This window comes from Cricetulus griseus, assembly GCF_003668045.3.
Source record: "Cricetulus griseus strain 17A/GY chromosome 1 unlocalized genomic scaffold, alternate assembly CriGri-PICRH-1.0 chr1_0, whole genome shotgun sequence".
Classification (NCBI taxonomy): Eukaryota; Metazoa; Chordata; class Mammalia; order Rodentia; family Cricetidae; genus Cricetulus; species Cricetulus griseus.
Window position 1 is genome coordinate 198633247 of NW_023276806.1, and position 70476 is coordinate 198703722.

Below are 70476 nucleotides of genomic sequence, written 5' to 3' on the forward strand. Positions count from 1 at the left end.
CTATCCTGGCACTCGTTCTGGAGACCAAGCTGGCCTCGAACTCACAGAGATCCACCTGCCTCTGCCTCCTGAGTGCTGGGATTAAAGGCGTGCGCCACCAATGCCCGGCTCCTTTGGTTGTCTTATTGTTCTAGCTAAGACTTCAAGTACTATATTGAACAGGTATGGAAAGAGCAGACAATCTTATCTTGCTCCTGATTTTAGTGGAATTGCTTTGAGTTTCTATCTACTTAAGTTGATGTTGGCTAAGGGCTTGCTGTTTCTCCAGGACTTTTATCATGAAAGAGTGTTGGATTTTATCAAAGGCCTTTTCTATATCTAATGGGATGATTGTGTGGTCTTTGTCTTTCAGTTGGTTTATGTGGTGGATTACATTTGTTAATTTGTGTATGTGGACCATACCTGCATCTCTTGGATGAAATCTACTTGAGCATGGTAGTTGATATTTTTGATGTGTTCTTGGATATGGTTTGCAAGTATTTTATTGAGAATTTTTGCATTTGTGTTCATGAGGGAAATTGGTCTTTAATTTTTTTAAGTAGGAAGTTTTATTGGGGGGAGAAAAGGGGGTAAAGAAAGGGAAAGGAGAGAGACTAATTCCTTTTCTTTGTTGGGTTTTTATTATAAGGTTTGAATATCAGGGTAACTGTAGCCTCATAAAATGAATTGGGCAATGTTTCTTCTGTTTCCATTTTGTGGAATAATTCGAAGAGTATTGGTGTTAATTCTTCTTTGAAAGTCTGGTAGAATTCTGTATTAAAACTATGTGGCCTTGGCATTTTTTTGGTTGGGAGACTTTTTTCTTTTTTGTTTTTTCGAGACAGGGTTTCTCTGTATAGCTTTGGAACCTATCCTGGCACACGCTCTGTAGACCAGGCTGGCCTTGAGCTCACAGAGATCTGCCTGCCTCTGCCTCCCGAGTGCTGGGATTAAAGGCATGCGCCACCAACGCCCAGCTTGGTTGGGAGACTTTTAATGACTTCTGTTTCACAGGAGTTATAGTTCTGTTTAAATTGCTTATCTAATCTTAATTTAACTTTGGTAAGTGGGATATTTAGAGAAAACTATCTATTTCTTTTAGATCCAGTTTGATGGAGTGTAGGTTTTTATGTATGTCCTTATGATTCTATGGATTTCCTCCATTTCTGTTATGTCCCCCCCCCTTTTTTGGATCTTCTCTCTTCTCTTTTTAGTTAATGTGGATAAGAGTTTGTCAATCTTATTGATTTTCTCAAAGAACTAACTCTTTGTTTCATTGATTTTTGTATTGGGTTTTGTTTGTTTGTGTGTTTTTATTTTATTGATTTCAGCCCTGAGTTTGATGATTTCTTGCTGCCTACTCCTTTTGGGTGTAATTTCTTTTTGTTCTACAGCTTTCAGGAGTACTGTTAAGTTACTAGTATGAAATCTCTCCTTTTTTTTTTTTTTTTTTTTTGTAGGCACTTAGGACTATGAACTTGCCTCTTAGAACACCTTCATTGTGTCACATAAATTTACAGATGTTGTGTATTCATTTTTATTCAATTCTAGAAAGTCTTTAATTTCTTATTTCTGTCTTGAAAAAAGAAAAGAAATAAGAAAGAAATTAAAGAAAGATAACCATTTTTCATTCATTAGTGAGTTGTTCAGTTTCCATGAGTTTGTAAATTTCTGTTGGGTGGAATGTCTTTCTTTTCTCCATCTATTGTAATTGAGAATTTTGTTGGGTATAGTAGTTGGGGTGGCATCTATGGTCTCTTAGAGTCTGTACCTCATCTGTCAAAGTCTTTCTTTTAGAGTCTCCATTGAGAAGTCAGGTATTATTCTAATAGGTGTGCATTTATATGTTACTTGGTCTTTCTTCCTTGCAGCTTTTAATATTCTTTCTTTGTTCTGTATGTTTAGCATTTTGATTGTTTTATGCACAGGGACTTTCTTTTCTCGTCTAATCTATGTGGTGTACTGTATGCTTCTTGCACCTTGATACCCATCTTCTCCTTCAGGTTAGGAAATCTTCTGTGATTTTCTTGAAAATATTTTCTGGGCCTTTGACCTGAGTTTCTTCTCCTTCCTCTATTCCTAGAATTCTTGGATTTGATCTTTTCATAGTGTTCCAGATTTCCTGGATGCTTTATGGTTTTTAACTTGTTTGTTTTATTTTGTTTCTAGATTTAACATTTTCTTTGACTAAGATATCCATTTCATTTCTTCTTGTTGCGTTCTCTCTCTCTCTCTCTCTCTCTCTCTCTCTCTCTCTCTCTCTCCCTCTCTCTTTTTGAGACAGGGTTTCTTTGTAACTTTGGAGTCTGTCCTAGAACTTACTCTGTTGTAGACAAGGCTGGCCTCGAACTCACAGAGATTCACCTGTCCTGGTGAAGCTTGCCTCTGTGGTTCCTGTTTGAGTTCCTAAATTTTTCATTGCCAAATTTCCCTCGGTTTGGGTTTTTAAAAAATTGATTCTATTTCTACTTTCAGGTTTTGAACTGTTTTATTCATTTTCTTCCACTGTTTGTGTTTCATAGATTTCTTTAAGGGATTTATTTGCTTCCTTTTTAAGGACCTCTATCATATTCATAAGATGCTGGGTGGTGGTGCACACCTCTAATCCCAGCACTTGGGAGGCAAAGGCAGGCAGATCTCTGTGAGTTCAAGGCCGACCTGATCTACAAAGCTACACAGAGAAACCCTGTCTCGAAAAACCAAATAAAAATATTCATAAAGACTATTTTAAGATCTTTTTCTTATGTTTCAGCTATGTTGCAATACTCAGGGCCTGCTGTGGTATAGTAGTTGGGCTCTACTGGAGACATTATCATTTTATTAATTGTATTTTTACAATGGTGTCTGGGCATCTGAGTTTGGGAAGATTGTAATTCTAGGTGCTGATATCTGGTCTTGTCTTTGTTGAGTGGGTTTTTTATTCCTTAGTTTCTGTTGTCCTCTTTAGTTCTTAGAATGTGGTGGCTGGGTGTTGTCTGGTAGAAAATTCTTCTGGGATCCTGATTGGTGTGGTCACTGAGGTCCAGGTAAAATGTGTTTCTAGGTATTGGGAGCTGACACTTAGGATTGGAGATGGGCTAGGGTTTGGGGTTCACTGGAGGGAGGAAAGCAGAATGTTACATCAGGATCTGCTCAGGCCCTTGGGAATGGGGACAGAGAGGAAGGAGAAGTCACAGCAGGTGGCCTGTTGCAGAACTGGGCATGAGACTGGGGAATTGGGTTTGGGAGGATGGAGGAAGAAGTGAAGATCTACACGTAGCCTACCTGCTTCCCTGGCTGGAGTGTACTGTAGCTTCCCAGGAAATGCCTGCTGGGGCTGGGAATGAATAAGGACTTTTGGAGGGGAAGATCTGGGTACACCTTGGAGAGGGGGGTCCGGTGGCAGGAGGCTGAAGCAGGAGGTCTACTACAGAGCTGGGGACAAGACTGGGGAGGGGTTGGGGGAGTTGAAGGAGAGGTGAAGATCTGCATTAGCCTACTTGCTTTGCTGTCTGAAGTCCTTTGATCATGGTTAAAATTGGAATGTGGGGATGAAGTGCTGGTTACAGACTCTGAGCTCTGCTGTGTGTGGTGGCGCACGCCTTTAATCTCAGCACTTGGGCAGAGGCAAGTGGATCTCTGTGAGTTCCAGGTCAGCCTGGTCTACAGAGAGAGTTCCAAAGACAGCCAGGACTACAAAGAGAGACCCTGTCTCTAAAAGACAAAAGACAAAACAAAACAAAAACCCTCTGAGCTCCCAGGTTGAGTTTGGTACTGTACGGTGACCTATCTGGGCTGTCTTTGAAGAACTCCTATGTCAGCTTCTTGGAGTCCTTGTTGGCTTGTGGAATGCCTCAGAGTAGAGTTTTCCAGTCTCCAGCCTGAAGAGCAAAAGGGATCTGGTTGTATGAGAATGTGCAGGATCTATGCATTCAGCAGTCCAATGACACCCGGGCACTAAACCCTTTGTTTTCAGTATGTTGTCTCGGTTCAGAGGATGCCGGAGGCTCCGCCCATCCAGCGCATCTTCTCGGAGGAAAACCCCACAGGCCCTACTGGTTATGGGAAGGACGGACTGCTTCCTGGTGGTTCAGAGTTAGGGAAGAGACCTAGGGATCTGATTGTGGTTCGATTGATCTTTTCTTTAGCCTAGGCTCCCACAGTTCCCCAGGCTTTTGGATTGCCAGTCTCTGTGCCTTTCTAGAACAACGTGATGTAAATTAACTTGACTCTCCATTTCCTTTTTGGCAGTTAGAGACAGTTTTTGCTCAGGGCGGCTCCATCAGGAACTGCATGACTGCCTGCCATCCTGCCTCAAGAGGCCTGTTGCTTTGGTCTCCTTTCTTGCTCTCTCCATCCTTGCAGAGTTACCAATTGACTTTAAAGTCTTCTTATTAAAGTTTTAATAGGGCTTTGGGAGGGAGTGAAATTAGAGGTATGAATTCAGTCACCATCTTAACTAAGAGCCCTAGCTTCCCTTTTTAATATCTTTGTAAAAATATAATTCTTGGGACCAGTCCTACTTGGTCATGGAGGATTGCAATTTGAATGTACTGGGATATGTTTATTTCTGTCTTTTCACTTAGAAGTCTTTAAGTGAACATGATTAGCAAGAAATGAGGCTTTCTATGAGGGAAATTTAAAGAAAATGTCTCCAGTGGGACAACTTTTATCAAGCATCTGAAAAAAAAAAAAAAAACAAACAGAGACAGAATCCTAGTATAGGCAGCCCCTAGTGGACTAGGAGAGTGGGGAAGAGAGTACTGACTTCCAGGAGGGATACCTAGGGCAGGCATGTCTTTCCTGGTTGTTTGGGGACATCACTGGCTGATGGTTTGGAGGCCTGATTCAGTTTCATATCAGTTGGTGGGGTGAGTTCTGTGATCAGAAAATGAGTCTTAGATGCTTTTCGGAAACACAACACACTGCCCCCCCCCCCGTCCCATTCAAATTACTCCATAGCTCTTGATTCCTAGGACAGGACTAGATAATCCTTGTCTGACTGTTTATTGAGGTTGGTTCTCATGTATCTTGGACTGGCCTCAAAAATCCCTATGTACCAATCAGGTCTGGCCTTGAACTTGGATCCTTTTGCCTTTACCTACTAAAGGGCAGGGTGACAGGCTTTTATCATGACCAGCAGGATGGTGAATTCTTTTGTGGTTTTGTCTGTCTGCCTGCCTGGTTGATTGGTTGGTTAGTTTGGTTTTTTGAGAGATTCTCAACCTGTAGACCTGGTTGATCTCAAACTTTCAATCTTTCTGCCTTCCAAGTGACAGAATAACAGGCATTTGCTCTCATGTCTGTCTGTCTCTCTATTTCACCGTGTGTGTGTGTGTGTGTGTGTGTGTGTGTGTGTGTGTGTTGTCTGTTTTGGTATTGAACTTGGGGGGTCCTCCTTTTTTTTTTTTCTCCCGAGACAGGGTTTCTCTGTGTAGCTTTGGAGCCTATCCTGGCACTCGCTCTGGAGAACAGGCTGGCCTCGAACTCACAGAGATCCGCCTGCCTCTGCCTCCCAAGTGCTGGGATTAAAGGCGTGCACCACCAATGCCTGGCTGGGTCCTCCTTCTTTCACCCTCTTTTGAGAAGCTACGATTACTTAATGTCCATGCAAGTTCTCCTGGCTGCCTAGATAATTCCTTAAACACCTCACCCAGCTTACTTTCTAAAGCAGTGAGGGGCAACTGGAAAGGAGGTTTTGGGGGGAGGTCACACTCAGGACTGAAACCCCACAGTATGTTTTTCCTCTGTGGCTTGTGATTCCTGCTAAGGGGAGAGATTTAGCATCTTCTATGGTGCCTGGCACACAGTAGGACTGGTGCCTGAAGTTCTAGCAGAAGCTTTGCAGAGTGCATGTAGTCCAGGCTGGCCTTGAACTTCCTATGTACCTGAGGATATCCGTGAACTTCTAATCTTCTGCCTCTACCTCCTAAGGGGTAGAATCACAGGCATGTGCTCAGTTTCCTGACACTATTAAATATAGCATTCTGGAAGGAGGAAAACATGAAGGGATTTAGAGACCCCAGACAAACAAGCCACAACCATTTAGTCAGTTAGTGCTAAAGCCTTAAGACAGTGCAGCAGCCTTAGTGATTGCTCAGTGTTGTTGGTCACACACTGAGCTAGCCTTGGTCTGGCTTCTCCCGCCTTCATGTGAGGTTGGGTGCTCTTTCTTTAATTTTACGTTCTCCTCTCATCCACCTCGAACAACCGCTTGTTTCACTGTTCTTTCTCACAGACATTTCTGAAGCTGTGTATTTCGGAGAGATTTTAGTAAAAAAGAGATGTTATGAATGGGAATTGACATTTGGCAGTTGGTTTGCGAAGCGTGGGAGGCCCTCCTGGGCGGTTGTATAATGTTTGCAAACCACCAGGTGGTGGAGAAGGCAAGCACAGAGCTGAGCAATCTTGAGCAATTTGGTAAATTCTGGGACTCACTTTATCTGTCTCTAAAATGGGAACATAGTGTTGTGACGCAGTGTCTTTACCCATCCTTAAGGCTTAACAGAGTGGATTTGATTGCCTGGGATGGATCCTACCCAAAGCTCCCGTTGCGTGTGTGTGTGTGGGGTGTGTGTGTGTGTGTGTGTGTGTGTGTGTGTGTGTGTGTGTGTGTGTGTGTGTGTGTGTGTGTGTACACACGAGTGCGCGCGCGGGCGCGCCCAATGCCCTCTCTGGAGGGAGTTTCCCGGGAATGGCGTGCTTGTGGGTGTGTGCTCTGGGCGGCCCTCGGAGCGTGTGGTTGCCAGCGCCAGGCTGAGAACGAGGCGCCGGCTCTCCCTCCGCTGATTGGCAGCGCTGGGTGAATGAGTGCGCGTGGGGCTGGGGCAGCAAGGCGGCTGTGGCTCGGCTGCTGTGCGCGCCCGCCTGGCGACCCGGGTAGGGGAGGACCGCGGGCGGCGGGCGACGGGCGGCAGGCGAGCTGGGAGGAGGGAGAGCAGGGCCGGTGCGGGAGGCGGCGGGGAGGGCTGTGAGAGCCCGGCAGCCGCGGGGCCCCGGCGCGGGTGCTGGGCCGGGGAGCCGGGCTCACAGCCAGGAGGCGGCGCCGCGAGGAGGGAGCGGAGTGCGAGCGCGAGCGGAGCCCGGCCGCCCGCCGCCTGCTGAGAGCGCTGCGGGTCGTAGACCCGGCTGGGGACAGACCGGGAGCTTCGGGTCGCCTGAGCTGCGATCGCCCAGCAAGCAGAGGGGAGTCGGGGGCTCGGAGCTTGAGTCCCCGCATCGGGAGCAGCGGAGATCAGATTAGACTTGCAGAGCCTTGCCCAGCTGGGGCCCGCGGAGACAGGGCGCCCCTTCTCCTGGGAGTTGGCCCCCAGGACCCGCCGGAGCGAGAGGAGCAGGTCCGTCAGTCCGGACTGGGGGAGAGGGAGTGTGATGTGCGCACGCGCGTGTGCATGGGCGCCTGCCTGCAAGGGGTGGGTGTGTAAGGGGCGTGGGGGACGATGGAGATGATGGTGTGTGGTGTGTCTGTACCGTGTGTTAGGGTTGTTTGTGCTCTGCCTGCAGAGAGAGAGAGAGAGAGAGAGAGAGAGAGAGAGAGAGAGAGAGAGAGAGAGAGAGAGAGACTCATCAGGGGGAGTGTGTCTGCGTGTGTCTGTGTGTGCAGGAGTGTGTCACGGGTACTAGGTGCGGCTGTGTGTGTGATGTAAGGGTACCGGGTGCACGTGTGTCCCTGGTTCACCCTCCCTTCCCCCACCAGATGTGTTCGGGGGGTGGGGTGGTAGCCTTCTGCAGCTGCCCCTTGCCCAGTTTGTCTGCCTGACCTCCTCTCCCAGGGAGCTAGAAAGCGTAAAGTCTTCCCCACCCCCAGTACTCCTAGGGTCAAGGCAGAGGGTAGCAGCAGGCCAAGCACCCAGAAAAGAGGGGAACCGTGCTTCTCTGGCACAGCCTGGGTAGCCTTCCAGCTCAGATCACTCAGGCTTGTGTTCTATCCTTCCTGAGGGCCTTGGGCTCCGGTGGTTTCTCCCTCCGGGACTGGAGGTGGGGGATTCAGCCCGAAGGGCTTGCTTTTCTGCTGCTGTATTGCTGGAACAGTGCCTGACACACAGTGGGCCTCTGGATATTTGCGGGAGGAAGGAAACTGGGCAGGGGGTGAGGGTTGGGTGAATCTGCATCTGGAAGGCCAAGCGGATTCTCTCTGCTCTGGTTAAGGATGAGGGTACTGCTTGTCGCCATAGTCAGACCTCAGTTCCTCTTGAGGGAACATTGGGTGCGCGTGGGGGTGTGGATGCAGGGGAGAGCCTGCCGCTAGTGGAAGGGGCTGCCAAGAGCAGTTGTCAGGACTCTCTCGGCAGAACATTTTGCCTCTTGCTCCTGCACCCGCTTCTCTGTGACTAGCGCTTCTGCCCAGGGCATCTGATCCTGGGAAAGGGAAGAAGGTGGCAGAGGCCTGAACTCACAGGACTACTCCTCCCTCTAGGACCCTTGAGCTCACAAGGTGCTGAAGAAGTGAACCTCCCTCCTGCCCAGCCAGGCTGCTGAGCCAGGTGGGGCCATGGCAGGCAGAGGCTGCCTGGAGCTGGGGCTGTTCTGCTGGGTGCTGCTTGCTGTTCCTGTGGGTCCTCAGCCTGCTTCCTCTGCTCCAGGCGCCCCTCTCACCACTCTGACCCCACCACCTCAGAGTGAGGCCTCTTTGCTGTCTCTCAACCTGGGACTAAACTTCAAATTCCATCTTCGGGGACCTGCTGCTGTCTGGGGGAACCCTGTCACAGAGACCCATCCTCTCTCTCCTGGGCTAGGCCAGGAGTCTGAGGAAGAGGTGGAAGGTGATCTCAGGACTGATCCCCTTTGGGAACTGCTGGTGGGTTCCCCTGGGAACTACCTCTCAGAATGGGGCTCTGCTGATGGCAGCTCTACACCCTGGGCCTCCTCCCTGCCTCCCGAGTCCACCTCTCCCCTCTCAGGGCCCACCAAGCGTCCCACTGTTCCCTCTCAGCCTAGGGTGGGCACTGTGACCTGGGCCACTGCTCTGACAGCTACAGCACCCCCAACCAGTGCTCCCAGGCTTCATCAGAGTGAGCTGGAGCTGAAGTTTGGTGTGGCACTGAGAGCAGGTGCGGCCCCCACTCTTGGTCATCGTTCACTGCCCCTGCTACCCAGCCTGAGAGCCAGCCTGGCAGAGATTGCTGGGCGCCTGGGACCCTTTGGTAAGTAGCCATCCTATTTGAGGCGAATCCCTGTTGGGTACCAGTTGATAAATATCCATTGTAGAGAGGAGGAAGCTTCAGTCCACTCCTTTTGCAGGGTTCTTTGGTACCACTCTGTCCCCACTCCGGAACTTCTCAGGCCAGAGCTCCCCGGGAACAACAGCACATCCAAGCTCTGCTTCGGACGTGTCAGATTCTCCAGGTAGGAATTTTGCTGTTGTCATGAATTGTGATGTAAATATCTGTGTTTTTCGATGGTTGTGAAAGGGTTGATCAAAACCCCAAAGAAGGCGAGACCCACAGGTTGAGAACCACTGCTCTAGGACAAGGGCTGGTGCTCTTTGGGGAAGCAGTCTTTTTGCTATGTTGACTCTGATTTGGTGCCTGCAGTTTTTTTTAAATCATGGTGTGCATGTGGCTATGGTTCCTGAGGCAGTGACTTCCTTGTGACAAGCTTTGTGGAAGGGTAGGATGGTAGGATGGCATTTGAGCCCCATATGCTTCTATTACAGGGCTCTTTGGTACCATTCGGTCCCTACCTCCACCTCTCCTGGAAAGAAAGTTCTCAAGCTCAAGCCTGCTGGACTCAGTGGCTTCCCCAAGCTCTGCCTCAATTAAGACAACACCAACGGAACACGGTGAGCATACAAGTCATTTGAAATAGACATACTGCATGTCACATACTCACCAGTGTCCTGGGACCTTTCCATGTCATGGTTCTCATTTGAAATAGACATACCATGTCACATACCATGTCACATCGGTGTCCTGGGACCTTTCTATGTCATGGTCCTCATAGCCATGCCACCTTTCACTTCACCATCACTGAAGAGAAATTATACATTAGTGATCTGTCAAGTACTGCCTGGGAAGGTGCCACGTGGCATTAGGTAAGGGCTCTCTGAGATGTTTGCTGCCGTAGGCAGAATAGGACAGAAAGAGCCAAGCCAGAGCCAACCAGTGAAGGAGCTACTTCAGGATTTCCACAGGGTCCCCCCCCCCCCCGTGCCTGGTCTTCCTTCCCAACACTGCCCCACCCAGCCTTGGGGTTGTCTCCTCTGCTGTTTGATCTGCCATGACATGCTGTCAGACCTAGGCAGGGCTGAGCGCTTCACAGAGAAAACATTCAAGAGGAGACCATGCGCAGACAGATGCCACCTTCGTTCAGGGAGCCTTTCTGAACATGCACCTGGACAGGAGGATGGTGCAGAGGAAACGTTTGGCCTCTTCAAGCCTAACTCTTCTCACTTACATAGGGTCTGACAAGGATGCACTTTTTTTTTTTTTTTTTCAGAAACCCTAATGTCTTGAGATTGTGAAAACCCCTGCTGGATGCCAAGTAGAAACTCATTGAACAGTAGCTTCTTAGCTCACTTGCACTGCACCCCAAATGCACATCCAGACTCAGCCTTGTAGACACCCTGGCCTCAGCTCCACCTGATGATGGGATAACAGAGTTTCTAGGGCAGAGGGCACAGGTGCCCAAAGAGAGGTTTTGCTAAATGAGGCTATGGGCACAATGGGGAGGGACCCCCCCCTCAGTTCAACTTTGCTCTACTAAAGACTCCCTGTATCTGTGAATCATCTAAGCCACTCATGTAGTAAGCTCAGCCATGGATACTCTGGTTTTCCAGCCCCAGGCTGACAGTGCACTGTATTTTATGGCTTTCTTCAGCTGTCATCATAGTGGTCCCTCTGTGGTAGATAAGGAATGGCCACTGTCCTGTCCAGTTAGTGTACAGCAGTAGCAGGATCTGCTGTGGGTGGGGGGCGGTCCTGTGCCTCAGGGGATAGATGCTGGCTGGCATTCTGTCAGCCTGGGTGACAGTGCTGGTCAGGCAGGTTTAATGAGTCTGGACAGTATCAGAGGTAGCCCAGCCTCACAACCCCCCTCCCCACCCCTGAGTCACTGGTGGCTGCTTCTCTTACATAAACCCAGAAGCCTGGGTCAATCCTTGTTAAGAGAGAGAGACAGAGAGACAGAGAGACAGAGAGAGAGAAAGAGAGAGAGAGAGATCAAGAGAGAGAGAGAGAGAGAGAGAGAGAGAGAGAGAGAGATCAAGTTTGTAACGAATACATTTTTTTCCATTTTTGTTTAAGATAGAATCTCATGTAGCCCAGGTTGACCTCAAACTGGCTTCAGAGTTGAAGCTTCCTTTGAACTCCTGATCCTTCTGCCTCTACCTCACAAATGCTGGTATTTCAGGTGTGTCCTACCATACCGAGCATCCTAGGATCTTTATTTATTTATTTATTTTTGTTTTGTTTTGTTTTTTGAGACAGGGTTTCTCTGTGGCTTTGGAGGCTGTCCTGGCACTAGCTCTTGTAGACCAGGCTGGCTTTGAACTCACAGAGATCTGCCTGCCTCTGCCTCTCTAGTGCTGGGATTAAAGGCGTGTGCCACCACTGCCCGGGGATCTTTCTAACTGAAGTGTCATTTACATTGTGCCACGACATAGGACTGCTTTGCACTGGGTCCCCTTTTCTTGGACCATAGCTTGGAATCAACCCACATTGACAGTTTATAATGGGTTCTACCATACCCAAGGATTTCAGACCCATTGATGAGTCCCTCAGTGCTCTCCCTCTGTCCCCTGACCATACTGGCAGGCCTGGGCTATGAATGGCCAGTAGCTGGGCCAACTGGTTGTTAAATATTTCCAGTGTCACTGTTACAGAGTATCAGTCTCTACAGTGCTGGAGTTGGGGGTAGGGAGAAGGATGCAGCCAAACCATTAAATGGGCTGCAGCTTCCAGCATCCAGGCTTGATTCCTTGGCCCTTTGATCTTGGTGGCTGGTGGATAATCAGACCTGGCTTTTCCTGGACCTAGCTTATCCTTTCCCATCCCCCTCCTCAGCCAGCCCGGCCTCACCAATTACTCATGTTGACATCCCATCTTTTCTTTTGTCTCACCCCTGAGGTTAAGGGGTCACGAGGACAGGGTAGAACCTCCCTGAAGGGATGGCCTGCTCAGGATCCATCACCTGGGCATATAGGAAATACAGGACCACCGTCTTTTAGGGCAACTTAAGGCATTTGTTTCTGAGAAAGTTACACACAGAGAGGCAAGAGATGAGGTCAAGTGGACCCTTCACAGGGGAAGCTAAGTACTCTCCTTTCTGCCTCCATCCATACTTGGCCCAGCGGAGCTCTCTGGGCAAACTCTGGTCCTCAGGAACTGTTCCAGACTGAAAAGTCTGTCTCTGATACTTGAGGTGTCCCTTATGCTTTGCCTATTTTCTGTGCTGGATTTTAGAATTGTTGAAATTTGCTCTATCAGCCATTGTGCTTGGGGACAGAGATGAGTAGTAGGGTTTCTTATGAGCCCACAAGTGAGAAGTGAATGTGGTCTCTGGGAGCATTTGTCTGTATGGTAGGCAGGGGAGAGGCTGAGGAATGACAGCCTGGGGCAGACTGTGGGCTCTTGGGAAGCAAAAAGCCAAATGAAACCAAGGTAATCCAGTAACTTAGTAGCAGTAGGCTAGAGAAGGGCATCAAAAGGGTCCAGAAAAGGAAGAGAGGATATATTAGTTTAATGACACAAGGCTGATGCCTCCTCTGACCAGCAGGCTACCTGTTTCCAATGAATGGGTGTTGGGGGAGAGTTTAGGTCCTTGATCTAGTTTAGTGTTCTTCAGACAACTCAAACTGAGATAGTAGGTTGATGTTCACTCACTGGACTGCTTGTCTTTCTAAACAAGTTTAGGATGTGCTAAGGGCTTTCTACACAGATCATAGCCTTATGTAGTTAAACCAAAAACTAACCTTTGGAGCTGGAGACACAACTCAGCACTGAAAAGCACATGCTGCTCTTATAAAGGACCTAGTTCCAATTGCCCACATTGGATAGCTCACAACCGTCTCTCACTCCAGTTCCATGGGATGCAACATCCTCTTCTGGCTTTTGTGGCTGCCTGTACTCACCTATAAATACTCACCCCCAACACACATATAATTGCAAATAAAATAGATCTCTAGGAAAGAACTAATTTGGGGCCAGAACTGATGATTGATCAGAGGTGAACATTAACTAGTCATGATACTGGCTAGAATTATACACTGAATGATCTTTCTCTGTACCAGGCACACACACATCTCACTTATCTTCATGACTGTTCTGTGTAATAGGTATTCTTAGCCAGTTCGGATTTGAGGAATGAAATGGAATGGGAACCAAAGTACATGTTTCCTCTTGTAGCTGGCAGGGAGTATGTGTGTTTAATTTCCTGGTTGTTACCTCCATGCCTTTCCTAGTTGTCCAATTCTTCTTCCCTTCTCTCTCTCTCTTGAGATGCCTGAGACTTTACTCCTTTTCCTTCTGTTAGGTTTTTCAAGTTCTCAGCATCAGGGAGAACTGCTTGGGGTGGGGTTTCCTCATCTGGCTGGGGCATGGCTGGGGCATGGCTGGGGCATGGCTGGGGCATGGCTGGGGCATGGCTGGGGCATGGCGAGTGTAACCACCAGAAGTTCCTTACTCTTCAGTACACACCCGTCTCCTGCCCCCATCCCCACCTGGCTGTCTCTATCCTTCACTACCACTGTTCTTGCCTGCAGCTTACTGCTGAGCTTTCAGGATACAGGAATATATCATCTTCTAGCATCTCCCTTTCTGTTTGGCTATGGGATGATCTCTGAGTCTAACTTATTTTGAGTTCCTCTTGTTCCAGGTTCTGCTCTCTTGGAACAGAACCAAGGGTCTCAATCCTTTCCACTCTTCACTGACTTCACCTCCCCCAAGAGTAGATGCGGGAGATGTCCGGGGCATAGAAAGAGGCTAGAGCCTGTTGGCAGACCCCAGCACACTCGAGGGGTTCACTTATCTAGATAGCATGTCACCCCACTATGATATCCCTGATTGTTCCTTTGGGGGGAGTTCAAGGCCACCCTCGGAGACCTGGGGAGTCCATCACAGTTCTATCTTGTATAAAATGGGAGTGGGGTAAAGAGGCACCTATAGCAAGAGCCTTATACTAGAGCATATGGATGTCACTCTGTGGTAGAGCACAGGGGTCAAGGGAGAGAGTATTTAGTGTTACCCTGGCTTAATAGCTTACACCATAGCCCTAGCACCTAGATACTGGAGGCACAATGATTGTTGTGAGTTAACAGGGCAGCCTGGTCTACAAATTGGGACCTCCATCTCATAAAAATAACAAAACAAACAACAAAAGCCCTAGGCTAATGGTTTTGTAGATGAGTCAGGATGGGATGGGGACTGCCAATCATTGGCTAAGCATTGAAAGGACACTTAATAAGAAATCATGCTCTCCTTAGAGTACTAGGGCAGGGGCATCTCACCTCTTTCCCAGTTCTCATGCAAACATATGTGTTCATGCGTGCTCTCTGAATAGGGACAGGAGAGTGTTGCAAAGGGACAGGTGAAAGACTATTCTAGTCCTAGATGTGGTTAGGTGTCAGGTGTGTGTGTGTGTGTGTGTGTGTGTGTGTGTGTGTGTGTGTGTGTTGGGGGAAGAGAAGCGTATTGGGACTGTGGTATTGTGGAAAAGGGATGCAGATCGGTGCTCAGATCTGGGTCCTAGTACTACGACTATCTGTGAGCTTGGGAAGGTCCTTTTGCAGAACCCCAGTTTCTTCTTTGGTAAATAAGATTCATTTGTGCAATGAAAACTACTCAGTGCCTCCCACATGCCACAAATCATTTAAGCGTGGAGATTCATATGTGTGCAAAGGAAACGAAAAATTTGTTCTCATAAAACTTCTTTTCTGGTGTGGGGATGGGTTTGGAGGGGGGTAGCTCTACAGTTCCTTCCAGTTGCAAAGTTCAGTAACTTCTTAAGAAAACCCCTCCCCCAACCCAGTAAGATCAAGGAGCGATGGATGGGGGTTGGGGGAATGAATCACTGTGGATAGATGGCAGGAGAGTGATCTCTGAACGCTTCGGCCTGGAGGGTGGGGTTCTGGGGAGGAGAAGGGAGAGATGAAAAACAGGCTCCTTGTAGATGCACTCAGATTTCTAGCTGAGGGCTGGCAGTGTGTGGCAGGGGCGGGGTTGGGGGGCGCGGACTGCTAACGGCTTTAGCCAAATGTTTTCTGTCTACAGAACCCACTATCTCCACTTCTGGTCCATATGAACCCTTTCCTGCCAGTTTCGGGAGTCCTTCAGTACAGCCTGAATGCGAGCCGGATTCTTGTAGTGAGTCAGAGTTGCCCGATGACCTGGGGCAGCCTCCTGCCTCCCCACTGCCTCTCTTCTTCTTGACCCTGGAGGCCGACTGGGCAGAGGCCAAGGCTCGCTGGGGCCTGGCCTGGGAAGCCCACGTATATGGGGCAGGAGCACTCTTCGGCCTGGTGGCCCTGCTGGCTCTGTTGGCTCTAGCCCTTTTGCCCTGGCGTTGCCCTCCTGGCGCCCCCTGCCTGGCGTTGCTGGATCTGCTGCTGCTCTCGGCGGGGACCACTCGGGCCTTCCCGCTCTTCTACGACGCCTACGGGCACCGCGACCGGCTACCGACACTCGCCTGGCTGCTGCTGCAGGACCTCCCGCAGCCCTGCCTAGCTGCAGGCCTGGGGCTGGCTTGCCTGCTGCTGGCCCGGCCACGCACACCGCGGTGCCCCACCGGCTTGGCCGCGCTGCTGCTGCTGGCGCTGGGGCTGGCGGCCGCGGCCACCCTAGGGAGCGCGGTGCACCGGCCACTGCGGCCGCTTCGGCTCGCCTCCCGCGGGCTGCACGCCTTCCTAGCTGCCTTCCTGTCGGTGCTCTTGCTGGCGCTCTCTTGTTGGGGCGGCCGCCGGCGGCGAGCCGGAGCACCCCTGGGAGGATCTGGCTTTAAGGGCGCTACGCCTGTCCCGCAAGTGCGCAGTCCCTTCGCCCCGCGCGAGTCCTGGAGGCGCGCGGCGCGCACAGCCCCGGTGGCCGGTACCTTTGGGCTGCTGAGCGGAGCTCTGCAGGGCTATGAGGTGCTTCACGCCCTGGGCTATGGCGCCCAAGTTGGCTTGGAGGGGCCCTGGCCCTGGTGGGCTTTCCAGCTAGGGCTGCGTCTGGGCGAGGTGGGTGTAGCGCTCCCTTTGGCGTTGCTGGGTCTCTACCCCGCGCTCTGCAGCCCACGTGTGCCAAGGCGCTGCTGGGCCAAGCTCTTCCGATTGTCGCCGGGACACGCTGCCCCGCTGCTGCCAGGAGGTTGGGTCCGGGGGACCCGGGACAAGGAGCCCCTGGGTAGCACGATCGCGCGTGGGGACGCGGAGCTGCTGCAGCTGTGTGCCCTGGCTGGCCCAGGCCCCGATCTCCTACTCCAGGGTGGCGGCTGCCGGGGCTTCGAAGGTGCTGGGGCCAAACCGACGCAATCAACAGCCTCCTCCCCTAGCAGTGATTGCACGGTGGACTTCCGCCCGCCTTCACCCATCAACCTGCGGCGCAGCATCGAGGAGGCCCTCTGCAGTGAGGCGCTGCTGGCTCCTGGCCTCTTTCAGGGCGCTGCCTTTGGGGAAGCCCTTCCTGGGGTCGGCCTCTACCGCACGATCTCACTGGGCAACAAGACAGGGGCGGGACCCAGAGAGAGATCGGAGAAGGTCCCTGGATCTCCAGCACTTCCTGAGCTCCCTTCTCCTGGGGCCTGGCCCGCAGGCAGCAGCGCCTCATCTGGCTCTCTGTGTGGACTCTCTCGGGACAGCTCGTCCATGCTTCTGTGTTCCAGTCCTGACAGGCCCCCGCGCTGTCCCTTAGTCTGCGTCCTCAGTCCCCCGCGGCCCTCAGGAAGCAGCCCCAGTCTCCCAGCCTCAGGATCCTACCAGGCCCTATCCCCACCCTCCCTCGACTCCCCTGAACATTCTTCTGAGCTGCAGGCTGAGGAGGCATTGCTGCAAGAGCAATTCCTGGATGCCTGCCGACAGATTGACGAGCTGAGCGTCGGCAGTGACACCATAGACCTGTGAAGAGGCGGCTGTCTCACAGCCAAACCGTTTGCCCCCTTTTCTGGCTTCTCATCTGCCCAAGACCTGCACACTGTAATCATTCCCCAATTCTGCCTGGTTCAGATACCTCTTTTTGATTCCTCCTCATCCAGGGGCCCCTGGGTGGGTAGGTCAGCAACCAGGCTCTGTGGATTGGGAATCAGTGCCGACTTCTCTGGAGCCGTGGGTGCTGACGACCCCAGCTGCAATTTTAGGCTGGCAGGGTCTCACTTTCCTTGGCCTTCACCAGCAATAAGCTCCAAGGTGCTCCACTCCTCACCCCCACCCCCACCCTCACCCTGGTGCTGAGTGAGACAGCTAAATTCAGAAGACCTAGGGCCCTGTCTGGGCTCTATACACACCTTGCCATTCCCTTCATGGAACCATCCCCTGAAGATGGCTCTGTGGCCCATCCAAGAGACCTTACAGCAGCTGGTTGGGAAATGGGCGTTTTCAGAGTCAATGTATCAATAAAGTATTTTCTGAGGAGAATGTTCCCACCTTCTTGGAAAAGCTTAAAGGGGGATACAACTTCAGCAGTTCCACCAGAAGTGAAAGTGGAGTGGTTCTGCCTCAGACTCCCGGGGACCTTCACACAAAAGTGAGGATTCTTGTGGTGAGTGAGTTCTGAGAGCAGACCCTGGAAGCTGCTCATCTGACTTTTTCTAGAGGGGACACAGTCCTGAGAGTCCTGAGAGGTGGGGGCAGGACACCTTAGCCCTTGGTGAAATGCCTGAGATCCTCAGAGCCTGGCATCAGGTCTTGGGAGACAGCTTCCTAGGAGCTAGTTCATAATAAAGATCTTTATGGAAAAATGGACACAGGTTGGGCTATCCAAAAATACGCCTGCCAACTTCCCATGAGAATTTACAAAGAGGAAACTGCCTTTTCTCATCAACAGGGCTTCTTTGAACTGGGCTCACAAGGACTCCAGCCCCCTTTCCCACAGAGCTCTCTTCTCAGGTCCTCAATGGAGAAAGTCTGTCTCCACTGTCCACCTCTTGCCACAGTCCCAGCTGTTGTCAAAGTAGCACTCACAACACAGAGACCCACAAGCACATCCAGCCACCAGAAGGGAGTATCCTTCTCTTGCCTGGAGTATTCAGCCTCCAGTTATATATACTCTTCATTTGTCACCTGGCTAAAATGTTCATAGTGATACAGAAGCAGGGTCTTGGATCAGGTCTGAAAATGAAAAGCTGGCAGTGTTTGGCAGATGCTCTCCGTTATCTCGGAGAGACCTGCAGAGGCATACACATTAGGTTCAAAGTGGAAAAAGCCAAGAATCTTAGTGATCGACATGCATGTACACACACACACACACACACACACACACACACACACACACACACCCTAAACTTGGATTGTCAGCTAATGGGGACTGGAGAAAGGTGGCAAGGAGCCAAGAGAGAAGCAGGAAGGGAGGTGAGGAGGGGCTGAGGCCTTTGTTCCCTGCAAATGAAGATTTGTTTTGATTGAGGAGTACATCAGGGCCTCAGACCTCAGAGGGAGGAAGGGAGACAGGACCATCTGAGGGAGAATAAGCGTCCTGGTGGAGAAGAGAAATTGGCGGCAGTGGTGCAGGTGAGGCTGAGGGACGGACCAGGAGTGGTCCTGGCTGTGCCTCCTCCGTCACCTGGCTTGTCGTGGCTCAGAAATTCTTGCTGCGTCCTCACTCTGGGCAGAGGCCCAGAGAACTGCCAGCTTCCTAATTACAGGCATTTCTCACTGGTGTCATAGTGGCTGCAGTGGGCTCATCACTGGCCCTGCATTGTCTCATGCAAGGAATGCTTGCTGCTCGGGGAAACTTACCTCATTTCCCCTTCCAGCTGCTGCTCATCTACAACTGCTTGTCCCCAGCTTCTCTGTCACCTCTTCCTCAAGTTCATCCTCTCCAGCTGCTCTCTCTTGCTCATTCTTCTCACTGAACCCAATTGGCTTCATGTATTCCCCTCCCCTGAGCACGGCAGGCCAAATCTGGAGCTTCCCCATTCGGTGTGTCTCTGTTTATCTCTCACAGACACTTGCTTTCTGTCTGAAAGCTCGAATGCAGCTGATGAGAAAGGAAGGAGGCAAAAGGGATATTTCTCTTTACTCACCAGATCCAATGCTTTGTTGATTTTCCTTCATAAGAATGACTTCTAGGGCTGGAGAGATGGCTCAGCGATTAAGAGAAATTTCTTTTATCCCAGAGGATCTGAGTTCAGTTCCCGGAACCCACATTGGGCTGTTCACAATCAAAAGTTAACTTCAGCTCTAGGGATCTGATGTTCCCTTCTGTCCTCCAAGGGAACCTCTCCACAATACATATCGCTCATACACACCCCTACACTCACATGAGTAAAAATCTAAATAAATATTAAAAAGATTACCCTTAGCCCTTTCACTTACAAAGAAGCCAAGACTTTGGTTAGCCCCACCTTTTTATCTTGGGCCTTATCCCTTACCCAAAGCAGGCTTCACAGGAGGGCTAAAGGTCGACCCTGATACATACATCCTGCAGCTCCAAATCTTAGTACTGGGAGGAATTGAGAGACAAACTTTCATTTATTCATGAATTCATCCACTATATTAAAAATATTCAGCTGGCCGTTGGTGGTGAACGCCTTTAGTCCCAGCACTCGGGAGTCAGAGGTAGGAGGATCTCTGTGAGTTAGAGAACAGCCTGGTCAACAAGAGCAAGTTCCAAGTTAACCTCCAAAGCCACAGAGAAACCCTGTCTTAAAAAAACAAAATAAAACAACAACAACAAAAAAACCTTGTTGAATGCTCATAATGTTATGTGATGAGGACAAAAGAGCAAACAAGGGCATGAGCCATGAATATGTGATACTTTAGGTCTTGTGCAGGAAAGGCAGACACTAGATACAGAGTCACTAACAACACGAGCAATTGTTACAGTTGTGAGAAGTGGGAAGAATCAGAACTATCTTAGAACTTCTGTATTATAGAAGGTTTGGCTTATGGGGAGACTGAGGAGCGGAGCCAGAGGGATGGGGCCTGGCTTCCTCCCTTTCCAGGCTTCACAACATTGATGGATGAGGGATAGGCCGGCAGTTTATTTCCCTTGGAAGCCACCTCGCAGGGTCCCGTGACGCCTGCTATTTAATAAAGAACACCGCATGTGTCCTGAGGAGATGGATGAGCAAATATTCTTGACTGAAGAACCATGAGCCCTCCCTGATATGAATGGATAGAAGAGGATGGGGCAGGAAACAGACAGGGATCCGCATCTGAATAAAGGGGAAGATGGTCAGTTTTACTGTGTATTCACGGAGGGACATAGAACCCTGCGCTATGGATATTTGCTGCCCCCTGGTGGACTTAGGGATTTTAATCTTTGTTCTTTAAGGTAAAAAATTAGATTTAGGGCATTTAAAACATTTTTGTGGGGGTTATAAATGGATATTAAACTCCCCTATATCTACCACAGCTTTGACTAGGTCCCCCAAACTTACAATTTAGTATTTGGGGTTATAATTTTGATTTTTAAGGTGGTGGTGTGAAGGGGGAAAATAATAATGGAATCCCAAATCAATTTTCTTCTTTTTTGCCCTTTTTACTTTTTATGCTGAATAAGACTGACCACTTAGTGGTATTCTTGACAATATATTTTTGTGTTTCAGTGCCCTTTCCCCTGATTTATCTATCTAAATATAACTGTGGTATGGGTTCTTTTTTCCCCCAAAGCACATATTGTTTATCTGAAGCTAGCTAGGACTTCATGAATTTCATGCTTAGAATTCCCCCATCATGACCAGTAAGTCATCCATTCATCTCCACAAAAATACACGGAAGGTGGCTGACTCTCGGGAATTTTCACTGCACCTTTTATCCTTTGTGGTGTTTTCTACCTACCATGTGGCTGTAATTTAAAAGTAATATTTTAAAAAGTGCCTTGGGTACTTTTAGTAGCGAGGCATTTTGCAAGTGCAGCAGTTTTCCATGTAGGACAGACAGTGAACCCTATGAGTGTCAAATACTGTGGTTAGCCCGGAGTCTGTCTGATGACAGACACGAAGGAAGATGTTCTTTCTCTGGGCAGCAGTGTGTTCTAGGTCTGTGCATATAGCCGGGTGTCATGTTTGGCTTGGGTGTGCTCTGATATGATCGTGCAGACTTTTCGTAAGAGTAAAAAAACAATTGTCTCTCGCTCCAGACTATTTTATATGAAGCCAGGGCCCTGCCTTTTTTCAGGCAACCGGTTTTTATCCCCAATGCCTGGCATGTAGTAGGAGCTCAATAATTATCGAAAATGTAAATTTTGTATTTGTTCAATGAGAATTTTAGTAGATAAAATTTGTCTCCGAGGCCAGGTGACATTTTGTCTCATGTTTTCTGAGGATGTTAAAATTGTTCAAATAATGAATGCTACATCCTTGTGTCTATGGCGTTTTGGCTGAGGTTTTGCGTGTGATTGGGGAATCTGTGGAGACCCTTCAGAAAAATTTATTGAACACCCACCCACTCTATGTCACCACATGTGGGCACAGCTTCGAGGGAAAATGACTTCTGTCTGCTTTGGTGAATTTGGGGTCGATCTCCTAAATGAAAGATTTTAAGAGAGGCTAAATTGTTGATGTCAAGTTTCATTTAGTGGCGGGGGCGGTGCTAGGACTACACGTAGACCGTCGCTCAAGAAGCTCCGCCCTCAGGACGTCATTTTTCTTTTTTCATTCCGGAACTTATCTTTCCTTCTCCGCTGCGCTTCCTCCCCGGACTCTTCTGAGCAACGAGTACTTCCGGAGTCTCCCGGCAATTTGGTGCGGTGTTCCTGCCAGAGCTCATCCCTGCGCTCTCTCGCGCCGGTGAGGCTTACTCGTGGCTTCACACGCTTGCTTCCCGGTCTTATGGCCGGTCTGACTCTGTTTGTGGGCCGCCTGCCGCCCTCGGCTCGCAGTGAGCAGCTGGAAGAGCTGTTCAGTCAGGTCGGTCCGGTGAAGCAGTGCTTCGTGGTGACCGAGAAAGGTAAGGGAGGAGTGGGATGCCGGGGGCCTGGGTGCGCGCGCTCCTGGGAGGTAGAACGCGCCGAGTCTCGGGAACAATGTAGTCACAATTTGTTTTGAGACAAGGATCTCACTCTGTAGCCAACACTGGCCTCGAGTTCGCTCCTGGCAGCCCTCCTGCCTCAGCCTTCTGAATCCTCTGGTTAAATGACGAGAGCTGTGAGCGTCCAGTTCTTCCCCCTCTCCGAAGGTACGGATCGGGAACTACGTTTCTTTTCTAAACTGACTCTGCTGTAGGTCGGCCAATACGGTCGATTTATGAAAGGCAAAACACCCACATAACGTTTCGCCCTTTATTACGCGTGTTCACATGCTCAAAGGCTAACCTATTAGCAGGGCGTAATGGCTGTAATCCCCGCGTTTGGAAGGCTGTGGCAGGAGGATTGCTGAGAATTCGAGGACAGCCTGGTCTATATAGCAAATTCAGGCCAGCTTGGATTACATAGTGAGACCCCCGTCTCAAATGAACAGCCTAAACTAACATTTAATAAAGCACCAGTCTGGCCTATTGATAGCCGGAAGATTGCCAGGTAGGGAGGGTGTTTAGTTTGACATAGGCTAACTTATTTAGTGTTCTCAACGATCTTATATGGTAGAGTCTTAATCCCACTTTTTTGTTTGTTTTGAGACAGGGTTTCTCTGTGTAGCTTTGTAGACAAGGCTGGTCTCAAACTCACAGAGATCCACCTGTCTCTGCCTCCCAAGTGCTGGGATTAAAGGCCTGCACCACCGCCCGGCTTAATCCCATTTTTTTCTTTTAAAACACAGGACTAAAATCTTTAAGGACATTTAATGATTTGAAGTTTGTATGGTAAGTAGAGGACTCAATTTGATCAGCATAGTGGGAGCTCTTAGTATGCTGTTCATTCATCTGTTTATTTGGCAAATACTTCTTGAATGCCGACTATATTCTGGAACATTGTTGGCTGTCTTTGGGGTACAGTAAATGTGTGACACTAACTCAGAAATCCTGTTCTTACATATTTATGGTTGGAAAGACAGCCAATAAATAACCAAATTATAGGTTGATAATGGTGGTAAATGAGGAGAAAGATAAAGTAAAAGGAGTGGATACGGAGTGGCGTGTGTGTGTGTGTGTGTGTGTGTGTGTGTGTGTGTGTGTGTGTGTGTGTGTGTGTGTGTGTTGGCTAGGGAGAGAGTGAACTTGGAATTCCTAAGGGACAGAACAGTCTGAATTCAGGAAGCAGCAATGTTGATATGAAAGTAGGTATGTCTTTGTATGAAAAGAGAGCAGGGCTGCCAGGGTGACAAGGAAAGTGGATAAAGGGAGAGAATTAGAGAATGAGGACCAGAGTACCGGCCAGATAGGACTTGCTGACCGTTATGGGTTTTTATTCTTCTTTGGGGAAGTCGTTGGTTTTAAGCAGAGAGCAATGACTGATCTTTTAGATTTATGTTTTGAAGGACTTTCAGGTTGCTGTGTGGTGAAGAGATGTTTAGGGAATAGAAGAGAGGGGACCAGTTGGTAGACTCTAAGAGTAATTTGGGGAGAAATTATGTTGGACCAACATAATAGCAATAGAAGTGGAGAGAGTTGTTTTGTATATGGACGTGGTTAAGGTAAAATAGGATCTGCTGAAGCATTAGGTGTGGAGTGTAAGCCAAAGAGGAGTAAGGGAGTTGGGTCTGATTCCAAGGATTTTGGCTTCAGTCACTGGGGAGACTGACTGGCTTGCTGTATACTTCATGTTCTGTTTGGTGTGCATTAGATTATCTCGTATAGAGAGTTGGCATGGACCAGAGTGAAGGGATTTTAATGATTTTTGTGTAGAAGCATTTCTTTCTCAACCAGACTTTCCTGGGATACCAGGATAGATACTTTGTTATCCAGAACATGCATTTAGCTTCCTTTGATCTTAGCAGGCATTTGTGTAGTAGCTATTCCTGCCTTTTAACAGAGCTACTGATGAGAACTGGCATCTGGGGGACTCTCCTTTCCCCTGCATGGTTCTGACATGTGCTAATGACCACTCCATCCTTAGCCTCTATTTCAGTAACAGAAGTTATAGTTAGGGTTGTAAACATGGCTCTGACTGCTGTATAAGCCATGGTGTCTGCCTAATTCTTTGTCATTTCAAGTATAGATACAGCCAAAGGAGTAAATGAGAGCACTGTACATTAATGTTTTTTTTTTTTTTTTTTTAATGAGCCAGATTCTTATTTGTTCATTTCTTGTGCTTAATGACATCTTGGCCGGAGATCCTTTGCCATAGTCTTTTTTTTTTTTTTTTTTTTTTTTTTTGGTTTTTCGAGACAGAGTTTCTCTGTGTAGCTTTGGAGGCTGTCCTGGAACTAGCTCTGTAAACCAGACTGGCCTCGAACTCACAGAGATCCGCCTGCCTCTGCCTCCCTAGTGCTGAGACTAAAGACTTGCACCACCAATGCTCGGCTTGCCATAGTCTTTTAACCACTGTAACCAACCACTTCACAGGTTTCCCCTAAATCAATTTTACAGAAGCCTTCTCATTTCTCTGGTCATTTTTGTCATTAACCTTGATTAGGTTGAATGGATGCTCAGTGCAAAGGGCCTCTACTAACTTAACATATATTGGTTCATCACAATTGAATGCAAGCACACAAAAATATTCAACTTGGGCCATAGAGCAAGACTCTGCTGTTGTTTAAAAAAGGAAGACAAATAAAACAGAAATAAAATTCTTACAAATACTCATCCTTTACCATATATGAATGTACTTTTATTTATTTTTTTAAATTCTGGTCAGTCACTGCTGGGTAATCTGCAGTTTAAGAAACATTTATCAGGCCTGGCGTTGGTGGCGCATGCCTTTAGTCCCAGCACTAGGGAGGCAGAGGCAGGTGGATCTCTGTGAGTTCGAGGCCAGCCTGGTCTACAAGAGGACAGCCTCCAAAGCTGTCTATTCTGTGAGTTCCAGGACAGCCTCCAAAGCCACAGAGAAACCCTGTAGAGATGGCTGCTCTTCCAGAGGACCCGAGTTAAATCCCTGCACCCACCTGGCGGCTCACAACTGTCTGTCACTCCAGTTCCAGACATACATGCAGTCAAAACCACCAGTGTACATGAAATAAACATAAAGGAGGGAAAGAAACATTCCTGTTGGGGGAGGCTTGGCAGGATGTCTTAGAAAGTTAAAAGCACTTTCCACCAAGCCTATCAGAATCAGAAAGAACCAATTCGTGCCAAGTTGTTCCCTTCCCTTTGAACACAAATAAATAAATGTTATTTTTTATGTTGTTGTTGAGCCAGGAGTGGTGGTATGTGGTATAATCCCAGCACCTGGTATGTAGAGGCAGGAGGATCAGGAAGTCGAGGCCAACTTGGGTTATATAAGACCCTGTCTCAAAAAAACAAAAACAATAAGAAAGAAACATGGACTTCCTTTTTCCTGCTGCCATTGCCAAGTTTCAGGGAGACAGAGTTCAGGTGCATTCAAGATTCTGCTTCACCCATAACCCACCACCACAGCTGGGGACGGTATTGCCGCTGGAAGTGTGATGGACATTAATACCGTTTTACAAGTGGTGCCAAAGACCACCCTTATCCACCATTGCCTAGCATGTTGAATTTGAGAAGTTACCAAAGCCTTAGAAAAGTGCTGAGTCCATCTTCATGTAATAGTAGTTTTGTGGACCTTACCTTAAGCCTGGTGTACTTGGTCTAAATTCTTAACAATCTCTCATGCCCCGTTTAAGAAAAAGTATGGACTTCCCTGTAGGGACAAGTGAGGTGTACTGGAAACAAGTGTGGCACTCCAGTGGGGTTAGAGGGGTGGGCATGGAGGTGAGGTGGCGTTTTTCCTAATGGTGCTGGCGTGACCATTCTTACGATTGTGAAGATTCTGAATGTGTGTGACAGTTGTTTGTGGAGACATAATTATTGTATATACCTCTTGGTACATTAATCCCCCCCCCCCCCCTTTGTATTTTGTTTGTTTTTCGAGATAGGGTTTCTCTGTGTAGCCCTGGCTGTCCTGGAATTTGCTGTATAGACCAAGCTGGCCTAGAACTCATAAAGATCTGCCTGCCTCTGCCTCCCGAGTGCTGGGATTAAAGGTGTGCGCCCCCACCACTGGTCTGAACTTCACATTTGAGTCGCTTTGTTTTTGGTTGTACTGATTGAGAGGAGGGTCTTGTTTTGTTTTTTTTTTTTGTTCTTATTTTGTGAGTTATAGGCTTTTGTGAGAGAAGTTCCAAGAGAAAAGAAATCAATTTCCATGTCACAGTTTGCTGTCCCGGTGCCCCATGCCAGCTGTGCAGCCACTTTATATAGATTATTGTCCTGTGTTATATCGTATGTGCTCTGGAGGAGATAAAACAGAACACAGAGTTGTTTCTTATGCAAGTCATGGGCAGACATCGACATTGGTTTTTTTGTTTGTTTGGTTGGTTTTTGCCCCCCCCTTTTTCTTGTGCAAGAAATTAATTACCATTTTACTATTAACACCCTCCTCCCAAAAAGGCCATGATGAGTAATTATACATCTTTTTGGTCCTGATACTCTTCTGTGTGGCATCTCATGAAAGACCATGAGGCAGGGCAGTGGTGGCCTTTAATCCCAGCACTCAGGAGACAGAGGCAGGTGGCTATCAATGAGTTGGAGGCTAAGCCTGGTCTACAAAGTGAGTTCCAGGACAGCCAGGGCTGTGACAAAGAGAAACCCTGTCTTAAAAAACCAAAAAAAGAAAAAAAAAAAAAGAAAGAAAGACCATGAGGTTGGCAAGGAGGAATTAACATAGTTCTTTTTTTAACATTCTTTTTCTTTTTCTTTTTTTTTTTTTTAAGATTTATTTACTCTGTATAGTGTTCTGCTTGTATGTATGCCTGCAGGCCAGAAGAGGGCACCATAGCTCTTTATAGATGGTTGTGAGCCACCTTGTCGTGGCTGGGACTTGAACTCAGGACCTCTGGAAGAGCAGTCAGTGCTCTTAACCACTGAGCCATCTCTTCCCAGCCCCTAAAATTATTTCTTAATTTTATGTGCCTGGGTGTTTTGCCTGTATGTGTGCCTTTGCATCATGTGTATGCCTGGAGTCCTGGTGCCGGTGGAGGTTGTTGCATCCCCTGGGACTAGAGTTACAGATGGTTGTGAGCCACCATGTGGGTACCCGGAATTGAACACCAGTCTTTGGAAGAGCAGTCAGTCCTCTTAACCACTGAGCCTTCTCTCCAGCCCCTTAGCTTAGTTTTGACATTCACTTCTCAAATTACTCTTTGGAAAGAAGGGGTGGTATTCATGTTACCTAGCTTGGAGTGTCCTGAAACTAAAAATGAGGCCAGGAGTTTATACCTTCTTTGGAAGTATTTAATTAGATACTGAAATGCTAAGGTCTTAATGACATAATGGTTTTATAGGACCTTACTCATTTATTGCTATTATCTTCTAAGATTGCATTATTATAATCTGATTTTTCAAATCTACCATATGTATTTGGTAATCTTTCATAGTTTAAAATTGAATTCTTCAAGGCCTAATGTATATCATGGGCCCCCATATTCTTAAGATTATCAAGGCTGGGGCTGGAGAGATGGCTCAATGGTTAAGAGCACTGACTGTTCTTCCAGAGGTCCTGAGTTCAATTCCCAGCAACCACATGGTGGCTCACAACCACCTTGGATAAGATCTGGTGCCTTCTGCTGGCATGCAGGCAGAAGACTGTATACATAATAAATAAATAATAAAATCTTTTAAAACTAAAAAAAAAAAAGACCAGAATAAGAAGAGGCAGTAAGATATTAAATTGGAAGAGAAAGGAAGCCTTATAGTCCCGAGTAAAGTGGGGAAGGATCCCAGCCTTGTTTCTTTTCCTTTTGAGACTTGTGTCTTTGATTGATTGCTCACAGGCCTTTGCTCTCATTTCCATCCTTCTTGCCTTGTTCTAGGGAGCAAAGCATGCCGAGGCTTTGGCTACGTCACTTTCTCCATGCTGGAAGATGTTCAGAGGGCGCTCAAGGAGATCACTACTTTTGAAGGTTGCAAGATCAACGTGACTGTTGCCAAGAAGAAACTAAAGAACAAGTCCAAGGAAAAGAGGAAAAATGGTGAGTTTCTAGTAATTTTTCTAAGAGGAAAGAAGACACTGAAAACCCCAGATGGTCAGAAAACTGAGAGACAGCTTCAGAACTTGAGCTAACTGGTTTTCTTTTTGTTGTCAAAACCCCTCTGGTATGCTTTCATAGTCATTCACTTGTATCTTGGTCTGGAAAATCTGGTATTCCTGGATATTGCACACTTGACTCCATGGCAAATGCTGTGTGTATTGGTACCCTTTTCACTTAAGTCTAGTCTAGAAGTGGGTTTGAAGACTTATCCCATGTCTCTTACCTTTTAGAAAATTCAGAGTCCCCAAAGAAGGAGCCAAAGCCTAAAAAAGCCAAGGTAGCAGATAAGAAAGCCAGATTAATTATCCGGAACCTCAGCTTTAAGGTAAGTGATTAAAGTACACGTTTTGAAGGTTGCTTGAACCAAGGCATGCTCATTGGTGGAACTCCTCACCAAGATGGTATTTATTACTGGAAATAAACCTTAGCTAGTTGAACTGAAAAAACCTTATGACCTGAATTTGATCCCTGGGTCCCACATGGTAGAAGAAGAAAACCAATTCTTGGAAGTTGTCCTCTGATTTCCATACACATGAGCATGCATTGCCTTCCCCCCAAGTAAAATAGATCAATATAATTTAAAAAAACTTATTAAGCCCTGTGGAGGAAGCTACTACCGAGAAAGAGGTCTGGGTTTAGCCTCTCTCTCCTTCCCTTTTTGAGACAGCATCTCTTGTAGCTCATGCACACCCCAAACTTTCTAGCTGAGGCTAGCTAGCCTTTCCTGATCCGCCTGACTCTGTCTCTTGAGTGCTGGGATTGCAAGTACAGGATACCATGACTGGCTTTTTTTCTTTTTCTTTTTGGCTTTTTAGATACAAAGTAAGCTGTCAATTTGTTCACGGTTGTTTGCTGAAAGTAAGCTGTCAATGTGTCATGGTTGTTTGCTGTTCTGGTCTTAAAACTCAAAAAAAAAAAAAAGGAATAAAAATATTCAGACTCTTTGTAGGAAATGAGCTTAGTAGTTGATGTTTCATATTTATTTACTGTGCTAATACTTCTTGATTTCCTTTTGGCCTAAGTGTTCAGAAGATGACTTGAAAACAGCATTTACTCCCTATGGAACTGTTCTGGAAGTGAATATCCCAAGGAAGCCAGGTACTTGCGCACCCTCATTTGGTGTGGATTTGATGAAGACAACTTAATGTGAATTTTTCCATATTACTGAGCCAAAAATAAATCTTTTGTTATGTTCTCTGTGGCCCTAGACATATTTGCAAAGTACTTGGCGTGGTACTTGACAATTAGTGAAGCCCGAGTGTTAGTGTTATTCCTTGAAGATATTTTTAGGTAGCTCAGACATGGTCAGTACCACTGGTACTGAGTGATTGCTTTCCTAAAGCTAGAGTAATAGAGGATAACTGTGTTTTTGGGCAGGGACCTCTTGGCCGATTGACAGGCTGTGGACCGTCTGGTCAGCTTGACTGCTGTGATCTTCTGTTCTGTTGGCTACCCCCTGCTGCCTCTAACTTTTTTCTACGTTTGCTCACAGATGGAAAGATGCGTGGTTTTGCTTTTGTTCAGTTCAAAAACCTTCTTGAAGCAGGAAAAGCTCTCAAAGGCATGAACATGAAAGAGATAAAAGGTGAGTCTTCTACACTCATACCATGGCCTAGTTATTTCTGGTGCTTGAGTGAATTAGCACAGCAACCACCTTTGTGTGTGTGTGTGTGTGTGTGTGTGTGTGTGTGTGTTTTCAAAAGATGTTTCTACTGCTTAGGATCACATTGCTAAAATGGTAGCTCATGTAGCCCAGTGTAGCCTTGAGTTCCCTAAATTGCCAAGGAGCATCTGACCTTTCTGCCTCTACCTTGTTCTGGGATTATAAGCATGCATCACCACACTTAGAATTTTTGATGAAAATTTTTCAGTATTTGATCCTAGGGTAAACTTGAAAGAACTCATGCCAGGAGCCTTTCCTTCATTTACCTTTTTGAATACCTTTTTGACATTCCTAATGACTGTCTTGGACAGAACTGCTGATAAATGCACTTTTGGTGCCTACATTCCTCTGTTTTCATTGGACCACTTTTATCAGTGCCCATGGGATGTCTTTATTCAGATTAACACAAGCCGGAGAGAGTGCCCTCAGGCAGCAGGCTAGGGAGCCCAGCAAAGAGTACCTCCCATGTCTGTCCTCTCCTTAAGAATTCCTGAACCTCCCCTGACCATGCCCTCATGGGCGTAGCCAAGCAGCTCCTAGGAGGCGGGGCTACAATGTCTCCCTACACATGGCTATTAAACTGACAGTCTACTTTGGTATCATCAGGTACCAGGCTGATGGAAGGGATCAACTTAGTCCCTTCCTAACTGAGCAGGATTCCCTAGAATGTCTGTTTTGCTTCTTGCCTGTGTAACTGGAAACACAATTCTTTGTTTACCTCGTATTATCCAAGGTGTGATGGCTATGTAAAAATAAAAAGCTGAATTTCTTTTATTAAAGGGTTAAGGATTAAAAAGAGCTACTGTAGGTGGGACCACCAGCTCCCCAAAACCCACACAGACTTATTAATTATAAATGCTTCGCTGATAGCTTAGGCTTATTACTAATTTGCTCTTACAGCTTAAATTAGCCCATCTGTATTCACTGTGTACTGCTGTGTGGCTCATGGCTTGTTACTTCATTTTACACGTCCCGCTCCCTCTGTGACTGTCTAGTGACTCTACTCTTCCCACCTCTCTTTTTGTTCACAAGTTCCACTTAACCTCTACCTGCCTAACTGTTGTCCATTTAGGTCTTTGTTAGACCAATGAGAGTAGCAAATATTCAAAGTGTCCAAAGAGATTGTTTCACAGTAAGATATTAGGAGCATTTTTAGTTTTGTTTTTGTTTTGAAACAGTATCTTACAAGGTAGTCTTGGTCTGGAACTCAAGATCTTTTTGCCTCTCTATCTTTAAGAATTAATAGTCAGCCAGTTGGTGGCACATGCCTTGGAAGCAGAGGCAGGCAGAGCTCTGTGAGTTCAAGGCCAACCTGGTATACAGAGCAAGTTCCAGGGCAGGTTCCAAAACTACACACATAAACCCTGTCTTGAAAAAACAAAAAACCAACAGCAACAACAAAAAGCAAAAAACCCCCAATGGTCAGGCTGGAGAGATGGCTCAGCAGTTAAAGGCTAGGCTCACAATTGCCATTCTTTGTCTCCACTAATACTATAACTGTCTTTTGCGGGAGGGAAGTAGGGATATTAAAAAGAAGAATGTCTCTGATCCTTCCTCTCTGTTTGACAGGACGGACTGTGGCTGTGGATTGGGCTGTAGCAAAGGACAAATACAAAGATACCCAGCCTGCTTCTGCCCCAGGTAAGATGAGTTAGCAATAGGTAGGGTTGCAGGGTGGGGTTGGGGTGGGGGGTAGTGGAAACAATTCTTGTGGTTTTTTGTTTGTTTTGAGACAGGGTTTCTCTATGTAGTCCTGAGACTTGCTATGTAGACCAGTCTGTCCTTGAATTCGCAGAAATCTGCCTGCCTTTGCCTCCCAAGTGCTGGATTAAAAGGGTGTGTCACCATGCTTGACATGTATTGGAACTTTCATGTAGAGTGGGAATATTGAGCTGGAGATAACCAAAGCATAATATTAGCAAAAAAACAAACAAACAAACAAACAAACAAAAAAGTCAGGAAGGCAGTGGTGGCACACATCTTTAATCTTAACATCTAGAAGGCAAAGGCAGGCAGATTTCTGTGAGTTCAAGGCCAGCCTGATCTACAAAGTGAGTTCCAGGACAGCCAGGGCTACACAGAGAAACCCTGTCTCAAAAAAAGAAAAAAAAAAGAGTTCTGGAAAATCTCTAAATTCCTGTGGGCTCAAGGCTGCTTGTTACATTGGGCTGTCTGGTGAGCTGATCTGCAAACATAGGATCTTTTGAGTCTGAAGTCACTTCCAAGGTATGGACATGAGTGAGGAGGGGCCTGAGTTTGTTCATTCTTCCCTCTTCCTGCTCTCTTCTCATCATCCCATACTAATGAATGGTTAAGATGAGAGAGCAGGGTTGGGGAGCTCAGTGGTTAAGGGCACTCACTGGTTTCTCTTCTGGGCATCTGAGCAACCACATGGTAGCTCACAACCACCTAACAGTCCCAGGGACCGGAGGGCATCACATGCTCATGGTGCATAGACACATAAGCAGGCAGAACACTCATATGCATAAAATAATATTTTTAATTAAACATTTTAAAAAATGAGAGAGAAAACTTTAAATGCTTTTAAGTCACCAGAGTGTCAGAGTAGTCCACATTGAAACTAAAGTTCATGGAGGGCCAGAGTGAGCAATGTGTTTGCTGTGGTGTGGGAGTGGTGGCCTGTCTGAAGGGTTTTGCTTGCTGTTTCTCTCTTCCTGGGGCAGCTTAACCTTCAGGCCTCTGATGATGACAAGCAAAGGAGAAGTGAAATCTAGGTGGTGATGGGTTTGCTGACACTGTATGCTGTCATTTTTGGGGTCTCTGAGGAGTTGATTCACAGACTATGCTCAACAAATCCTTAGGTGCTCAAATCTCTTAGAGAATTAATGTAATCCTTGTGTACATTTTAGATCCTCTCTGGATTGTTTGTCAACCTAGTATAATACAAAGCTATATAATAGCTGTTATACTGAATTGTACAGGGAATATTGACAAAAAATAGATATTCAGTACAGACACAGCATTTTTAAAAAATCTTTTTTGGTCTGTGGTTGATTGAATCTGAGATGAAAAACTGATGGAAATGAAAACCTGACTATGGTAAGAAAAAAAATAGGAAGTCCTGAAAAATCAGAGGCACAAGGAGCTTGTGTTATTAGTTATTCCTGTTAAAATAACCTTGTTTTCAATAGCAGATGTTCTTTCTTTATCTTCCTCCACAGATGGAAAGAACGTGAGCAGTGAACGTGAGCACAAGGACTCAGGTAAGAAGAATGGCAGGGTGGAAGAGCAAGAAGAAGAAGAAGAAGAAGAAGAAGAAGAAGATGATGATGATGATGATGATGATGATAGTGATGATGATGAAGATGATGATGATGATGGTGATGATGATGGTGATGAAGAAGATGATGATGATGATGATGATGAAGAAGAAGAAGATGAAGAGGAAAGTAGAGAATCAACAGTGAAAATTCAGAAGAGGTAGGCCCATTCTGAGATTCTGGGGAAGACAGCATTTTCCCTCAGTCACTTATGTGTCAGGCCAGATGATGAGATCTGAACTGTGCCGTTGCAGAGCAGTGAAGAGAGCAGCTCCTGAAGAAAGCATTGAGGAAGACCATTCTGATGAGGACAGTGACCTGGAGGAAGGAGGGAGCGTTGACGGTGAAGGAGTACAGAGTGGGAGCAGTGCTGAGGAACAAGAGGATGAAGGTTTGCTGGGACCTTTATAAATGCCTTTCAGCTTTGAATAAATGACTGAGACATGTGCACCAGTTCTGCCCAGGCCTCTTCAAATACGTTTTCTACCAAATTCTTGTTAACTACTAAAAAGGGAACCTTTATTTTCATTTTTTCTAATGCTTCTCTCCCCATCTCCATCCCCGTAACCCCCTTTCCTCTCCCTCTCCCCCTCTCTTTTGAGATAGGATCTCATGTAGCCCAGGCTGACTTTGACGATGCTGATTCTCTTGCCTCTACCTCCTGAGTGATGGGCATGCACGGCCATTCCTAGTTTGTGTGGTGGTGGGGATCACACATAGGACCTTGTGCATGCAAAACTGCTATGTCCTCTCTCCCCTCTGCTCCTCTTTTGAGACAGGTCTCCTATAACCTAGGCTGGCTTCAAACTCAGTATGTAGATGAGAATGAACTTGAACCCTGTGACTTCACTGTAATCCCAAATGCTGGGAGGATTACAGGTGTGCACCACTGTATCTGGTTTATGTGATGTGGGGGTTTGAACCCTGGGCTTCATGCATGCTAGGCCAGCATTTACCAACTGAGCTACATTCTGAGTCTTTGTTTCTTTATTGGTTTTTTTTTTTTTTTTTTAAGATTTTATTTATTATGAGCTGGGCATTGGTGGCGCATGCCTTTAATCCCAGCACTCGGGAGGCAGAGGCAGGTGGATCTCTCTGAGTTCGAGGCCAGCTTGGTCTCCAGACGAGTGCCAGGATAGGCTCCAAAGCTACACAGAGAAACCCTGTCCCTGTCTCAAAAAAAAAAAAAGATTTTATTTATTATGTATACAACATTCTGCTTCCATGTATATCTGCACACCAGAAGACGGCACCAGATCTCATAGAGGATGGTTGTGAGCCACCTTGTGGTTGCTGGGAATAGAACTCAGGACCTCTGGAAGAGCAGTCAGTGGTCTTAACCTCTGAGCCATCTCTCCAGCCCCTGTTCGCTTTGTTTTAAAGATGAGTTTGGAATGATATTTGAGAATTTAGAGTCTTATTAGGTTAAAATCTAGCCTTAATATTGAGGGTGCTATCACTTCTAATTGTTGAAGTTAAATGAATAGCTGGATAAACAGGGTATATATTACATGTTTACACACTGAATATATTTAAAAAAAACCTTTTTGAGTTGAGATGTAGATGAGTTTAAAAAAAAAACACAACAATTCTGGGTTTGAGATGAGATAGATAAAGAACTATAAAGTCAGCTTGGGCTTCCATAACAAATTCTATATACTGTGGCTCAAAAGGTGGACTTATGTCCTTATAGTTCTGGAGGTTAGATGTCCCCAGACCAAAGTGCCCTGTTTCTGCCTACAGACTTTTCCTGCTCAGGGTCTTCACACAGTCAAGGAGAACAAAACACCTCAAAACTCTGGTCTTTCTTCCTCCTGTAATAAGGAAACTAGTCCTCCTACCCATATGGCTACACTTAGCCTTACTTACCTCTCTGAAGTCTCCATCTCAGAGTATATTGATACTAGGAGGTAAGGCTTTATGTATGAGTTTTGGAGAGACACAGTTCAGTTCCTAACAAGGACTTCAGGGACCGTTTTGTAGAACTATTACCAATCCACTTTGCTCCCTTTATTGAGGATCATTAAACAATGAGAAATGGCCAGTAACTACTTTGTCCAAGTGGGTGTTTTTACTCTCAGCTGTTTTGATTCCATTTCTTGAAGTCTGGTGTTTTGGTTTGGCCACATAAGAGATAGAAGCAATAAACTTTTGTTCATGAGGATAGAGTCAAGGCTTTTATATTGAGAGCACAATGAGACCTACAATTTGGATTCATCTGCATCTTTACTGTCATTTTCTTTTTTGAATCTGAAAACCTAGTGGGACTCAAATAAGAAGTTAAAGAATATAGCACAAAAGAGCTTAATGTAGAAATTCAGAGTTGTTCACCAGTCCAACAATTCTCCAAAGTGATCATTTTTCCAGAACTTTGTTTGTGTACACATAGCATATAAGTGTTTTTAAAAAAAAAAAAAATTTTTTTTGATAGGGTCTCAGAGTAAGACTTTTTCTCTTTTTTTCTTGAACTCTGCCCTCCTCTCCCTTCCCCTCTCTCGTGGCTGGGAATTGAACCTATGTACTTGTTTATGTTAAACAGGCTCTACCACTGAGCTACACTCACAGTCCCTCTGCTTTGCTTTTCTTTGAGTTTGAGCATCTTCTAATATATTTAGTTGTTATATCCTTTCACCATTTAAAATTTAAAATAATTTATATAAAATAAGAAGTTAGCCCTTTGTCATGTGACTTGCAGTTGTCTTTTTGAGTTTTTTTTGGTTTTGTTTTTTGTTTTGTTGTTGTTGTTGTTTACATTAGATGCCCCAGTCTCAAAGAAAAAGAAGAGGAAGTTGCCCTCCGATGTGAACGAAGGGAAAACTGTTTTCATCAGGTACGCCTTCCTTATGCAGAACTGTGCATCACCCTCACAGGTCTCATTGCTTACCTTCCTTTCCCTTATGTCCCTGGCTCTCCTCTCCCCTCCCCTTCATCTGTTTCTCCCTTCCATTTCCTTTATTTGGCACTAAAGTTAGATACTATGAGACTGTTTAGCACATCTGATCTGAGGGACATACCAGTGAGAAATTTAAGATCGAGAACTTAAAACAGGAGGTAACTAGTAGGTAGGGTCCTTGTCCTTTTTAGATTTCATGTTTTGTAATTGGGGTGGCAACTTTTGAAACATTTCAAACTCTTAATTGGCTCTGACTTTTACTTTAGGAGACATACTGAGTTGATACCATTTACCCTGGATACTTTTTCTCCTCATGCCTAACTTTTCTTTCCTCCTTTTTTAATTTTTACTTTTTATTTTTTGGTTTTTTGATACAGGTTTTCTCTATATAGCTTTGGAGCCTGTCCTATAACTCACACTGTAGATAGACCAGGCTGCCTCTGCCTCCCAAGTTCTGGGATTAAAGGCGTGTGCCCTGGGCAAGTCTGTGGGCGTTTTCTTGATTAATGATGTGGGAGGGCCCAGCCTCCGGGCAGGTGGTCCTTGGTTTGTATTGAGAAAGCAAACTGACAAGGCTAGAGACACGCCTCAATGTTAGGAGCACTGACAGCTCTGCCAGAGGGTCCAGGTTTGATTCCCAGCACCCACACGGCAGCTCCCAACAAAAAGTCATGCTTTCTGTTTCCAGGGAAATATACAGGGTGGAGACGGTTTTATTGCCTGTTGATGCTATTTCAACCCTGCTGACTAGCAGATGGGCCTTTTTGCAGGTCGGGTTAGTCTTACTCCATTGTATGCAGGCTGGTGAATGAAACGACTCAGTGGGAAAAGGTACTTGTCACTAAGTCTGACAACCTGAGTTTGATATTCAGGACCCACCTGGCAGAATTAGAGAACTAGATGTTTGGTTTTTTTTTTTGTTTGTTTGTTTGTTCGTTTGTTTTTTGAGACAGGGTTTCTCTGTATTGCTTTGGAGCCTGTCCTGGAACTAGTTCTTGTAGACCAGGCTAGTCTCGAACTCACAGAGACCCACCTGCCTCTGGGATTAAAGGCGTGCACCACCACCACCTGTCGAGATCTAGATTCTTGCAAGTTGTCCTCTAATTGTCACATGTTTTTCCTGTACAATAGCATGTTCGCACTAAATTAAAAAAATACATAACAAACCTTTAGATTCTCAGAATAAGGCTATTCAATGTATAGTTCCTGTTCTTTCTCTTTCCTTCCCTCCCTTTCTCCCTTCTCCTATATTTGCCTTGCCATCTTTACCATGTTTTTCTTTTATATTGTTTTGAAGGATTTTCTTGGAATATTTTAACTGAAAACCAGATTTCATAATTAACATGGAGGGGGATATGTCTAATTCAATAAAAGAAGGACATGTTTCTTACCAGCCTGCTGTGAAAATTTCTGGTTGTAGTAAGAGAAGCTAATTTTAGCCACATTATATGAATACTGTTTGCTCACAGAATCAGTGTTGTCAAGGTGCAGATCTCAAGTAGGGGGTGAAATCTGGGCAGTTATAAGACTTCTGCTGCTGGAGGTTCTGGCTCTGGGTCTTTTTTCTCTGATATTGTCTTTAAAAAAGAGAGGCACAAGGTGTTTCTGTAAAGTATATTACTGTAAATGTGCAGCTAAACAAAATATGTTTATAGTCACATAACTACCAGGTCACAATGAGCATATCTGTATCACTCCAGCGTCTCAGCTGTGATGCTCTTAGTCTAAGGGAAACTGTATCTGTAGCTTCAGTCTTTTTTATTTATCTAATAAGTTTTAAATTCCCAGGTGAGAGAGTCTGATATTGGAAGGTGGCACTCTTGTGTACTGGTGCTATGTTTGAACAAGGGAGAATGGTTGTGAACAGGGAGCCGTCAGAGTTGATGGCTAATTCATGTACCTCATGTTGAAATTTAAGATCTTACTTTGTCATTGAAAATTTTGTGGCCTGGTTTTGTTTCGTAGGAATCTTTCATTTGAGTCAGAAGAAGAAGACCTAGGGGAGGTCCTTCAGCAATTTGGTGATCTTAAGTATGTCCGAATTGTCTTGCATCCAGACACAGAGCATTCTAAAGGTACTTGCCCTCAGGTTAGCAGTCCCGGCATTCGGGAAGAGCATAAATTATGCCATTTGGGGTGTTACTCAGTCTGTCCAGTCTCTTTATTGGTTTCCACAAAAGCCCAAGGACACCCTGAAATTGTCTTCCATGATGTGAAAGTCAGCAATTTAATGGCTTTGCCAGCTTTAATTTTGTCTCAGCTGTTAAAGCTCTTGCTTGTTTACTTGAAGGTAATGAATTCCATTTGTTGTTCTCCTTTGCATTTCAAATGTGATAGCATCTCCTGGGTATTAATAGTTTACATTGCTCAAAATTAATGGGAAGCTTTTTTTCTTTGATGCTTTCATTAGAGATAAAAACTGACAGAAACTTTGTTGCATGGAAATAGTCAGAAGGAAAACTATGCAAGAGTGGTGCATGAGATATTTTCCCCTAATGCTGTTTATTTTGTACTCTGAAAGCTAAGTATTCATTCTAGCACACTGCTGTGTATTAGAATGTGAATATAGACACATATATAACATCAGTCCATTTATAATCTTTGACTTCATGGACTGCATTCATTCTGCTCAAGCTACCTAGTAACTTTTCCATTATTGTGTCCAAAATACCTGACATGAAGAAAGCAGGATTTATTTTGTTTTGGCACATGGCAGAACAGCTCAGCTCTTTCATAGTGGGCCAGGAAACAGAGGAAGGATGAAGCTAAAAGGGCTGCTCACTCTCCTGTTTCTTTGATTTTACCCAGACCCCTAGACCATGAAGTACCCACCTTCAGTCTCCTAGGTGATTCTATATCTAATCAGGTTGATGATGAAAGATAAACCATCATAAACATTGGGTTCATTTGTTTGGATTCTTGATTCCTTTGTGCTCTAGCAAATGCTATAAGCCCTCTCCTCAGAAGAATACTCTTTCTGAGGGTTTGTTGGTTCTCAAGTTTATCCATGGTTAAGAACTTTCATTCTAAACTTTAGTTTTCAACTGATAAGAATTGATCAGATGAGACTTGATCAATTTACTTTTACTCAGTTAAAATAATATAAGGCAGTACTGAACAGCTTCCTGGAGATGAAACTCTCCTTAGTCACATACCAATTTGGCAAATTATTTAATCACTGTGAGTTTAGGTTTGTACTAGGGAAATGACTAGAGTAATGAAACGTCTTCAGCTCTAATAGCCATACTTCTTGGACCTTTCTCATTTCTAGTTTGTTTTTCTAGAATGCCCAACTAGTGATACTGTTTCACTTATGTCCCTTTTTTAATGTAGCAGGGTATTTTATTTAATGTTTTTACAGTGTAGTCTGCAATTGATTTGCTATATTTCTTTTCTGGTCTATTAATTTTAATAGTTACTGGTTTTAAAAGCATAATTAAAAATTATTTTTCCTCCCTGAGACAGGGTTTCTCTGTGTAGCTCTGGTTGTCCTGGAACTTTCTCTATAGACCAGGCTGGCCTTGAACTTGGAGATCCGCTGTCTCTGCCTCCCAAGTACTGGGATTAAAGACCCCCTGGCTCTTTCCATATATTTTAATCTCTAGATCACATATATGCATTAAGGAATGAAAATAAAGCAACTTCCTTTTGAATTAGTTGGGCCAAGAATAAGCCCAATATGAATTCTCCATTTCTTCTGTGTCTGCTGTCTGTCCCTAATAAAAGTAAAACATGACATGGGGAAGTAATGGGGGATTCTTTAAAGAAATCTTGACAAGGGAAGAAGTAGCTTTATTTCTTCCAACTGACCTGGTATAGCAACAAAACTGCAACAGATGTCATCAAGTACATCTACATGTTGCTCTCAACATTTATGACCTGTTTGTTGTTTAAGGCTGTTTTCAGCAAATGATTAGTACAGTGCACACACACACACTGTTTTGGGTCAGGGGCATGGAAGAGCACGTAACTTAAGGTTAAAGCTATATGTTTAGCTTAGGTTGTAAAAGCTGTTTCAAGGCGGTTAAGCTTAAAGAGGCTGAGAGTACACAGTAGGAGAGTAGGGTAGGTGTGTAGTCTTAGATGACCTCAAGGACATTACTGACTTGATGGCAAGGCCTGGGAAAAGTTTGTTCTCCGTGGTCAAGAGATGCTTTCATAAAAATGTGTCAATACACACACACTCCTGAAGAACAAGGTGAAGTGTTGTTAGAGAATGGCAAGTCCATTCGCGTTCAGTATAGATAGTTTTCCCCCAAGTATGCTTGTTCTGTGCATGGTTGACTCCACTAGTGCATAGCCCATGGGTTCTGAGCTTGAACTGTGTTTATTTCTGCGCTGTAGAGGGTGGTCCAGATTTCTGAAGTACTTCTTATTTTGGGGAAGATCTACCTGACCAGTGCCTGAAGAGATGTGAATAGAGGGTGGGAGGGCTGGTAACACAGAAGGAGAACACTTGGCCCTGTCGGGGGTCTCTCTAGATGAGCCTATTGTATGTGTGCTTTAGGTTAATCTGTCTAGGTTCCTTCCAGTACAGGGCAGAAGATAATGAATGCCCTAGCTCTGGGAGACATGGGAGTGTTTTCATGTGAGAGAATTCTGTTTTGGGTTTTGAAGTACACTGATAATATATTATGAAACTTTTTTTTTTTTTTTTGAGATTTACTGTGAGGTGAACTTGTGCAAAGTTGCTTTTAATCTGTAGTAGAAATTTATTTAGATAATTGGTTCTGCATTTGACCAGTAGAAGGCATGCTTTGTAAAGATTCTAGAGCAGAAGCCAATAGTTGAACTCATGGCTGTTTTCCTGCGATATTCATATAATAGCCTCTTTTACCCCAAGAGGCGTATCTGCTGTTATTTGATGCCTCCCGGGTAACTGTAAGACCAGGAGGTGTAATTTCAGGGTTAAAGAGTTCTGCTTCATCTTTCACTGTACTCCCAAGGACTCGGTGATGTTGAATTAAGTGGTTAGCTGGATCTCTGTTATTTCATGTGGGTGTTATGAGGAGGCAGTTGATGGACCAAATGCTAAGAGCAGATGTGTGTGCTACGGTGTCTGGCTACGCCCTGCACCACCTAACATAGTACCTGTCCCATAGATGCGACTTACCCGTTCCATTTGTGGATATTTTCAGGGTTGTCTTTTGCTTACTGTGGAAGTGAGGGGTGTCTCACTAAACTTTGTGTCTTGGTGCAGGTTGTGGATTTGCACAGTTCATGACTCAGGAAGCAGCTCAGAAATGCCTTGCAGCTGCCTCTCCAGAGGCTGAGGTAAGGAAAGCATGTCCTTCCTCTATTCCTAGGACATAGTAGCTCCTAGATGTGAGATCTGATCCTCCACCAAGTTTTATTATTATTAATAAAGTGAAGGCTTCAGCACTTAGTGTGTATTTAGCACTGAGCTTTGCATGCACTGCCTTAATTATTTATCCACTGAGATGAGTGCAGTTATCCATGTTTCTGACCCATATTACCCCGTTCGAGGCTAATGACATTAAAGACTGAAAGACGGTATTAATGCCATCTGGGAAACTAGATGCACATTTGATGGACAAAGTGTAGATATTGAGAATTTTTCTGTGCTTTTAAATGAAGTATGCAATTTTTGAGATGTTATCCTGTATTGTCATTGTCTCTTAAATACTCATATTATTTCACTAGCTTTAGAGTACTAAACATTTTATTTCACTAGCTTTAGAGTACTAAACATTTGTTCACCAGACATTTTCCTCAGTTTAGGCCTGCTTTAAAACTACTGTTAAGTAAATCCTTACTGCTGATTGTCTTAAGTATATACACATGTGACCTTTTGTACAATTATAAAAACGAGTGTGTCTCAAGGGTCCGCATGTAGCCAGCCAAGCAGATGTGTCCCGTGGCCTGGCTGTCTCGGCACAATTACAGTGTGCTGATTCCGAGAAAGTGATACTTCTTATTATGTACTTTCTGCTTGTTAAGTATTTGAAGAGAAGGCTGCAATATATTTCAGGGTGGTGGACTTAAACTAGATGGGCGGCTGCTCAAGATTGACTTGGCTGTGACCCGTGATGAGGCAGCAAAGCTTCAGACAAAGAAGGTGAAGAAGCCGACTGGGACCCGGAACCTCTATCTGGCCCGAGAAGGCTGTGAGTAGTGGAAGAAGATAGAACCAAATGTCTAAGTAGCTGGCCCTAGGCCATAAGAGTCAGCCAGCAGTTATATTTTGAGATGTGTTTCCAATAAAAAACCCAGTATCCTCCTTACAGTGTTCCGTTGCTGTTTCATCCACTTCAGTAGTGTGTCTTTGCTAGGACCCTTGACCCAGTTTGCAGCTTAGTCAATCCATTCTTTCTTCTGTGTGGTTGCCTTAGGTATTTCCATTATAGATCAGAAGCACAAAGCAGAAGAACTCAAATTACCTGCTTCTCATCTTCATTTCTTATGAGGTGTTTTATTTTTTTTAGATATTGAAAAATACAACTGAAATTGCTTTTTTAGATTATTGATAGATTTAAATGTTTACCTTTCTCTTAATGTCAGAAAAGAATGAGAAATTACCTTTAAGTTAAAAAACAATTCTAGAGTTTCTGGTATTTATCAGCCTAACCCCTGTGTAAGTGCATAGCAACAATTAGTAATGTTAGGCTCTGAGGCCTGTGAGCCCCTAACTTTCCTCTCTGGTGGCTCATCTAACTGTTGAGTGATTGGCTCCCAAGTGCACGAGGAGCAGCTAAGTTTCCGGGCAGGTTGCTGGTGGAACATTCTGTGTTCCAGATACCTGCATTATAGCTGCTTTCAGACTTCATCCATACCTGTCTGTCTAACTTGCAGCATGAATGTGATGCTGTTTTGCAGGCAGAAAGGAACGAAATCACAAAATGTTCAAAGCTTGTCTTTAGAGCAAAGCTAAGTCTAGGACTTGGCCCTGTAGCTATTTTTGGACGTAACTAACTGGCCAACACAGTCCTCAGGGCCCTGTTCAGAGTTTGCATCATTCAAAGCACATTCTTCCTGTTGCTCAGTGAACATTCCCTTGGTGACTTCTTGTCCTTTTTCCTTCTTTCTGCAGTGATCCGTGCGGGGACGAAGGCTGCCGAGGGTGTGAGTGCTGCAGATATGGCCAAACGAGAACGGGTGGGTAGATTGTGCATTGGTCTCAGGGTTCTCTCCGTGGTTTTATACATGAATCAGAAACAAGTATTGCTGCTGCATTTGCTCATGTAGGGCTGTGTATAAGGACCACATTTTACCTGGTTGGAAGCACACAGATGAAGGAGAAGTAACTGAGCATTACTCCTCATGTTGTGTCGGCATTTTGTTCCATTGTAAGAACCGTCGTCTTCTTTGTTTCTGTAGTACTGTGTGTGGTGAATACTGTGCTGCTGGGTTACGCAGTAGGTGTGGAGGAGGAGGAGGAGGAGCTGTGTGTAATTGTTAGTGTAACTGTACAACATCGGAAAGGAAGCTCTGTGGGCAGGGCTACTAGGAAAGGGAGGACATGTGGGTTTTGGAATGAGTAGTCAAGATGTCATTTGGGAGGGGTTAGTGTCTCCAAATTACACAGTTATTGTAGAACAATTTCATAGTATAGGTGTTTCTACTGTTAATTGACCCCTTTGCTGCTTAGTAATGTTCTCAGCAGTTGCTACTTTTGTACACATTGCTTATTTTGTTGTTCTGAGATGGCCTCACCTAGCTCCGGCTGACCTCATTGTGTAACTGATTACTTGTGAATTTCTGATCCTCCTCCTCTCTACCCCCTGAGTGCCAGGATTACAGGCAGACTCCATCCTGCCCAGTTTACACGTGCTGAGGACTGAACGTCAGATGCTGTGTGTGCTGTGCAGGCCCTTTACCAGCTGTTCTATACCCAGCTCTTGCAGCTCGCCTTACAGAGCCAGTGGGGCGGCTCAGTGGGTAAAGTACTACTGAACAAGCCTGATGACCTTAGTGGATCCCTCTAAAGTTGTCCTTTGACCCAAGTGTGTGCACAATTGCACACAGACACATACCTAACAATAAAATTACAAAACAGCTTAGACGGGTAAAGATACAGAACAGCTGTGGAACCTTAAAGTTCAGGAGGTGTTCAGGAAGTATAGTACGATAGGCAGAAGCAGTGTCTTTCCAGCTTGGTTTTGTAGTAGTGTTCTCAATGTTTTTTGTCCCGACCTGCAGGACATCAACCTGGGGCAAGAGAGTCAGGGATAGGGAATGGGGACAAGAGACGCAGAAAGAACGACCACAAGACAGGATTCTGATCAAGTGGCAGACTTTACTTTTTTCTTAGGCTAGCTTATATAGTCAGGATATGGGGAGGGGCAAAATAGGTTGTTTGTGCACCAGGTGTTGGTATAGGCAGGATATTAGGAAGCCACAAAGAGGATGTTTGGCAGGGTAAAGAGTTCATGAGTAAGAGGTCCAGGAAGGGTTGCCTAGGTGACTCAGCCTGTGGGTGGAGGACTGGGTCAGGTTGTTTCTTTTCTTGAGCTGAGGTTTTAAGGTGCTGCTATGTAAAGGTTAACTATGTGGCCTGCCAAGCATGACCTAGGATCTCATGCCCAGCCCTGAGATTTGGCTCCCAACAGTTTTTAAGTAGTGGACATGTGAATATTATGGTATTTGGGGAAGTAGTATGCTAAAATTTTACTGAATTTTAGACTTAATTTTGCTAGCCAAAGCTTGCCAAGTTTTTTTATGTGCATTATAAAATGTAAGTTTATTTTCTTCAGGAAGGGAAGTACTTAGACTTAGGTGTTGGGTGGGTGAGGACTGAGCATAGACTCTACCTTCAGTATTACTTCTAAGAATACTTGTGGTAAGCTGGGCAGTCGTGGCACATGCTTTTAATTCCAGCACTTGGGATGCAGAGGCAGGTGGATCTTGGAGTTCGAGGCCAGCCTGGTCTACAGAGTGAATTTCAGGCCATCCAGGGCTACTCAGAGAAGCCCTGTATTGAGTAATCAATAAAAATAAAAATAAAATAAAATTCTTTAAAATAAAGAATACTTGTGCTGGGCTAGATTTTGAGTTATGCATTTTTTTTTTTTTAGATCTGATTTGGCTTCATGTCAGTGTTGAGAGTTAAATATTGATCTGCACTTTCATTTTTATAGTTGGAAATTTGAATCTTAAAATGTCACTTGAGGGCTGGAGAGATGGCTCAGTGGTTAAGAGTACCGACTGCTCTTCCAGAGGTCAGTTCAATTCCCAGCAACCACATGGTGGCTCACAACCATCCATTATGAGATCTGGTGCCCTCTTCTGATGTGCAGATATACATGGAAGCAGAATGTTGTATACATGATAAATAAATAAAATCTTAAAAAAAAAAAGTCACTTGATTTCTCTAGTTGGATGACTTTTTGGTTCAGATCTGACTCGAGCTCATGGTCATCTTGCCTCCCTGAGCCCGCCTTTCTCTCTGCTGGGCATTGTCAGGCCACAGGTGCTGTGGGATGGGGCTGTGATTCTTTTCTTTTGGAGAGCCTGCCTATCGAGTGTATTGTATGCTAAGAGTTTGTCTTTTTCTTCTCTTCCAGTTTGAGCTCCTGAAACATCAGAAACTCAAGAACCAGAATATCTTTGTCTCCCAGACCCGGCTTTGCCTGCACAATCTGCCAAAGGCCGTGGATGACAAACAACTAAGGAAGCTGCTGCTGGACGCCACTCGAGGCGAGAAGGGCGTGCGCATTAAGGAGGTGAGAGATGCCTTGCCATGCACAGCTTGCAGCCGTTGAGTGTTCACCTCCCGCCATGGTGCCAGCGTGCTAACAGATTTTCTGTTGGACACATGAGCATGCAAAGTTGAGTTTGGCAGTTTTATTTTTTATTTTTTTTTTTTTGTTTTTTTGTTTTGGGAACTGTCTTTCATGTCTGACTGGATTACAGCAAAATGTGAGGAAATTTCTGTCATGAATTAATTTAGGAAGCATTCAGTACCTGCTGTGTACTCAGCATTATATAGCTGTTGTAATGTGAATTTTGCTGCAGAGAATACAGTTTATGTGGTTTGTCTCCTAAAAGAATGTTGTGTATATGAGCGTGTGCATGCACACGAGAGAGGAGGAGGAAGAGGAGGGGAGGGGGAGAAGAAGTGGGAGGAGGGTGGGAAAGAGGACATTCGAGCACATGCCAGGGCACATGTGTGGGTGTTAGAGCTGCTGTCTCCACAGAGTTCTTCCCATCCCACCACAGGGTCTCACATTACAGACACACCGTCAGGCCTGGCTTTTACAGAGTCCTGGACATCTGAACACAGCCCTCATGCTTACACGGCAAGCATTTACCCACTCTGCTTTCCTCCTGGCCCCTAAAACAGGGTTTAACTATATGAGACTTACATAATACCCTACAGTCAGCACAGAGGACCAGGCGTCTTCAGTTGAATTAGAAACTCTGGGTTCACATGAGTACTTCGTTCAGCTCTGTCTCTTGAAGCCCTTACTGTTTACACTGATGGGAAACTTGGTTGTTTCTCCAGACTGACTGAGCTCTTTGAGGACAAATATTATCTCATTATCCCCAATCTTGCTGTTGCCACTTGGCATAGAGTAGTCTATTAATCTTTATATTTAAAAATGTCATTGCCAATATTTTAGGTGTGCTTTGCTGTTTCATAGTCATAAACTGTATGCCTAGTACTGAAAAGCTTCTTTAAAATGTTTTCCTTGATATTGAGGAAATAACACGAGAGAATGTTAACCAGTCAGAACACGGCTGACAGTACTGTTAGTGATGAGTACCTACAGTATTTCAGATGTGCCCATTTGGAACCCGTTACAGTTTAGTGCACTTCTGTATATTGTACAATATGTGCATTGGTTGTAGAACCATTCCCTCCAAGATTTTAAAAAATTAAATTTTTTTTCTCTTTTTGTTTCTTATTTATAACTACTGTTTGTTTTTTTCTTTTTCTACTCACAGTGTAGAGTGATGCGGGACCTTAAAGCAGTTCATGGAAAAACGAAGGGTCAGTCCCTGGGCTATGCCTTTGCAGAGTTCCAGAAGCACGAGCACGCCCTCAGAGCCCTCCGCCATATCAACAATAACCCAGAAATCTTTGGCTCTCAGAAGGTAAGCCTCAGCCTCCAGGGAGACCCCATTTTTCTGAGGGTTTAACTGTTCAGTGCCCCCGATATTTGAATGGTGGGAAGAGTACCAAGTGGTCTGGGTGGAGGTGGGGAAAATAGATGGTAACTCTAGGCAAGAAGATGCTTATAAAATGAGTAGACTGGACGGACTGCCTACAGAACTGGCATTAAAGAAGACGTGAGAAGCAGCCTCCATGTTTACAGAGGCTGGGTGGAAGGACCAAGTAGGCTTATTGCACTCACAGGTTACAAAGTCTTACGAATGACATTCTGTCTCCCTGACAGAGACCGATAGTGGAGTTCTCTTTAGAGGATCGAAGGAAACTTAAAGTAAAGGAGCTGAGGATCCAACGCAGCCTGGTATTGAACCTAAATGTTTGATTGGGTTTGGTTTTGTCATCTATCTATGTATCTATCTATCTATCTATCTATCTACCTACCTACCTACCTATCTATGGTGTGTGTTGGGGGTGGGGGGAGAAAATGCCTTTGTGTCTGTACCTTTTCTTCTGGAGGTCAGAAGACAACTTGGGGACGTTGGTTTTCTCTTTCTACCATGTGTGTCTTGGGATTGAACTCAGGCCATTGGGCTTGGTGGCAAGTGCCTTTACTTGCTGAGCCATCTTACTAGGCTTTGTTTGTTTGGTTTTGGTTGTTTATGACAATCTCACTGGGTAGCTCTAGCTAACCCAGAACTCTCAAAGATGTCTCTGCCTCAACTGCTGGGATTTAAGGTGTATGCTGTCATATCCAGCCCTTTTTTTTTTTTTTTTTAGAGCTTAATTAAACTTCCTTTTTTAAATTTGTGCTTCTGCGAAGTAGGATTTTACTCAGTTTCTCCTAAGACTCCCTGGTGTTTTCTTCTTTGCTGTCTCTCTTCTGAGCTGCACAGAAGGGCAAGATAGGAGGAATGCAAACCGATGTTCCGATCCATCATGAGCTCTTGTATGGTGTGTGGGGGCCGTGTCAAAACTAGTGGCTCAGGTTAAGTTTCAGAATCATCATCTGAGACAGGGGCTCCCTTTGTCGTCTAAACTTGTCTTGAACTCAAAATCCTCCAGTCTCAGCATGACACTGGGTATTTTTAGATCATTTCAGTTAGTGTGGAGAGAGGAGTACCTGTGGCCTTCATGGAGAACCTGGGGTCCTATCCTTGTACATGCCAACTCTTTACCCCAGATAATATTGCCTTTAGCCAAGGCTTCAGGGGGGTTTCTGAAGCTGCCTGTGTTTTCTTTGAATTCTTTGTTTCCTGTGTTTATTCTCATACTGCACTTTCATTATAAAGTGGTCTGTTCTCCTGACTTACAGGGCCATTTCTCACTTTCCTCATTCACAGCAAGTGAACCTTCCACTATAAGATAAGCCCTCATTACATAGGCTTCCATCAACTTCCTTGATTATTTGTTTTTTATTTTATTTATGTGTGTCTTCTTTTAGTTACTGTTTTATCGCTGTGATAAAACACCATGACCGAAAGCAGCTTAGGAAAGGGAGAGTTTATTTGGGCTCATGCTTCTGAAGGGTAGGACCCCATCCTGGCAGGGAGGCCTAGCAACAAGCAGCAGGCATGACCACAGAGGAGGAAGCTGAGAGCCCACACCCTCAACTGCAAGCCTCAAGCAAACTGGAATCAGGGCACGCCTATGAACTCTCAAAGCCTGCCCTTGCTAGTGTTTTCCTTCACTGTACCTCTTTAACCTTCCCAAACTGTACCGGGCTTTTTCCTTTAGGCCACTAACCAGCTCCCAAATCATGACACAGAGATTTATTAGTAGTTTGGAATGCTCGGCTTAGCTTAGGCTCATTTCTGCTAGCTCTTTTAACTTAAATGAACCTGTTTCTTCTTATCTACCTTTTGGCTTGAGGCTTATTACCTTTCTCACTTCTTTTTTTTTTTAATTTTATTTATTTATTGTATTATGTATTCAATATTCTGTCTGCATGTATGCCTGCAGGTCAGAAGAGGGCACCAGATCTCATTACAGATGGTTGTGAGCTACCATGTGGTTGCTGGGAATTGAACTCAGGACCTCTGGAAGAGCATTCAGTGCTCTTAACCTCTGAGCCACCTCTCTCCAGCTCCCACCTCTTTCTCACTTCTATATATCTGTCTTTCACTGCTTCTGTATGTCTGGCGCCCCCCCCCCCCCCCCCGTCTTGCCCTAGGGGCATGTCCTTCATTCTCTCCTCTCTTCTCCTTCCTCTTCTAGATACTAGATTTCTCCTATTTATTCTCTCTGCCTGCCAACCTCACTCCATCCTGTTGGCTGTTCAGCTTTTTATTAGACCAATCAGTTACCTTAGACAGGCCAGGTGAAACAAATGCAACACACGTTTACGAAATTAAACAAATGTAGCATAAGCAAATGTGCATCTTTGCCTAATTAAAATAATATTCTACAACCAACACCATCTGGGGACCAAGCGTTTAGACACCTAAGTCTGGGGGATATTTTCATTCACACCACCACATGTCTTTTATTTACACTAGTCTGGGAATCCTAAAAGTAAACATTTTGTTGTTTGTAACTGTATCTTACAGACAGACTAGTGCACAGTAGGCATTTAATTAATATTGTATCAACATGCCTATTTAGATTAAATTACAAATGGCAAAATAACATTTATTTTTACATTCATTTTACTTGACTCTTTTTCCTAGATCAGTGCTGGTAAACCTTCAACATCCTTATGCTTGCATTTGAAGCTCTAGCATCCCTTTGCCTTCCTTCCTTCCTTCACTGACCCCATCTCTGACATTCTTACCTTCATGTTGACCTAGGTTTTCAGTTTATGCCATTTCCGGTCTCGGGAGGAATTTGTGTAGCATTTCTTGCAAAACAGATTTCCTGGCAATTGTTTTTTGTTTGTTTGGTTTGGTTTTTATCTGAGACAGTCATTCACTTTTGTGAAAGATAATTTCATTGGGTACAGAATCTAGATTTGGTAATTTTGTCTTTTGGAACCTCAGCTACCTCATGCTATCTTCTGTTTCTATACATTGTTTACTGCAAAGTGACTGATAAATCTAGTTGTGGAGCTTGGGGTGTTTGTTTTGTTGGTTTTCTCTCAGCTCTTAGAGCTCTGGCTTAATGTCTGTCAGTGTTTTGAAATTTCCTAGCTGTATTATGTTAAGTAGTTCTCAGTTGCTTTGTTTCTGCTGCTGTGTTACACTGTGTGTGTGTGGCGGGGGGGGTGGGGGGGGGTGGGGGGGGGCAGGTGTTTTTTGAAACAGAATCTCAAATAGCCCAGATCCATTCCTTCCTTCCCAGTGACTAGGATTCCAGGTGTGTGTTGTCATGCCTGGCCCAGGATTCACTTTTGACAGTTGTTCCTTCCTACTGCTTTTGAATCTTGGGCTACTGCTTAATGTTTCTGGGTTTGGTTTTGTTGGTTTTGTTTTGAGATGGGGGGAGAGAAGAGAGAGGAGAGAGAGTGTGTGTATGTCTGCCCTGCAGTGGTGTGAACTGCTTTGTATGTACTTTGCTGAAGTCTCCAACTCTGTGGAGGAAGAGTCCCTCTTTCAGCACACCCAACAGCAGGCTCATCCTCTGCTGCGTATTCATCAGGTAACCTCATCCAGAAACCAGGTGGCAATTTCTTGTTTTCTGCAGCAAAAAATGTCATCTAAGCCTGTAACCGGTAAGCCCCAAAAGGAGCAAAAAGAACATGGGAAAGACAAGCAACAGAAAGCAGTGAGGCCTACACAGAATCCCAGCCAGGCTTCTGGAGAGCAGAAAGGGAAGGCCCGCCCCACCTCGTGGACAGGGTTCCAGACCAAGGCTGAAGTGGAGCAGGTGGAGCTGCCTGATGGGAAGAAGAGAAGAAAGGTCCTGGCACTCCCTTCACACCGAGGCCCCAAAATTAGGTGAGATGCAGGAGAGCTCTGTAGAGGAGGGAGCTTCTAAGTGCATTTGTCTTGATGCAGCTCTTTTTCTCTGTAGCATTTGTTAGATGAAGAGGGTGTTGGGGCGGTGCTAGTTCCCCATGCGAAGTTAACAGAAAGGTCTCAGCCCCAGCAGAAATGTTGCCTTGGATCAGATGGTAGAGGGAACCTTGGAGGAACCATCAGGGCAGACTGCATGCCATCCTTGTCTTTTCAGAGCTTTTCATGTCAGCTGAGGGTCGCTTATTCTTTCTCTTTGGGACCGTAGATTAGTGTTATGTACATTCAGTGCTGTGACAGTAGATTAGTGCTATGTATCTTAAAAAAAAAAAATCTTGAACCACCACACACCATTATATCCCGCCCCCCAAAAAAAATCTTGGTAAGTAAATGATAGTTTTCGTGATTTCCATTGAAGTCTTAGCAAAAATAAATAGAGACAAACGAATATATAACTATTGTGACTTAGGATATATATACGGTTGTAGACTCCATTTAAGAGTGACTAAGCCAGGTGGTTATGGTGCACACCTTTAGTCCCAGTACTTGGGCATCAGAGGCAGGCGGATCTCTGAATTCAAGGTCAGCCTGGTCTACAGATCTAGTTCCAGGACAGCCAGGGCTACATAGAGAAACCTATCTTGAAAAAACAAACAAAAAAGAAACAGCTATGTATTAAAGAAATTTGTCTCTTGAGTTCTTTAAAAGATTCCAAGGATGGGGCTAGAGAGATGGCTCAGTGGTTAAGAGCACTGACTGCTCTTCCAGAGGACCCAAGGTTCAATTTCCAGTACTCACATGGCAGCTCACAACTGTCTGTAACTCCAGTTCTTGGGAACCCAACATCCATGGCAAAACAGCAATGCACATTAAATAAATTAAATTAAATAAGGAGAGAGAGAGAGAGAGAGAGAGAGAGAGAGAGAGAGAGAGAGAGAGAGAGAGAGAAAGAGAGAGAGGCTAAGGATACTAACCAGAGAAAGAATTAATGCAGCATATACCTGGCTGTCTTATTTCAGGTTGCGGGACAAAGGCAAAGTGAAGTCCCTTCCTCCTAAGAAGTCAAAGCCCCAGACAGGCCAGCGGAAACAGAAGCAGCAGCAGTTACCTTCTTTGCAGGTGAGTTCCGTGGGGCTTGTGGTTTGGGTGCTGTGGCTTTGTGGGACTGAGCAGATCGTCACCTTTCTGAAGTAAGGCTTCTCCGTTCCGGGCTGCAGCTCTTCAGAGGGTGAGGTTCAGTAATGGAGAGGAAAGTAAGCCTCTATGACTTGTCGATCTGCTTGAGCAGTTATCTTGTGTTTCCTGTTTCCTGTACCTGCTTTCCCCCTCTGCAGTGTATGGAAGCAAATCCTACACGTAAATATATCTCAATAGATAGATTGCTCAGAAAAACTTGAGACTACATTTCTAATGGCCAACTCGTCACACAAACACACGCACAATGTCATTATCGTATCTACTGAGATTAATCAGAAGCTCCTTATACTCTCTAATATATAGCCCCTATTAAAATGTTCCTAATTGCCTCAACAGTGTTCTTTATTTTTGGTTAGTGCCTGTTAGGATGCTAACAAAGTCCACACATGACATTTGTGGTATCCCTTCCTCCTTCCCTGCCTTCCTTTCTTCATCCTATGGTGTTTATCCTTTCTTACCACATTCTTTCTCCCCGTGTTGGTGTTGTTAATTTGTTGGATAAACAGTCATTTGTCTTTAAGGATGTATTTTATGTTGAGTTCAGCTGCTTACTTCCTTATGGTATCATGTCACTTGTCCCCGGGGCACCTTGTCTTGACTGTCAGCTGGTAGAACAGTCTAGAGGTATAACCAGATTTAGTTTTCTTGGAAAGAACACTTCACTGTTAGTAATGCCAAGATCAGTCAGTAGGTGTCAGAATTGTCCACTTTATTGTTCTATTGAGAAAATCCCCTCCCATCTTCTCAGTTACTGTTTAGTTTTTTGGCTTTGCAGTGCTAGGGGTCTGACCCAAGGCTGTTAACAGAGTTTCTGTTCTGCCTAGTCCTGCTTCCGTTTAGCCCCAGATAAACACACAGGTTTATATTAATTATAAACTGTTTGGCCAATGGCTTAGACTTCTAAATGGCCAGCTCTCTCTTAATTACTAACCCATAAATATTAATCTGTGCATTTCTACATGGCCTTATCTTACCGGAGAATGCCCAGTGTCCTATCTTCCCTGTAGCTCCAAGGTGTTCTTCTCTGTTTCTCTTCCCAGCATTCTCCTTGTTTGGCAGCCCCACTATACTTCCTGCCTGGCTGCTGGCCAGTCAGCATTTTACTAAACCAATGAGAGAAACATATATTTACAGCATACAGGCAGGACATCCCCCATCACAAGGCTGCTGTCATGCTTAGAAAGTGCTCTACTGTTGACCTATGTCCCTAACTGCTCACCTTTGGCTTTTAAAAACAAGGGATTATCATGTACACCTGTGATTTCATAATGGGTTACAGAATGGTGATTTTCCAATTAAGACAGCCCCTTTGCACTTAAAAATAGAGTTCTAAGACTTGTAGAAAGGAGACTCTTACATATAGGAAAGACAAGTTAGATGATTTTTTTTCCTTCCTCTTGCTCTATCAGTTTCAGAGAAGTGAACTGCTATGTGGCTTGTGAGGCTGGTGTGTGTGTGTGTGTATGTATGTATGTATGTATGTATGTATGTATGTCTGTATTAAGTATTATGGAATCCCAAATTTTCCTGTAACTCACTGTGTTTCAATCAAATGTGGTCATCATTCTTGTTCTAAGGCAACAGAAGCATCTTTGGGTCGGCTCCCTGTCCTTCTGAAATGACCTTGTCTGTCTTTGGTAATGTTGCTTTCTTGTACAAGATGTTCTAGGCCCATCTTATGTGGTTTCTTTCCCAGTTTCTGGCAATAGCCATTTTCCCAAGGAGCTCTAGTTCTTTTGAATAGAAATTAATGGTCCTGTGCTCTATTTTTTTTTTTTTTTAAATAAAGACATTCTTTTATATGTATGGGTCTCTTGCCTGCATGTATGTCTCTGTACTGCAGACATGGGTGATGTGACAGAGACCAGAAGAGGGCATTGAATCCCCTAGGTCTGGAGATACAGGTGGTTTTTTGATGCATTGTGGGTACTGGAAACAGGTTCTGGATCCTCTGGAAGAGCAGCCAGTGCCTTTAACCCTGAGCCATCTCTCCAGCTCTAGTCCTGGGTTCTTGTGCATTTGAGGTCAAGCTTTCTCTTCCTTCCCTCTAAGAGTAGAAGAGTCACTAGCACCCTGTCCTACTCAAATCTGTCTGTGGGAAATTTCTGACCATATCATATTATGTTGTAGAGATCTAGTCTCTGAAATTTTATAAATGGAATTCTTGGGGCAAGAGCAAACAAGGATGTTCAAATTAGGTTTCTCTTTAGAAATCGTCTTCCTAGTGTACCAGCTTATATTCTGTTTGGGGTGTCTTGACAGTAAGGTGATATTTAGTGTTTGAAATTAACTAAGCATGGTGGTCCTTTAAAGGAGGATAGATGAGGGTCAGGAGTTCAAGGTCCTCCTCAAGTATAGAGTGAGTTTCAGGTCTGTAGAAAAGAAGGCAGGCAAGTAAGAAAACAAGAAAGCAAAGGGAGGGAGGGAAAGAAAGAAAAAGGGAAAGACTGATTGTTTTATGTCTCCTGTTTTTCACAGGCACCTAAGAAGAAAGCTAAGGAAAATAAGGCAGAAGCCCACTTCAACCAACTGGTTGAACAGTATAAGCAGAAATTGTTGGGTCCTTCTAAGGGACCACCCCTTATGAAGAGAAGCAAGTGGTTTGATACTTGATGCCGCCTGCAGAAAGCTGTGTCTTTCACAGAGGGGAAGTGCATCCCGATGATACCCCATTCTTGGGGACTCTGTAGGGTGTGTACATTCTTGGTCCCTTCTCCAGCATGGGAGGAAAACATACCTGAAAACACCGTGGAGTTTTTACATCTCATCCATATTGCTGAAACTGTGCATATAATTGTAATTCATTTCTATTTTCTTCTTTGATGGAAACTATTGTAAAAAAGTGTTTTGAAGTACTGAATTTTTAAGATGCCTATTTTGTTATGGAATCTGTAAATGAGCAATTGTGACTTTTGGATGTGTCTCATTTTTAATATACCAAATATATTATTTATGAGTGAACATTTTTAACATTTTTAATTCAGTTAGATAGTCTATAAGAGCTAAGAACAGAGAAAAATGTTTACTAACGTGGTCTTTGAATGTGGTACACATTTGACTTGTAACTGAAGGCCCTGGGCCTGGTACAAGCATCACCTACTAAGTGTCTGCCCCTGGAGGCGTAATGCTGGCTAGAAATCAGATTGCAGTGGCTAGACACTCCCTGACCAAGGATGGCCCAAGTGTATCCCACGGAGCACTGTGTCCTGGGGACTGAGAGCCCATGGGAAAGCAGTGGGCATGAGGCTTAGCTTCTACCCTAAGTGCTGAGGAGGTGGCAGAGTCTTAGTTTAGTCATCCTAAATAAAGGATTGAACTAAATGTTCTCCTGGTTGTTCCCTGCCCTACATACTTTTAAAATGCTTTTTACCATACTTTCTCTCTTCTAAAGAAAACTGGGGTGGAGAGTGTGAGTATCAGGGAGAGTCAAGGTCCACCGGATGCTGGTGCTACCAAGATGAAACACAGTGGGGGCAAACAAATCCTGAGCTGTACAATTTCTGATACAGTTGTGGAGCAGATCAAGTCTGTCACCTCAGACCCTCATGTCTGTCCCCTTGGCTTGGAGAGCATTTCCTTAGGGGCTGTCGTCTCAGATCTCCACTGAGCTGTCAGCTCTTCTGGTGTTGTCTTGAGTATCTGAAGCAGGCTCGTCTTCCCTGCCCCATCCTACATCCAGCTGAATTCTCTTACCCAGTTTGTTTTCTGCTGCACTAATCGTTGTCTAAGTTGTCTGCTCTGAGGAGACTTTCTCTTGTTCACCCCTACTCAGACGGCACCGACTACTAACTCTGGTGCATAGTGGGCATGGGATAGATACTCAGTGAATGAAGAAACAAGACAGGAAAAGGAACACTGGTGCCCTGTATACAAGGAAACGGCTGAGAGCACAGCTCAGCTTGCCGGTTGCCTGGCCTAATGCAGTGCCTTAAAGGATACTTCCCCAGACCCATTGCCGAGTCAGGCATGGAGCTATTTCATGGCAATACTTGGGAGAACCAGTTAGTGCTCCAGAATGCCCATGGTGGGTTTGGAGGTCATGAAGGAGAAATCATGAAAACATTTAGACCCTTTGGAGGTATCTAAGGACAGGTGCCATCTTTAGGGTCAATTCGGGACAGAGTGATAGGAATTGTGAACATTTTTACATCTGTCCAAGAGAGGGGGTAAAAAGAGCCTTTCGGAGAATGTCCGAATGGCCACAACTCGCCAGCCAGTTGATCTGTTTCCCTTGGCTGACTCTGTCGGCTTGCCAGACACTTTTCCTCCAGTACACATATATATCCTTAATATTTGAAAATGTATCTTAACATTTAAGATTACAAAAAAAAAAAAAATTGCTGTTCTTTCTGAGAGTGTTGCCAGATTCTCCTAGATCCAGATATTTCTCTAACATCTTTAGCAACCCTGTGTGTTAAAACATGAGTCAGTTGCTTGGAAAATTATTGCACAGTTCTTTACGAGAGTGATATGAGGACGAATTATCCTATTTCTCAATGACCAGACTCCATATATGGTGTCTTCTTTGAGACACCTTCCCATGGGTTCCTCAGTCAGCTCCTTGACCCTTTGCCATGTGAGTACTAACGCAGGGGAAATTGTGCTTCTACTTTGCTTTCTAGCAGGGTGTTTGAGAAAATGGGGTTTCTCAATTAATATGAGGGTTGAGTTGCACATTGCTTGGTTAATAAGGGTAATGTCGGAGGCTAAAGGCCGTAGTGAGAATGACCACGTTTCATGTAACTCTTGTTTGATTATGCACTAGGCTGGCTCAAGAGAAAGACCTCTAAAGAGAGTCGTAAGTGGGGTGCAAGCTTTTTCTGTTCCTTGTTTTTTCTTGACTAGATGGAGGTTTTGAAGTTGCTTCTCTGGAGTCAGCCTGTGGTAGAAAATAAGCTTCAGCTATTGTAGAAACAAGAATTGTGATTTCCTCCATTAGAGTCCTAGAGCTTGTGATTCCTTGAAAGACAGTCACATGCCTCGGAACAAAGGGGCTTCGTCAGTCTGTGTTGTCACTTGAGTGTGCATCACAGAGCATGCTTGGACAAACAAGGATGGTCATGATGATGCTAGGTAATACAGTCTTTTGGGACCGATACCATGGGCGGTCCTTCATTGACTGAAATGTTAAGTGACACACAGCTATATTTCTAAATATCCTAGGATGTTCTTTTGTCTTTTTGTTGTTTATTTTTTGAGATTGGTTTCTCTGTGTAGCTCTGTCTTGGAACTCACTCTGTAGACCAGGCTGGTCTCGAACTTAAGAGATCCGCCTTCCTCTGCTTTCCAAGTGCTGGGATTAAAGGTGTGTGCCATCACCTCCTGGCTGTTTTTGTTTTGAAAAGAAGTTTTTCTAACTATAATTCAGAGCCCAGAACCTCAAGGCTCCAAAAAGCTTCTTATCCATTTGGCTTTCAGTTGTCTGAGGAAGCCAGTGGCCAAATGTGCCACAGTGAGTCACCTTAGGAAATGCAAATCTGCCATCTCAGCTCTCCAGCTGCCCTACTTAACCAGCTTTCTCCCTAATATTGTTTCATCTCACTGTGACATGAGTGACAGGGACCTGTCAGTTCTGTCATACGGGGAGCAAGTCTGCTGAAACAACTTGGGACATTCCTCCACTCCTTCATAGATTGCTCTTTCATGACTGAACCCACATTGTCACAGGTCTGCAGGGTGCCAAGACAAGTTTGTCTTTCAGCTGGTCTCAGCTTGTGCTTTCCACTCACCTCTAACTGGCTCGTTAAGAGCCAGGGTGAACTTTCAGATTTCTCATTGACTAGTTAGAGGTGATGCACACAGATTACCTTGCTTTTGTTTTCAGTTTGTCCTGGCTCTACTTGTTTCCAGGATCTTTTGCAGAGCCTGAGACAGACCCCCCCTATTGGATGGGGTGGTACTGGGCAGTCTACTTTGGGCGGTATTAAGACATAGTCTACAGTTACTTTGACTTCTGATTCTGAACAGGTGATTGGCTACAGACTGATGATGCTCCCAAGCTGATGAAGGAATATGCTGGGAAGGCTGGTGGATGTTTCCTGGGAACCAGTTCTGAGAAAACTACAGAGTTGCCAAAAAGACCTTTTGGTCCATCCCAAATGTATCTTGATAGACACCAAATCTGGCGGTTCTCATGTCTGTGCTGCCCAGAGCTCACTCCCTCTTACCAGTGGTGAGCCTTTACTGCTGCAAAGCCATCCTGAAAACTCACTGGACATTGATCAGGGCATCATCTTTGTCCTTGAAGGCAAGGGTTACATTTTATACTTTACTACACACACTGACACCCAACATTGATTTAGCTAGCCATAGTAAGAGCTCCTGTGATCCTGTGAGCTCTCTAGGGGTTGATCGTTCCAAGGCATAGCTGGACTTGTGAAGGACAGTGGGATCATTCCTAAAGTGATGCCAAGTAGAAGAGCCCTGAATGATAGTGAATGATAGTGGTATAATGCTCACAGTTCGAATAGACTTCCTGTATCCTTTCTGCTATTATTTGTCTGTAGCAAGCTTCCTCTCCAATACCACTCATTGTTCTAGTTCAGGCTCAAGGTTCCCCTTAGGGACCTCAACTATCCCAGGGCGTAAAGATCAGGCGCTCTAAGTCACTGGCATGCTTCCTGGTTGACCTGTCACTTAACAGCATATGCTATTGTGGCTTGCTTGTCTTTTCTTTAGGTTTTGTTGTCCCATGGAAGCTTACCTGGCACATAGCTGTCCATACTGATAGGTTACTAAGGATGGCTACTGAACTGTTGCAGTGATCTTTTACACACATACACATACATACAGTGTGTGTGTGTGTGTGTGTGTGTGTGTATTATATGTTGTGTGTATTTTCTTTCTTTTCTTACTCAGCCTCATTCCTCTCCTATTAGGTACTTTCTCCCTCCCCTGCACTGTTGTCTGGGCCCCAGTCTACCAGCAACTCCTTCAGATGTTGCTTAATTTGTCTGAAGTACTCATCCTATTTCTATCTTCCTGCCACCCAAAGGAATGTCATCCCTCAAGTACAGGGCTGGATGGTGAGGGCTGAATGTAGACAACTCAGTGCCAAGTAGCTGTCAAGTGTCCCATCTCCCGGGCAGTCTCCCCAGATATTCCTTCTCCGTTCCTTCTTCCCTGGGCCTGTTAACACATGTATCGTATCCTTCAGCCAAGAGAAACTCAAAAGCCATGCTTTGGATGCTACCACAGAAAACACGCTATCTTTGTGTTGCAGTCCAAGTGCCATAGCATATGACACCTCAGTCTGGGCAGTGCCCTGTGAGTTTTACAAAGGATTGGATTAAGGTGTTCCCCCCAATAAGATGCGAGTGAAAGCACGGGCCAGGGGTTGCCTAGTCCTCTAAGCATTGCATCTTAGCATCAGGGCTCTGGGCAATGTGGAGGCTTGGGTTATTTCAAAGGTACTGTTTACTACCAAGAAAATGAGCAGCTCACCAAATCAGCATGAGGAGGAACTTCAGTGCTGGCAAGTGCCCTGGAGGCACATGTCTTGCCTTTCTCGGGACTGCAGCTGAGAGGTGATGTCCCCATGCCAGCTGCACCCCCTGGATGGGACTTCTGATTCTGAACCTATCAATAGGAAGGGAACTCCTGGGGTTTTCTTCCAGAAGGCAAATTAACTCTGAGCCATTTCACACGTCCTCTCCTGACAGATAGCCCATATCCATTCAGTGACTCAAGGGACTGCTGAATGCGGTAGTGACCAAACATTAATTGTCTGATTGTATTAAGTCATGGATGAATTGTGTCCACAGGTTCCCTGCAGACACAAGAGTGGCAAATTACAAAGGCATCCTGTAAAAATTGATAAATTATAGACAATTTAAATGAGAAACATTGTGTATTATTTGTAGATTGTATGCAGCATATTCTTTTACAAATTAAAATTTTATGAAAATATGTTTAAAATTACAATGAATTTATGTGCATACATTTTGATCCCAGAGATTCTCTTTTTAAACATTGAAACACCACCTATTTTATTTAGGCTCTTATGTAGGGCAGACTGGCTTAGAGCATATGATTCTCCTGCATCAGCCTCCCACGCCCTGGAATCAAGGCATGTGCGGACATGGCTGGCCTGTAGACCCTTTTGTCTTCTGCTCACACTGGATCTGGCTTTGGCCAGCCCACTGCTTTGGGGTGTCACATTTCCGTTATTTTGTTACACAAGTAATGTTCTCCCTAGCCTTCCTTTCAGATGGTTTTGCCCTTCCCTGGAGACCCATCTATTAGGTTAGGGTGTGGCTCAGTGGTATTGGGCATCCCTAGTTCGTATGGAGCCCCTGGTTTCAATCTGCAGCTCCTCAAGGGGAAAGAGTGTTTTGTTCTGCTGAAATATTTGCCAGCTGTGGGCTTCAGATTGGGCCCTGGCTTTCTGAGGTTAGCTCCTGATACGTGCATGTGTGGCTTAGAGGAGTAAGTTGGCCCTGTCAGGTCAAACCTGGGGAGACTCAACCCTTTTCCTTACCAGTTCTTTATGCCGAGTGTTACAGGAAGTTCAAGTGAGATGCTTTGTCAAAAGACTCCTTCAGTCAGCAAGAGTTTGAAAACCATTTCAAATCACACCTAGAGGCAGTACCTGTGGGTGGGGCTTGGAGTAGTCTCACCCTGACATGAAAGGAAGGCCCCTGTGATGTAGGCTGAGCTGAGCAGGGCGTACTATAGCTCCCACTATACAAAACCTTGGCTGAGTAGGGCTGCCTGGCTTCAAGTCTTTCATCTCCCATCTCCAGAATGCTTTGCCTCAAGCCTGGCAAAGGGCATTGAGGGGGCGAGCATTCCCTACCTGTGATAATAGCAAGGAGAAGACATTGGGGCCCACAATCCCCAAGCTGTGTGTGCCATGTGGGATAGAAGGGGCTGTTGCCTCTACTCAAGGAACCTGAAAACACATCTTATTAGGTACCAAATGCTTTTAGGGTTAAAGTACTCTCTATTTCAAATTAGGTAGTAAGAAAAGGAAGACACTTTGCTTTTGAGACAAGGTCTCTAGTATCCTAGGTTGGCACTGAACTAGCCACAAAGTTAAGAATGACCTTGAACTTCTGATCCTCCCAAGTGCTAGGATCATATGCATGTGCCAACACACCTGACTTATTTGAGACTGGGGATGGAGCCCAGGACCTCATGCATGCTAAGCAAACACTATCAACTGCACTACACCTTCAGTCCCAGGAAGGTCATTTTCAATGCCATGTTCTTTGGCTGGTAAAGCCTTTGAAAACTTCCCATATGTAATGAGTTTAACGTTTTTATTATAATTCTCAACTTGAAAATTAAGCCCTCTGCTTAGTCACCTTCTTTTTCCCCCTCCCTCTCCCTTAAGTCACAAGGAGCCACTGATAGATATTTTTGTATTTTTTGTCCCTCTTTTATGCCTTCAGAAGGCAAACATTCTGTGTGTGTGTGTGTGTGTGTACATGCATATGCATGAATGTATAAGAAGTCTGAGCCCAGAATACATTTGTTTAAAGATTCTTTTCACTGTGACCGTTCTCTGTACCTTGGCTCACTACAGAGTTGCTCATACACAGCTGGTGTGGATCGGTTCCACTCGCTTTTATAACCCTCTTTCCCAGAATCCAGAATCCGAAGACATCTCCATTCCCCCGGAGGTCAGATAATGGCTGTTGTCCATAGTCATGAAAATCTACAGGGAGAGCCATGGCAATTTGACAAGGCCTATTAAAGGGACATTAGGCTTGAAGTACCAGCATGGGGAATCACATACCTTTGAACCCTACTTTGAGATCTGTAGGACAGCTGCCAGCACTGGCCAGTTGGGAGTCTGGCTCTCCAGCCCTCAGCCGTGTGTGGGTGCTTCTGGCACCCAGCCACTGGAGCGAGGCCCACGGAAGGAGACAAGCTCTTGAAAGAACTGTTTGCTTCTGCTTTCTCACTCCTCACAAGAGGGTAGGCACTGCAAACTCAAGTCACCAATAACAGCGGCAATTACCCTCCTTCCTGGGACACGTGCTAGGCCTGTCTCATTGAGTAAATTGTTTGCCCACCCCATCCTCATGTCCAGAAGAGAAAGGGAGGGAGAGCGAGAGCGAGAGCGAGAGCGAGAGAGAGAGAGAGAGAGAGAGAGAGAGAGAGAGAGAGAGAGAGGGAGAGAGAGAGAGAAAGAGAGAGAGAGGAAGGCAATGTCTGGAAAGGCGAGCAGCGTCTCTCCTCTTCCCTCTGCAGACCTGTGGCGGGTACTCACTGCCTCTCTGCCCAGGTACCTCATACATTTTCCCACACTCCAGGAACTCAACTAATTAGCAGAGGTTAAAGACCATCTACAGAGTCATTTGTAGTCTCTCTGGCTCTCCCTGCAAAAGATCTTTCTGTTCCTGTTCAACTTAGTGTATCTGGAAAAAACAGCAGGTGCTTAAAATTAGTGCAGTATCACGGGTCTCCCCAGGAAGCCCCAGCACAGGGCTTCTGGGCACCCAGACATTTCAGGATCGCACAGAGTTTGGAGTGTTGCATCTCAGATCAAGACAGGACCCATCAGGACAGGGCTACAGAACCTCTTGGATCTGGAGCCTCTTGGTAATACTGGGTCATAACTAGGATCTGTGTTCTTTCCTGGACAGGCTGGGCAGGGATGGCAGGGCGGAGCTGCTGGTCCCCCACCTCTGGGACTGACACAATTTCTGCCCACCTTTGTAGCCCACCTCCCCCAGGAAGCTGTGGTGGAGACCCAGGGTGTTGGACCCCCAGTCTTTGTGTATGAGTTAGGGAATGAGAAAGCCCAAATCACAGTTAGTAGCAAGCTCTTAGTAAAATGTCGGGGGTAAAGACCTTGGAGATCACTGGGGACGAGAGGATGTGAGAAGCTTGGGCAAAGGGTCTCTGTTGCTCTCTGAGCGAGTTCACCGGAAATGGGAGAGGCTAACTAGATCGGGTGATGCCCACCTTCACGGCTACGCACCGATGTCCACCTTTTTCCACCCCAGAAAGGAGAGCTTACCCTCGGATAAACAGCCAGAGCCCTGGGAAGCCTCTTTGTCCTGGAAGTATTGCTAGCCCCACCGCTAGCCTGTGCAGGCAGCCTAGGACGCCTGGGAGAGGCTTAGCTCCCCACATCACTGCAGGGCCAGTGGAGCGTGTTCTCTTCATGTACGACCTGCACAAGGCAGTGTCTGTACAACATGAGCAAGTTCTCTGTGAGGAGTATCAGTAACCACCCCATGCTCACTGTGTCTCACCCAGTGAGGACCCCAACATCCTTGCCAGCAGTTCAACCATACCAGACACTTGCAGTTGACATATGCCAAGCAGAAGATGCCATTAACTCCTAACTTTTGCTAGGCTTACACTGAGTTTGTGGACATGGTTTCAGGGGCGTTAGCATTTTTTAATCCACACACTACAAGGTCCCGAAAGGAATGCTGATCAGAAAAGTCAGGCTCAAGGCAAATCTGCCTACCTCCACTCATAGAGATGACTGCTCCATGGCAATGCCCCTCCAGGGCTGTGGAGAACTCCCATTGGAGCCCCCAGAGGAAGGTGGGGAAGAACCAGAGGTCAGAGCTTATGGCGGGAAGGGGCTGGCGCTGTCCTTAGAGCTGTAACCTCCAGCTTGAGCTTGCTGTGGAATGGCCAAGGAAGAGAAAGGTGATCCCGTGTTTCCCAGTCTCTGCCAGGGTCTCACAGGGAAAGCCTGGCTTAGAAGGAAATAGTCTTCACACCATTTTTTTTTTTTAAGTAGGAGGAGTTTGGTTGTGGCTTTTAAGTTTGGATTTAAAATTGAGGCACCTCCAAATAGAGTTCTTTTTGGAAATTTTAAGGTAACACTGAATTTTAAAAGCCAAATTATATTGGCTAATGAGGGAATTATTTTATGAAGGTAGTGAAAAACTTGAATGCTTTTTAAGTAAGACTTGGTTCAGTGGGCTGGCAAGCCTGAGAAACCTGGCTTTGATCTCCCAAACCCATAGGGTAGAAGGGGAGAACCAACTCCCCACAAGTTGTCCCCTGACCTCAATATGCAGACCTTGGTGTGAGCATACCCCTAACACAGACACACTAAATAAATAAAAGCAAAATATTTAAGGGTTAAAAAAAAAACCTGCTTGGTTTAAGTAAGGTAGCAGGTTGTAACAAAAACATGATCGCTATAAGGACATACAATCCTAAATTGTAGCTTTACCCCAGGAATTGCAGTCATTTGATCATTCAGGGTCCTGGGAGCCACACTCAGATCCTCTGCAGAAGCAACACAAGGTTTTAACCACCAAGCCGTGTCTCTCCAGCCCCAGAGGGGCTCCTTTGTGGGGCCAGTTCCCTGGTTTTGCATGGGCTCTTGGTGGTCAGGCTTGTGCCACAGCTCTTACCTTGCGGGACTATTTTCAGAGCCAACAGGTTTCTTTTAAGATGACCATTCTAGACTTGACCAAGATAACCTGTTTTTCAAAAGAGGTAAAAGTCAGCAAAAATCATCCTAAAGATGTTTATATACTCATACAGACATGTTTAAATTATTCACGCCAACAATCATAATTGTAGCGCACATAATGTTACAGATGTAAGCCCAGGCAGAGGTGGTGCAGGCCCTTAATCCCAGCCTTTGGGAGGCAGAGGCAGGCGGATCTCTGTGAGTTCGAGGACAACCTGGTCTACACAGGGAGTTCCAGGACAGCCAAGGCTAGATGAGAAACCCTGTCTCGAAAAAACAAACAAACAAACAAAAAGATAAAGAAATGTAAACATGAAGTAGCCATAGATCTTGTCTTTTTTGGGGAGATTGAGTCTCATCCTCACCTTGCTGTTTTAGACTCAAAAGACATGTAAAAACAATCATTTAAACTAAAAATAACGCGTGGAAACACTCACATGGAAGCAGTGAGCATGAGCCAGAGTGCATTTCTTAGAAAAAGTGAAGTAGAAAGCTTCCGTCTATAATTAAGAAAGGCTCAGGAAGAAAAAAAAATTCCAAGTTCAGACTTGTTCTACAGACTTAGGGTAATAGCTTTTCCTGTTTTCATTGTTATAATTTTTTTTTTTTTTTTGAGACAGGCTCTAACTATATATCCTTGGCTGGCCTGGAACTCACTCTGTATACTAGAACTCACAGGGGTCAGCCTGCTCTGCTTCCTGAGTGCTGGGATTAAAACTGTGCTATCATTCAGGGGCTCATGTGTGCCAGGCAAATGCTGTGGTACTGAGCTACACTCTCAGCCTCATACTGTTCTCTGTTTTCTTAGTTTCAAAGTAGCAGAGAGCAAGACAACCTTTCAGACAGGTTTTCTTCCTTTCCTTTCTTCCTCCCTCCCTCCCTCCCTCCCTCCCTCCCTCCTCCTCCCTCCCTCCCTCCTCCTCCCTCCCTCCCTCCTCCTCCCTCCTCCTCCTCCTTCTTTCTTTCTTTCTTTCTTTCTTTCTTTCTTTCTTTCTTTCTTTCTTTTGTGGTGTCTCATTATGTGACCCTAGGTGGCCTGAATCTCACCAGGCTGCTGGCCTTCAACTCACAGAGACCCACCTGCCTCTGCTTCCTGAATGCTGGGACTCCAGGCATGCACCACCACTCACGGTTGAACATGTTAATATAATTAGTGCCGGATCTCTCCTGTCTAGGCTGTGTCCTAGAACAGTCTTTTCCTTTGAAACAGAATTTTGTTCTTGGAGACAAGGAGAAAGAGGCAAGGTGGGGGGTGGGTGGAGAAAGTTATTTTTTTAAAAAAAATTACCCAGCAGGGAAGATGCCACGATCAAGAAGTTGGTTTTCCCAGGGTGAATCTCACCCATTGCACGCTGGGTATCCTGGCTCCTGCAATTTCCCCAAATGCAGGCAACTCAGCTGCATGATTTGTGGGGATAGTTGTGGATAGTATTTGAGCTTTTCCCTTAAAAATTAATTTTCTCAGAGTTTATAGTTCTGGCACAGTATCTATGTTTTAAAATCATTTACTTATTTATTTTAAAAAGTGTGTGTGTGTGTGTGTGTGTGTGTGTGTGTGTGTGTGTGGAGGTCAAAGGGCAACAAGTTAGAGCTTGTTCTGTTCTGTTCTACAATATGGGTCCTGAGCATAGAATTCAGTCATCAAGCAAGTCTTACCTGCTGAGCCATTTACTTAATATTTTTATTTTTAACATTGCTTTTAAAATTGGATATAGCTTATAACCTCTCATTGTTTTGTAAAATGCCCATTCACGATCTTAAATTCTATTACCTGCTAGGGTGTGGGGACACATGCCTGTGAGCCTAGTAGTTAGAAGGCAGAGACAAAAGGATCTCAGTGAGTTCGAGGCCAGTCTGGTCTACATAGTGAGTTCCAGGACAGCCAGGGCTACAGAGAGAAACTCTGTCTCAAAACAAACAACACACAAAAACAAAAATAAAAATAAATTCTATTATCTGAGATTTTTGTTTGTTTGTTTTAGTTTTTTTAAGGCAGGGTTTCTCTGTGTAACAATCCTGGCTGTCCTGGAACTCACTCTGTAGACCAGACTGGCCTTGAACTCACAGAGATCCGCCTGCCTCTGCCTCCAAAGTGCTGGGATTAAAGGCATGTGCCATCACGCCTGGCCTAAATTTTAATGTAGCAGCAAAAACCCAATTTAGGGTTGTCATATGTTTCCCACTGAGGCAGGTGTAAAACTAGGTTTATCTTTAGTTACATTTCCCCATTTTCCAAATATTTGAACTTTGAAATAACACAACTAGCAAGCATAAAACCACTTAAAATAAAGAAGTGGTGGTTCTTCTCCAAACATTCTTTCCTGTATTTCGCTTTCTCCTGTCTGTGCTGCCAAGGGGTCTGATTTATATGCTACTGTTAGGAGTAACTTCTTCGGCTTTGATCCTGAGGCTAGTTCCTCTCACTGTGTCTCAGACTTGTCCCACACATCCACTGAAACACGAGGGGGCCCAAGACACTGAGTGATCAACCCTGTGAGTCTTTTTCCAACTGGGCCAATAAAGTTCTTTCCAACCCAGAAAAAATAAATTTTGTTGGGTTTCTCTATGGGGCAAAACATGATAGGGTGTTTTGACACTTTCAGATCATCGGGGTGGAGGGAACAAATGTCTCTTTAGCGACTTCATGATCAGGGGATCCTAGAACACTAAACTAAAGCAGCAAGGTTGTAATAAGCATGAAAAGCTATAGAAAAATGCAAACTCGTGGGGTTGGAGAGATGGCTCAGTGTTTAAAAGCACTAGCTGTTCTTCCAGAGGACCTGAGTTCAGTTCCCAGTAGCCATATTGGGCAGCTCACAACTGCCTGAACGTCAGCTCCAGGGCATCTGACTCCCTTTCCTGGCCTCTGTGGGCATCTTTACTCAGTTGCAATATACCCATACATAGAAACATGCATGTACACATAATTTTTTAAAAATCTTTTTTGTTTTTTTAAATGCAGAGTTGTATGTTGGGGGAGTGGCAGAAGAACGATTGAATGCTACCAAGTAAATGAACTTTTTAATAACAGAAATAAACCAAATGCTCTGAAAACAAAACAGTAATACATCAAAACAAAATAAGATCCAAATAACCACCCAGAATAAACCAATGGACTGTGGGCTAAACTAAGAAGGTCTGACCCTCAAACTAACGATGGTTTGACCCTCAGAGAGGACTCATCAATATTCACCCGAGGAGGCAATGCTGAACAGTGGGGCACACTGGCCCATGTGGGTACTGGATAATAATTCAGGTGACTCTTCTCATGAAAGTGGATCTTCTTGAGGCCCCATAGTGGGTGCCAAATAGTGTCAGTGCAAAAATACAGGTCTCATCTCAAGGAAAATAGGATAGATTATTCTGGAGCAAAATATGAGTAACAGTGCCTTGTGCACATAGATGTTGGTTACTCCAAATACTGTGTTCCCATATGGTATTTCAGAATGAAAAAAAAAGCTGTAAATAAAGGTACTTAAAAATACATTGTTTTCCATGGCTACATAACACTAGATGGCTTTGATATGTCATCATTTACTTAACCAGCTCCAAGTTTGCTAGACATTTCCTTGGTTTCGGTCTCAGTTTCTTTTCCTGTTTCTGTGATAAAATACTCCAACAAAGTCAGGCGTGGTAGCACACGCCTTTAGTCCCAGTACTTGGGAAGCAGATCTCTGAGAGTTTGAGGCTAGTCTGATCTATAGAGCTAGTTCCAGGACAGCCAGAGCTGCTCCACAGAACAATGCAAGCTCTGGTGCTGGGCTCACTTTCTCCTTTTCATTCAGTCTTGGACCCAGCCCATGAAACTGCTGCCAATTGGGATGGGTCTTCCCATTTCAATTAGCCCAGTTAAGAAAGTCCCTCACAAGCGTGCACAGAGACCCATGACTAAGAAAATCCCTCACAGGCATGCACAGAGACCTAGAGTTAAGAAAATCCCTCACAGTTATACACAGAGACCCAGAGTTAAGAAAATCCACCACAGGCATGCACAGAGACCCAGAGTTTAAAAAAAAAAAAAACCCTCACAGGAATGTGCAGAGACCCATCTCAGCTGATTCTTGATTTTGTCCAACCGACAACACCTACCATTATACTACGTAGCCTTCGGTATTAGAAATTCTGTGAAGAATGACCTTGAACGTGTATCTTTATACTAACCACATTTTTTTTTTTTTACTGTACTTTGACATCCGGTAACCTTCCTGATGCCAGGGAGACAATCCCAGGACAGCTAGCTAACACCAAGAGCAGTGATTCTCAATCTTCCTAATGCTGTGACTCTTAATACAGTTCCTCATGTTGTCGTAATCCCCCAACCATACAATTATTTTTGTTGCTATATCATAACTGTAATTTTGCTACTATTATGAATCATGATGTAAATATCTGTGTTTTCTGTTTATCTTAGGCGCCCCACAGGGGTCATGACCCACATGTTGAGAATCTATTGACCTTGAGTTTGCCTTTGATAATGCAGAAATCAGTTCTGAGGTCACTTCCTTTATTTAACTCTCACACATTAAGCCAATATTCTCCTGGCCCTAAATCTCCGTACCCAAGGCTCAGTACTGGACTTCTGGTGCTATCCTGCTAGGTGAGAGCCATTCTGAGGGGGTGTCACAAGAAGGCCTCTGGCTTATACCTTCTCTTATTCTATCTGCTTCCCATGTGTCTCCATGTTGCTCTGCACTGTCCCTTTTCTTGGAAATTCCAAATAATAGATTCTTTGTTTAAAAGACGCAGCGTGGGCCTAGAGCGATGGCTCTTCAGTTGAGAGTGTATACTGCATTTGCAGAGGACCCAGTTTGGTCTTAGCACCCACATCGGGTGACATCCAACTACTTCTGACTCCAGATCCAGAGGATCCATTCTTCTTCTGGCCGCCTCAGGCACCTATACTCTCATGCACATAGCCATATAATTAAAAATAAGAGAAAGCTTTTCTCCCCCTCTCTCTTGAAAAGAACAGAGTTGCTTTGTCATCTTAGGTAGTCAAAACAAATCGTGGGTACCTTTGACAGCAGTCATTTTGCCAATCATGATGATGTGTGGCTGTGATCTTGACACTTGGAGACAGAGGCAAGTGTATAATTGTAAGTTCAAGGACATCCTGGTCTATGTAGTGAGTTCTGAGCCAGTCAGGACTTCCTAGGAAGACCTCCCCAAACAAACAAAATCCCCAAACCAAATGATAAAAATGTGTGACCTGTTGCTTGGCTCCAAGGGACCAGTGTCTTAGGATATGTAGAAAGAATAAAAGAAAGCAAAGGGAGGCAAGCCGCCTGTGTTGGCTCATCGCTGTCTTCCCTGCACTCAGGGTGCTCAGGCAGAGCTCTTCCAGCCTGGGCTACACTGTGAATCTCTAAGGAAGAAAGAGAGAAAGAGGACAACAAGGACAAAGCGGGAATAACTAGGGAGATGGATGGCTCAATGGGTAACAGTGCTTGTTTCACAAGCCTGAGGACCTGAGGTCAATTCCACAGCACCCACATAAAAAGCAGGATTTGGGTGTGCATGTGCTTGAAATTCTAGAGCTGCTGGGCTTGCTGGCTACCAGCCTAGTTCCAGGTTCAGTGAGAGATACTGTTCCAAGTAATGAAGCAGGGTATCCAGGGTCTGTTTCCAGTCTGCAAAAACAGGCAAAAAAAAAAAAAAAAAAAGTTCAGTTCTTTTCTTACTATAAAACATCATGTATCTTTAGGTTCCTATTAAATGCTTTCTTTTAGAAGAGTTGCCATGGTCATGGTGTCTCTTCACAGCAACAGAGTGGCAAGCAAGCACTCTACCAGCTGAGCAACATCTTAGCCTAATATGCCCTCTTCTTAAATGGGCATCGTTTGTAATCTGGGATGACCTCATCTTAGTTTAATTTACTACATCTACAACAACCGTGTTGCAAGTAAGGTCACATCTGCAAGTGCTGAGTTAGCACCTCAACATATTCTTTGGGGGAATGTCACAA

The 70476-nt window shown here is 45.1% G+C and overlaps 2 protein-coding genes and 1 non-coding gene across 3 annotated transcripts; all 3 read left to right on the forward strand.

Annotated features, from left to right (window-relative positions):
• The first annotated feature begins 8449 nt into the window (after window positions 1–8449).
• Prrt4 (proline rich transmembrane protein 4) lies at window positions 8450–17673 on the forward strand. The gene is made up of 4 exons (XM_027391332.2): window positions 8450–9101; window positions 9199–9303; window positions 9614–9739; window positions 15165–17673. Exons 1-4 carry the CDS (start codon window positions 8450–8452, stop codon window positions 16988–16990), a joined length of 2709 nt encoding a protein of 902 aa, XP_027247133.1. The 3' UTR covers window positions 16991–17673.
• A 4067-nt stretch (window positions 17674–21740) lies between these two features.
• Window positions 21741–55072, forward strand: Rbm28 (RNA binding motif protein 28). Its single transcript, XM_027391331.2, has 19 exons — window positions 21741–21976; window positions 27895–28053; window positions 28344–28438; window positions 29136–29211; window positions 29606–29698; window positions 31346–31417; window positions 32959–33217; window positions 33312–33448; window positions 35815–35887; window positions 37916–38025; window positions 41151–41224; window positions 41943–42078; window positions 43002–43066; window positions 45475–45633; window positions 46859–47008; window positions 47311–47385; window positions 50643–50896; window positions 51934–52033; window positions 54590–55072. The coding sequence occupies exons 1-19, from the start codon at window positions 21859–21861 to the stop codon at window positions 54722–54724; spliced, it is 2340 nt and encodes a 779-aa protein (XP_027247132.1). The 5' UTR covers window positions 21741–21858; the 3' UTR covers window positions 54725–55072.
• Window positions 55073–65791: 10719 nt separating this feature from the next.
• LOC113832869 lies at window positions 65792–65958 on the forward strand. Its single transcript, XR_003480339.1, has one exon. It is a non-coding gene; the product is annotated as a U1 spliceosomal RNA (small nuclear RNA).
• Window positions 65959–70476: the final 4518 nt, after the last annotated feature.

Bases quoted from the DNA above. Each gene is read 5' to 3' on its own strand.
- Rbm28 (XM_027391331.2), top strand. From the start codon at position 21,859: ATGGCCGGTCTGACTCTGTTTGTGGGCCGCCTGCCGCCCTCGGCTCGC. The intron at 29,699-31,345 runs GTGAGTCTTCTA...TCTGTTTGACAG, and splicing joins GAACATGAAAGAGATAAAAG to GACGGACTGTGGCTGTGGAT. The intron at 45,634-46,858 runs GTGAGAGATGCC...TTCTACTCACAG, and splicing joins AGGGCGTGCGCATTAAGGAG to TGTAGAGTGATGCGGGACCT.
- Prrt4 (XM_027391332.2), top strand. From the start codon at position 8,450: ATGGCAGGCAGAGGCTGCCTGGAGCTGGGGCTGTTCTGCTGGGTGCTG. The intron at 9,102-9,198 runs GTAAGTAGCCAT...CTCCTTTTGCAG, and splicing joins TGGGCGCCTGGGACCCTTTG to GGTTCTTTGGTACCACTCTG. The intron at 9,304-9,613 runs GTAGGAATTTTG...CTTCTATTACAG, and splicing joins GGACGTGTCAGATTCTCCAG to GGCTCTTTGGTACCATTCGG.